Source organism: Bufo bufo, chromosome 6 (genome assembly GCF_905171765.1).
Source record: "Bufo bufo chromosome 6, aBufBuf1.1, whole genome shotgun sequence".
Lineage (NCBI taxonomy): Eukaryota > Metazoa > Chordata > Amphibia > Anura > Bufonidae > Bufo > Bufo bufo.
Genome location: NC_053394.1, coordinates 370,505,458 through 370,577,546, shown reverse-complemented (window position 1 = coordinate 370,577,546; position 72,089 = coordinate 370,505,458). Strand labels below are relative to the sequence as shown.

Sequence of the window (72,089 nt, the reverse complement as noted above, 5' to 3'; positions counted from 1 at the left end):
GCAAACCTGCGGTTCACAAACATTTGATCGCGTTCGCGAACCGTCCCAGCAGATGTTCGTCCATCACTAGACACGTGGTCTAGCAAACACGGGCAGGGAAGGAACATAACTATTACTGCCCACTGGGTGTACCTTCTGATGGCCGTCAAGCATGCATCCCATGGCACCCGTGTAGATTTGGTGTTACCGCCACGGATTGCATGCAGGCCTGCCTCTTCTTCTCATCCTCCATCTCCTCCTCGGCTGACTCCTCCTTTTCCACTGCTACGCCTCTTCCGCTGTGCGCCCCAAGCTCCCCAGAACCTATTCAACGTACCAGGTGAGACGTTGCCATGCTGTGCTGAGGCTGTTGTGCCTGGAAGCTAAGAGCCACACCAGTCCTGCACTCCTTTCAGCTTTGCGCTCACAGGCTGTTCAGTGGCCAACCGCAGTCAATTTGACAGTTGGTAAAGTGGTATGTGACAACGGTGCTAATCTGCTGAGCGCGCTTAAACAGGGCAAAATTACACACGTGCTGTGCATGGCACACATCCTGAACTTCATTGCCAAATACCCCGGGGTCCAGGACGTCTTGCGGCAGGCCAGGAAAATCTCTGCACATTTTAGAAGATCTTACACGGCCATGGCTTGCCTTGTTGACGTTCAGCGGCGACACCACCTGCCCGTCAGATGTCTGATTTGTGACTGCGCAACACGCTGGAACTCCACCTTGTATATGCTTGATAGGCTGCTCCAGCAGAAACATGTAGTTAACGACTACATGTACGAACTCTGCGGCAGGACAGGTTCGGGGATTTAGGGTTTTTTTTCACCGCGTCAGTGGCTGCTCATGCACGACGCATGCAGACTTCTGCGGCCATTTGATGAGATCGCCAAACTGGTCAGTCACAGCCCGGCCGCCATCAGTGACATCGTACCTTACGCCTTCTTTCTGGAGCGTGCATTGCATCGTGTCATTGATCAAACCATCAAGGAGCAGGAAGATGAGAAAGTCGCAATGCTGGATGAATTCCCAGGGGGGCTACTACATCAAGTCAACAGGAGTCTGAAGAGGAATCAGAGGAGGATTGTGCTGGGGCGGAGGAGGAGCAAGAAGAGCATGCTTTAAACTTATCTGGGATCCCTGGTGTTGTCCGTGGCTGGAGGGAGGAGACTGCGGACGGCATTATCCTGGACGATGAGCAGGAGCCGGGCCACTACACCGCTTCCAGTTTAGTGCAAATGGGGGCCTTCATGCTCCAGTGTTTGAAGAGGGAACCCCGTATAAAAAGCATAAAGGACAAGGACCAGTACTGGGTGGCACTGTACTTAGACCCCCGGTACAAGCACAAAATGGCTGACATGTTACCAGCATCACAGAGGGCTGTCAGAATGCAGCACTTCTAGGCCTTGCTTCGAGAAATGCTGCATTCTGCTTTTGCGGGCGCTGGCAGAGGAATTTCCACTCACAGAGAAACAGTTACGGGTACCAATCCAACAGCGCATTCAAGAAGAGGGCGGTTTGAAGATGTGTTGGTCACTTCAGATATGAGATCATTCTTGCAGCCAACGCATCGAGAGCCAGCCTCCGGACCCAGCCTTAGGGAATGCCTAGACCAACAGATGTTCCACTACATCGGGTTAACGGCCGATGTGGACGCTCTGAGAAGCGACGAACCCCTGGATTACTGGGTGTGCAAACTTGACCTGTGGCCAGAGCTGGCACAATTTGCAATGGAACTCTTGGCTTGCCCCTCGTCCAGTGTCCATCCGAAAGGATGTTCAGCGCAGCAGGGGGGGTCATGACCGATAAGCGCACTCGCCTAGCTTACGATGAATGAGGCATGGATCTTGGAGGAATTCAACACATGTGACTTGTCGACCACGTTTAATTGAATTTACTCATGACAGCCCACAAATATCCGCCACCACCCAGAACAAGTAATGGTCCCTGTCTTGGGTAAATACAGCGGCATAAAAGACATTTTCTGTCCGTTGAATGACTAATGTTTTGGGCCTTGGAGGAATTCAACACCTGTGAAAACCAAGTGATTCAACTATTATCATTAGGGGTGTCACGTACGGGATCCGCCCTGTCATGTGACCCAGGTGCGACTGTTCGCGCACTCAATCTCTCGCGCCCCTACACACAGGACTCAAATTAAGCCTCAATTACACCCTGCCACAGCCTCTTATGCACCCCAGCACGCTGCCACCATCTATGACATTTAAATCAATATACCGATTAATTATGGGCTAATAGAAAAACCCACAGCGCCCCACTCGCAAGCAGGCTCACAGTAGCACAGGCCACACTTATAGCAAATACACAGTAACGCAAACCGCACTCATACAATAAAAAAATGGAGGTTACTGGTGGAGCCTAGCCGCTGAAGAAGATGGCTGCTGATTCCTAGCTCTCCCATCCTAAGATGCTCTAAAGCACATCACAGCACATTACACCCGAATAAAATCATGAGAGGTGGTCTCCTGAAGTGTGGATCCACAGCCCTTTTACCTGGAGTGGAAATCGCTGCGTTCTGAGCAGGGATCCGGCAGTTCTGGTGACGTCTCACTCCCCCGCATGCCGTTCCTCCTGTGCTGATCTCCTGCATGCCGCCTGCCAGTCTTCGGCTCTCTGAGGCAACCCCGCTACGTCAGGACGACAGGACAGCACAGTAAGCCTGCAGAAGGGTCGGGGCAGTGGGTGGACAAAAAAAACATCTCATTAGGCTGGCCCCCTAATATGATATACCCGCTCGCCTCCCTTGCTGACTAATCAAGTAGCGTCGGCCCGCGCAGACCAGTGAGAAGGAGCAGGGCCCTCACTGTTAATGGCAGCCATCTTAGGCACATGTGCAGCTAGGGACACAGCTCCACAGGCATAAATCGCTCAAATAGCGCTGTGTGACATACAGCAAAACAGGGGGGGCACACTATACCATTACCCTGTAGTCCTAAGAAGATAACAACACCCCATACAGGGGCCTTATGATATATATCTGGACAGATATCCACCTCACTGGTTTCATATTACAAACAGTGGTGGCTACGTCACTCAGCAGCTTTATCATGACCAAAAAGAGAAGCAAATCGGCTGCCCCAAGGAAACTGACAGACTTTTTTGAAGCAGCAGCCTAACCTGGGCCTACCAGGTCTGAATCCGCTCCTCCATCCCCGCGCCCTTTAAGCCCCTCAGCACAATCCAGGAGCTCAGTGGATGAGATAGAACAACCTCTATCCACACATATTGCCACTGATAGCACTTTTGAACATGCTGATTCAGGCAAGAGACGGGCAAATAACTCAACGTCTGCATCACCGAATAGCAAAGGTCCAGAACAAAAAAAAGAGTAATGCACTAGATGAAAATGGCGAAAATACTGAAGCTACACTTGAGAGTGATATCTCTCAGCTTCCAACTTCATCAGAACCTGTTACAGTATATACTCTAAAGGACATGCTTATCATCCAACAAAATGGGATTAATAAGAATGCATCATCCCTAATCCACAAGCTCCAGTCTAACATAACAGCTATGGAAGAAAGAACAGACCATCTGGAACGCAAAATGTCAGAGTTCTCAAGTTCACACAATGAGCTGGTGGATGCACACAATACGATGTCCAGTGGCTTAAAGCAAAAGCCACAGACACTGAGGATAGATCCCGCAGAAATAATATCAAAGTACGCGGCATTCCGGAAGAGGTGACTGCTTCTGAACTTATGGACTATCTAAAAAAAACTCTTTCACACGCTAGCGCCTTCCTTAACAGCAATGGATCTCACTTTAAACCAAGCACACAGAATCCCTAAGCCTAAAACGGCGCCAAGTAAAGCTCCCAGAGACACATTAGTGAGGGTACATTTTTATCATGCTAAGGATCTAATAATGTATGAGGCCCGCAAATATGGCTCATTCCCACAACCTTTCGCAGCTATTTTTCTATTCCCGGACCTATCTGTAGCTACACTTCAAGCTAGAAGGGACTTCCTACCAATAACCAAGACGCTGAGAGAGAAAGACATCAAATATCGTTGAGGATTCCCCGTCAAGCTTCTAATTTCCAGGAATGGATCAACTATATCCATCTCATCAGTAAAGGGGGGCATGGCCATGCTGAAGAAGTGGAACATCACAGCCCCCGGATCTCCCTTTCCTCATACTTCACGTAGATCTCCTCCGGCGGTTTCCACCGACTGGACAACAGTCAACACTTGAGTATAATAACAGTTACCATCATTGATTTAACCTTCCATTATTTCCACAGGTGTGAATATTGCAATATAGGTTTACATTTTCTGAGCATCTGAAATGTTCTTCTAATGTCTTCCCCCTTTGTACTACAGTACACTACAATTCCATGTCAAAGGAATACTAGTTTTGTACATTAAGTACGTTAAGTGCAGTTCATGTTGTTTGTTTTACTTGGGCATTGTATACCTCACCAGTTTCTTGATCTTGAAGCATGTGGTCAACTCCCTGTGGAACGAGGGAACAACAAATAATGTAAAAATACCATGGTAATATCTATAGCATCCCTTAATGTTAAGGGCCTCAACAGCCCTTACAAGCGCAGCATGGTCTGGAGAGAAGCCAAATCTCTCGGCTGTGATATTCTTTTTTTTACAAGAGACTCACTTTCACAAAAATAAGTCTCCTAAATTTACTAACAAATCATTCCCACGTATCTTTTTATCATCATGCCCTGCGAAACACAGGGGAGTGGCCATAGCAATTAAGAACTCAGTTGCTTTCACTTTGCGTAATACTATCATAGATCCTCATGGACGCTACTTAGGACTAGTATGTGATGTTAACAATGTAACTTATACATTCATTATAGATAAGGTCGTGAGCGAGGGGAATATGATACTGGGAGGAGACTTTAACACGATCCTAGGTGCCTATTTAGACACCACTGTCAAGTAATATTAGCAGCTAGAGCTATGATTGCAAAAACTTGGAAATCCAGTGCACCTCTGACATTATAGGAATTAATGTCTACAATCAGAGCAGCTTATGACCTAGAGAAACTATACGCTATTAGAAAACACTCATGGAATAAAGTGGCCCCAAAATGGGAACTATTGATTCTGTTTTCAAGTTCTCAACCATCTTTAGATAGAAGATTATAATTACCCACTTGGATTGTGCAAACATGCGGTGCTACACTACTAAGTTTTTGGAAATAACGCATGTCATTATGCCTATGTCTGCCATGTTTTTTCTTAATGCTCTAAATATTATTCTCATTTAGTTACAGTATTTACTTCATGTATTCATTGTCGATTTACTTAAGTCTACTATGGCATATATCCCTGCGTGGATTATACTAAGTCAGTGGTGCCCAACCATTTTTCGTCTGAGGGCCGCACTAGACTTGGTATAAATTTTGCGGGCCGGAACCAGGTAGCTTTGCCAGAAAGAAATGCAAACGCTGTGAGGGGGCACGTGTGAGCATTACTACTGTGAAGAGGGCACATATCTGGCATAACTACTGTGAGGGGGCACATATCAGGGTATAACTACTGTGAGGAGGGCACATATCAGGGTATAACTACTGTGAGGAGGGCACATATCAGGGTATAACTACTGTGAGCTGTGAGGAGGGCACATATCCGGGCATAACTACTGTGAGGGGGCACGAATGAGCATAAATACTGTGAAGAGGGCACATATCTGGCATAACTACTGTGAGGGGGCACATATCTGGGCATAACTACTGTGAGGGGGCACATATCTGGGCATAACTACTGTGAGGGGGCACATATTAGGGAATAACTACTGTGAGGAGGGCACATATCAGGGCATAACTACTGTGAAGAGGGCACATATATGGGCATAACTACAGTGAGGGGGCACATATCTGGGCATAACTACTGTGAGGGGGCACATATCTGGGCATAACTACTGTGAGGGGGCATGTGTGAGCATTACGTCTGTGAAGAGGGCACATATCTTGGCATTATTACTGTGAGGGGGCATGTGATGTATACATGTGTGTAATGTATGTAGTGCAGTATGTGATGATCACACACTGCACTACATACATTACACACATGTATACATCACATACTGCGCTGTCACCTTCTTCTGCAGGTCTACCTTGATGTCTGGTCTTTAGGCTTCAGTCAGATCCTCCACCGCCATGCTTGCGCCGTGTGCCCGACACCACCAGGAGCTGGCCCCTCCTCCTTTCATCTCCCGCCGGCTTCTCCTACAGCAGGGCGCTCTATCGCTCCAGTGCCCGCCCAATCTTAACAATCAGGGGCGTAGCTAGAAATGACTGGGCCCCATAGCAAAAAAATGTATGGGCCTCCCTCCCGGATCTCCCACCCCCATATACCTATCGGACCTCCCACCCCTTCCAGAGCTCCCACCCAAACACCCCTCCAGGACCTCACACCCCAACAGCCTTCAGTGTCGTCCACAGATATCCCCCCTTCAGTGTCATCCACAGATATCTCTGTCACGGGGTTCCGAAGGTGCACTCGGTCCCCCATCGCCCGCAGACCTGTTGCTTAGCTTTGGGAATGAGGATCTGTGTTTGACCTCATTCCCAGGATGGCTTTACTAGCTGGGTGGCTCCCTGCTCCTAAGTCTGCCTTGAGCGCCGAGCTGATCACTCGGTGCTCGACTGGTTGGTCTGTCGGTCATGTGACGCTGGCCACGTCACATGACCCTCACTCCCCACTATAAATACAGGCAGCCTGCTGGCTACAGGTTGCCTGTTAATTTCTAGGTTCCTGGCTATTTGTTGGACTGCTGAATACTTACCTGATCCTGTTCCTTGACCATCCTTTTGCCTGCTCCTCTTGTACTGCGTGTCCGTCCTGGTATTGTGACCTCGGCTCCCACCTGACTACTCTCTTAGGACTCCTCTTGTACTTCTCTGCTCTCCTGGTATTTATGACCCCGGCTTCTCCTGACCATTCTTTGCTTAATCCTTTGTACTTTGAAGCTTTCCTGGTATTGACTCGGTCCGTTCACGTCCTGTTGTTTGTCTGTCTGTCATCCCTGCACTTATTCCAAGTTAGGGATTGCCGTCCAGTTGTCCCCTGTCATTAGGACTCGCGAGGCAAGTAGGCAGGGCCAGGGGTAGGGTGGAGCGCAGTGGTCACTTCCCTCTCCCCCTGTGTGTGTGTGTACGCGACCGTTACAATCTCCCCCTTCAGTGTCGTCCACAGATATCCCCCCCTTCAGTGTCTTCCACAGATATCCCCCCCTTCAGTCTCGTCCACAGATATCCCCCCTTCAGTGTCGTCCACAGATATCCCCCCTTCAGTGTCGTCCACAGATATCCCCCCTTCAGTGTCGTCCACAGATATCCCCCCCTTCAGTGTCGTCCACAGATATCCCCCCCTTCAGTGTCGTCCACAGATATCCCCCCCTTCAGTGTCGTCCACAGATATCCCCCCCTTCAGTGTCGTCTACAGATATCCCCCCCTTCAGTGTCGTCCACAGATATCCCCCCTTCAGTGTCGTCCACAGATATCCCCCCCTTCAGTGTCGTCCACAGATATCCCCCCCTTCAGTGTCGTCCACAGATATCCCCCCCTTCAGTGTCGTCCACAGATATCCCCCCCTTCAGTGCCGTCCACAGATATCCCCCCTTCAGTGCCGTCCACAGATATCCCCCCTTCAGTGCCGTCCACAGATATCCCCCCTTCAGTGCCATCCACAGATATCCCCTTCACCCAGAGCCGCTTCCTAGCTAATTTATTCACTGCACTTGCCTCTGTGAAATTGAAGAGAAGCACCGTAATCTCGCACAGGCTCACTGGTAGAGGCTAGGAAGACGGTGCATGCGCACCTCGATGCCTCTGCCAGTGCGCCTGTGTGAGATTACGGCGCTTCTCTTCAATTTCACAGAGGCAAGTGCAGTGAATAAATTAGCTAGGAGGCGGAGCTGGGCGGGGAGATTGCAGGCACAGGCAGCTTCGCTTTGCTGCCTGTGCCGTTCGCAGCGCGTCCTGCGCTAGTGCGCTGATAAAGTCTGGTTACTGCGCGGGCCGCATGACACGGCTTTGCGGGCCGCATTTGGCCCGCGGGCCGTAGGTTGGGCATCACTGTACTAAGTCATTAATTTTTATATGTATCTCGTCTGTAATGTTGTACATTGACAATTATTAATAAAACTTAAGTGATAAAAACAAAAACAAAAAATGGAGGTTACTGGGCTTATTCAGGGCACAAGGCAAAACCATTAACCACTTAAGGACCACAGGTTTATACCCCCGTAGTGACCAGGCCCTTTTTTACAAATCGGCACTTCACAACTTTATTGCTCGGTCATGCAACTTGGCACCCAAATGAATTTTACCTCCTTTTCTTCTCACAAATACAGCTTTCTTTTGGTGGTATTTGATTGCTGCTGAGATTTTTAGTTTTTCTGATATTAATCAAAAAAGTGTATTTTTAACTTTTTCTGGTAAAATTGTTCAAATATAATTACATTTCTATACATGTTTGTGTCAGAATTTATTGTGCTACATGTCTTTGATAAAAAAAATCCAATAAGTGTATATTTATTGGTTTGCGCAAAAGTTATAGTGTTTACAAACTATGGTACAAAAATGTGAATTTCCGCATTTTGAAGCAGCTCTGACTTTCTGAGCACCTGTCATGTTTCTTGAGGTGCTAGAATGCCAGGATAGTATAAATACCCCCCAAATGACCCCATTTTAGAAAGAAGACACCCTAAAGTATTCACGGAGGGGCATGGTGAGTTCATGTATGATTAAGAAAAATGTCACAAGTTAGCGGAAAATGACACTTTCTGAGGAAAAAAAATAATAATAAAGTTTCCATTTCTGCTAACTTCTGGCAAAAAAATAAAAAATCTCCCACGGACTCACTATGCCCCTCAGTGAATACGTTGGGGTGTCTACTTTCCGAAATGGGGTCATTTGTGGGGTGTGTTTACTGTTCTGGCATTTTGGGCGGGGCTAAATTGTGAGCAACCCTGTAAAGCCTAAAGGTACTCGTTGGACTTTCGGCCCCTTTACGCACGTAGGCTGCAAAAAAGTGTCACACATGTGGTATCGCCGTACTCAGAAGAAGTAGGGAAATGTGTTTTGTGGTGTATTTTTACATTTGTGGTCAGGACCTAACGAGTGGAAGATGCCCAACCACCACCCCCTACCTAATTGGCCTGAGGTGTGCCTTGGCCTCACTAGGTCAGTATGCCTGAAAAAGGGGGCAAAACCCACCAGTGAGGGAAGGATTGGCCTGAGGTGCTACTCTGCCAATGTACTGAATGCTTGGACCAGCTCCGCTTGTGGCTCCGGGATATACCGTACAAAGCACCCCGAGCGCCAGCGCCCCAAGTGTTTAATGATATGCACAGGGACTCCATGCTTGGACGCTGCGGATGCCGCACCGATGCGGAAAGAATGCCCCGAGAATTGAGCCGGATTCAATCCTACACTGGTCAACAGGATGCGAATATGTTTGATGAACTGGCTGGACGTCAGTGGACCAACAGGGAATGGAAGTAATGGGTCGGTGGGGCTGTGAAGACTAAGGGCCAGCAAGAGGTTGTCCAAGACTGTCACTGGACACCATGCGTTTGTGGTCTGGAAGAACTTAACTACATGGCCGGGACCTACCTGCCTTGTTTTGTTGTGAGGCAACTGCAAATGAGTTACTGCCCATCCTGACTAAATCTCCCTTGCGGAGAGCCACCGCCCCTTGTCTGGCCTGTGTCACTTCACCTGGTCTTAAAAACCCGTAAAACGCCAAGTACATTGCCGCCTTGATCACCAGGCTGGGAAGGACTCCGAATGGTGACAATGTGAGAACTTCCGACAAGCTACGAAACGTGTCCCCCTTAATAGGTCGACGGACCGACTTGACCGTGACCTGGCTTTTTTGAATGCCTCTGAGGATGGCCTTGATCGGGTGAGCTGAAAATATAGAGGGTCTGTCTGGCTCTTGAAGTGCCAAAAAATGCTGCACCACAGCCAAATATAGCCTAATGGTGTTGTAGGATAAAGCCAATACCGAATGACAATAAGACACGAAAGCCACCATATACTTGACCTGACCTGTGTCACCTCTAGGATATGCCAACTTAAAGTTCGAAAAAACCACCCACGCTCGGCGGTACGACCGCAACGTACTGGCCGACAAAGACTTGGTAATGAGTAAACTGGCGACCACCATCAGAGAGTCTAATCCAAGACCAGCAGCCGCCAGTCCGGTACCGGGGTGCCCACTGAGTCTGCTTCTGGGTTCTGTAAGAAAAAGCGAGAAAAATCAAAACGAGATAAAGCATCAGCTGCAACGTTGCTGACCCCGTCCAAAAACAGGGCATGAAAATGAAACCCCTGTTCCAGAGCTATCCAGGTCAATCTACGCATGAAAGACATGATGAGTAACGATTTAGATCTGCCCTTGTTAATGATCTCTGCGGTCGCCATGTTGTCAGTGTGGAAAACCACCGTGTGACCCGACCACCTATGCCCCCAGACTATAGCAGCTGCTACGATAGGATAGATCTCGAACAATGCCGACATCTGAGAAAACCCCGGCAACTGTAGCACGTGTGTGGGCCATGAGCCGGCGAACCAATGTGAGCCAAATATGGCAGCGAAACCTACCGAGGCAGCCGCGTCTGAAAATACGTGTGGAGAATCAGAAGTGGCCCTCGGAATAAACATGGAAATGCCGTTCCACCCACTGAGAAATCTGTCCCACATGAACAGATCTGCTCGGGCGTTCGCATTAAGATGCACTGATGCGTCCAAATCACTGGTCTGTTGTAATAAGACTAGCAATCTTGAAATGAATGATCTACCCTGAGGAATGATCCTCATGGCAAAGTATAACATGCCCAACAGAGACTGCAATTCTCTCTTGGTGCAAACCTGAGACATGAGCAAGGAACGGACACCTGATTTGATTCTGTCGAGTTTGTCTTGTGGCAGACTGGCTGACATGGCACGTGAATCCAGAGAGATCCCCAAGAACGTGACAACCTGCGCAGGACCTTCTGTTTTGTGTTCGGCCACTGGAATGTTTAACTCCTTGAAGACCTGCAAGAGAACCTGCAAGTCAACAGGTGCCTGTGAGGGTTCTTCGATCAACAGAAAATCATCCAGGTAGTGAATGACATTCTGGCAACCCTGTTCCAACAAAATCCATTCCAGTGCCTGCGCTAACCTGTCAAACAGACTGGGGCTGCTCTAGGAACCAAACGTCAACTTGGTGGCAAAATAGTACACATCTCTCCATTTGATGCCATGCCACTGCCAGAGAGATGGGCTAATGGGCAGCATTTTGAACGCATCAGAGACATCTGCTTTGGACAGCCAAGCCCCCATGCCTGTCTGAAGAATGACCTGGATAGCCTGGTCTACGGAAGTATACTTCAAGGAAAATTCCTCGGACGGAATCAACGAGTTGAGACTAGGAACGTGGGAAGAATGTGGAGCAGACAAATCATAAATCAAACGAAATTTATTGGAATATTTTCCCTGCACCACCCCCACCGGGCTCACCCTCCAAGTGCAGAAAGGAGAGGACTGGAAAGGACCAATGATGAAACCCTTGTCCAGCTCAACTGCCAAGAGTGAATCCACCAGACCAGCATGTTTAGAAGCCGACTGCAAGTTGGGGCATTCATGAGTCTGCTGGGGCAAGGTGATGAGCCCAGTGTGAAACCCCCGTGAAAACCCTTCCACCAGGAATGTACGGAACGGCTGAACCGGATGAAGCCGCAGCAGCTGGTCTAGTGCCTCCACATTCACCCGGCTCAGTCACGACGGCTTCAATGTGCAGACCGTGACCGGATGTGCCCTAAAACATGTGGCACAGACATGCAGGAGCCTGCACTGGCTGAAGTTGCAGATGGCGTAGACCACTGCAAACAACACAACAAACACCACAAAACAACAACAACAAAATAAAAAAACGAAGAAAGAAAAAGAGAAGAGAAAAAAAAAAAAACAACCAGTTAACCCTACGACCTGCTGCCCGTAAGCTGACAAACAAGATGACGGAATCTAAGCCCCTCCCCTTCCCCCCCCCAGCAGCGTGAAACGATTGAACGAAAAGCCTTCGAGGCTGACAGGGAGTATGATAGTCGTTTCCACTGACGTATGAAGCGAGCCCGAGTTTGTGTGAATCTGTGACGTGGCAGATTAATTAAAAACGAATACTGCGGGCTACAGAACCTACAGACGTGGTAGGTGATGTATGTAAGTATAGGATTTGTGGAAAACAGACCGTATGACGTATGACACTAGTCTACGACATGAAACGGGGTGTGTATGTCGTGCGAGCGTGTAGCTGTATTGGCGGATGTACCTATGCTAGAGGTGTATGGATGAAGCTTGGTGGATAAAGTTTTTTGTTTTTTTATGTTTTTTTTAATCCCCAAAAATTCTCTTTTTTTTTTTTTCTTTATTTGAACAACCCACACTTTTTTTTTTTTTTTTACTTTATTTAACAATCCACTTGTACCCTTTTTTTATTTTTTTATTTATTTGAACAACCCACTCTTCTTTTTTTTTTTTTTTACTTTATTTAACAATCCACTTGTACCCTTTTTTTTTTTTTTTTCTTTATTTGAACAACCCCCTCTTTTTTTTTTTTTTTTTTTACTTTATTTAACAATCCACTTGTACCCTTTTTTCTTTTTTTTTTTTTCGTCAAACTGCCTGATGTGCGAACTATGTGTCTAAGGTATGTATGTAGTGTATGTGATGAGTGTCAAACATGTGCACAAGCAGCAACCTTGTAAGTAATCAACTCAGTAATGGCACCAGGACCCAGCTGCCAGAGTTTAACCTGCTGAGCCCAGATGACTCGCAGCCCCTGTATGAACTTAGATACAGGTTATGCTGAGACAGGCAATGAGCTCCAACTATGTGACAATGCTGCCCATTGGTGCCAAAACTTGAATTGCATGTGCCTGAACGCAGTGAGGAGAAGCGATCCTCCGGCACACTTCCCCCTCTCTACACACCCTCCTACCCTCCTCCACGTTGCCACGCTCCCCAAACAAACCAGTTATCTTGGAAAACGACCTGAACAGCTTGCAGACTGAAGTGAAATGTACACCCGGCTTCTCTGAGATCCGACTCGTGCAGGACGCTTGCTGATGACGTCACACCCGGAAGTAGCAGACGTCCGAATGCCGACGTGCTGCCTGGGAGAGCCAGACTGCTTAAGACAGGTACCGGCCCCTCCCACAAATCCAGGCTAGCCTGCGGCCAGCATTAACAGATACACATGCTGGGTGAGAGAAATATCTCTGTAAATTGACAACTTTGTATAAAAAAAATAAAAAAGTTGTAATTTACAGAGATATTTCTCACACACAGTATGGGTATATGAAAAATACACCCCAAAACACATTGCCCTACTTCTTCTGAGTACGGCGATACCACATGTGTGACACTTTTTTGCAGCCTAGGTGCACAAAGGGGCCCAAATTCCAATGAGTACCTTTAGGATTTCACAGGGCATTTTTACGCATTAGGATTCCAAACTACTTCTCACGCTTTAGGGCCCCTAAAATGCTAGGGCAGTATAAATACCCCATAAGTGACCCCCTTTTGGAAAGAAGACACCCCAAGGTATTCCGTGAGGGGTATGGTGAGTTCATGTAAGATTTTATTTTTTGTCACAAGTTAGTGGAATATGAGACTTTGTAAGAAAAAAACAAAAACAAAAAAAATAATCAATTTCCGCTAACTTGTGCCAAAAAAATAAATCTTCTATGAACTCGCTAATACCTTGGGGTGTCTTCTTTCCAAAATGGGGTCACTTGTGGGGTACTTATACTGCCCTGGCATTTTAGGGGCCCTAAAGCGTGAGAAGTAGTTTGGATCCATCAGGGCCAGAATCCTGTAGGCCTCTTCAGCGGAATACCCCTTTTTTGACATTTTGGGCTAACTAAATTTAGGGGGTATTCCTCTGAGACTACCCAGGAAAAAGAGCACACCTGCCTAGTAAAAAGGAGTGCTTGCGAAGTAAAGCTGCGATCGCTAAGAAAGATCCAAAAAGCTCAAAAGTGATCTTTATAGCGCCGCAGCGATTTTACGGTGTTTTTGCAGTGATCAGAAAAAAATATTCTGTCACTGCGGTGGGGCGGACTGAACGCAAGTGTGGGCACAAGATCAGGCCTGATCAGGCGAACACTGCGTTTTTTGTAGAGCCTAAGGTGACCCTAATGTACTGATATAGATCTGATTGCGATCAGTCTTGATCGCTTACGGATACTATATAGTACTAGGGCTGATTAGCGACAGCGATGACGCTAATCAGCGACTAATCAGTGACTGCGGTGCGGTGGGCTGGGCGCTAACTAACTGGCGGTGATAAGGGACCCTTAGAGGGGGGTGATCAATGACAGGGGGGTAACAGGGGGGTGATCAGGGAGTCTATATGGGATGATCAGGGGTTAATAAGTGACAGGCGGGGGGTGTAATGTGTGTGTGGTGCTTGGTGCTACTTACAGAGCTGCCTGTGTCCTCTGGTGGTCAATCCAAGCAAAAGGGACCACAGAGGAGCAGGTAGCAGGTATATCAGACGCTATTTACAAAATAGTGTCTGATATACCTATTTGATTGGTTCTTTTAAAAAACTACAGCCTGCCAGCCAATGATCAGCGCTGGCAGGCTGTAGTTAAACTTGAATACTGCGCAATCCTGTGAGCGCGCGTTCACAGGAAATCTCAGGTCTCACGAGATGACGCCAATAGGCATCACTGAGACCTGAGAGTGCTGCCGTCCGGACGCCTATCGGCGTTACCGTGACGACAAGTGGTTAAAGATGTGCTTTAATGTACTAAAAAGGTACAGTACTGAGTTAACAAAAAAGTTACAAGAAATAAGACATACATAAACGTGCACAAAACTGTATAAAAATAAATGGATAAAAAGCAGAAAGGTTCTTACTCACCGATTTGTGTGGTCAGAGTTCCTTCTGTTTTCCGGGGACAGGAGGAAAATGGAGCACAATCCAATGCTGATCAGATCCCCAAATTGTGTCAAAGAAATGTTCCCAACAGTTCATTTTTATCCCCATTCGGCAGAGGGTGGAGCTGAGAGGAGTCTCCCTCCTATTCTGTCCCAGCGTTCTGGGATGGCCCTCATGACTTGTGCATGCTCCACCTCTCTTACTCCACTAGCAGATATGAAATATTATTAAAACATGGCTTCCCGTCCACACTAATAGATATTCGGGACCCAACATGTTTTAATAATGTATATTATATCCGGCTGGTCATTTTTATACCACCCCCCTGTTACCTCTACGATGCCCACATCACGCGGAATACAATGATCACAACTATTAATACATGAATTGTATCAGAGATGAGTTATTGCTTATGAAATATTTTTCATAAAGAACAGAACAGCATGAACAATCACAGAATGGAAAATACCGTTGCAAGAAAAAGTATGTGAACCCTTTGGAATGTTATGGATTTATGCAAATTGGTCATAAAATGTGATCTGATCTTCATCTAAGTCACAACAATAGACAATCACAGTCTGCTTAAACTAATAACACACAAAGAATTAAATGTTACCATGTATTTACTGAACACACCAGACGAATGACATCTCCAAGAACTAATTGGAGTGAGGTGTCAGCCAACTGGAGTCCAATCAATGAGATGAGATAGGAGGTGTTGGTTACAGCTGTCCTGCCCTATAAAAAACACACACCAGTTCTGGGTTTGCTTTTCACAAGAACCATTGCCTGATGTGAATGCTCTCAGAAGAGCTCTCTTTTGCATAAAGCTGGAAAGGGTTATAAAAGTATCTCCAAAAGCCTTGCTGTTCATCAATCCACGGTAAGACAAATTGTCTATAAATGGAAAAAGTGCAGCAATGCTGCTACTCTCCCTAGGAATGGCCGTCCTGTAAAGATGACTGCAAGAGCACAGCGCAGACTGCTCAATGAGGTGAAGAAGAATCCTAGAGTGTCAGCTAAAGACTTACAAAAGTCTCTGGCATATGCTAACATCCCTGTTAGCGAATCTACGATATGTAAAACACTAAGCAAGAATGGATTTCATGGGAGGATACCACAGAGGAAGCCACTGCTGTCCAAATAAAACATTGCTGCACGTTTACAGTTTGCACAAGAGCACCTGGATGTTCCACAGCAGTACTGGCAACATATTCTGTGGACAGATGAAACCAAAGTTGAGTTGTTTGGAAGAAACACACAACACTATGTGTGGAGAAAAAAGAGGCACAGCACACCAACATTAAAACCTCATCCCAACTGTGAAGTATGGTGGTGGGGGCATCATGGTTTGGGGCTGCTTTGCTGCGTCAGGACCTGGACGGATTGCTATCATCAAAGGAAAAATGAATTCCTAAGTTTATCAAGACATTTTGCAGGAGAACTTAAGGCCATCTGTCCACCAGCCGAAGCTCAACAGAAGATGGGTGTTGCAACAGGACAACGACCCAAAGCATAGAAGTAAATCAACAACAGAATGGCTTAAACAGAAGAAAATACTTTTTCCACCTGCACTGTGAATGTTTACATGGTGTGTTCAATAAAAACATGGTAACATTTAATTCTTTGTGTGTTATTAGTTTAGGCAGACTGTGATTGTCTATTGTTGTGACTTAGATGAAGATCAAATCACATTCTATGACCAATTTGTGCAGAAATCAATATCATTCCAAAGGGTTCACATACTTTTTTTTGCAACTGTATGTATTTGACCTGTATTTGTACTGGCCTTCAGTAAAATTGATATCCATTGACCGTCTAATAAACCTCCAGCCACATAATCACTTGATCTTTTCTGTACGCTGAATGCATAATTTTTGGGGCCTGTAATACATTGGCCTGCAGAAAAATATACATCCAATGACTGTGTAATCTACCTCCAGCCACATACTTACTTGTTCTTTTCTGTACGCTGAATGCATAATTTTTGGGGCCTGTAGTCCACTGGCCTGCTGTAAAATTCATATCCAATGCCCGTGTAATCTACCTCCAGCCATATACTTACTTGTTCTTTTCTGTACGCTGAATGCATCATTTTTGGGGCCTGTAGTACACTGGCCTGCTGTAAAATTGATATTCAATGGCCGTGTAATCTACCTCCAGCCACATACCTACTTGTTCTTTTCTGTATGCTGAATGCATAATTTTTTGGGGCTTGTAGTACACTGGCCTGCTGTAAAATTTATATTCAATGACCGTGTAATCTACCTCCAGCCACATACTTACTTGTTCTTTTCTGTACGCTGATGCATAATTTTTGGGGCCTGTTGTCCACTGGCCTGCTGTAAAATTGATATCCGATGACTGTGTGATCTACCTCCAGCCACATACTTACTTGTTCTTTTCTGTACGCTGAATGCATAATTTTTGGGGCCTGTAGTCCAATGGCCTGCTGTAAAATTTATATCCAATGACCGTGTAATCTACCTCCAGCCACATACTTACTTCTTCTTTTCTGTACGCTGAATGAATAATTGTTGGGGCCTCGAAGGAATTCAACACCAGTGACGACCACGTGTTATCGAATTTCAACTATTATCATTAGGGTTTTCTTCAAGAGCGGGGATTTCGTTTAATCGTTTAATCCAATTGTATATTTTTAGTTATTTTAAACAAATGTTTTTGACCTGTATTTGTACTGGCCTGCAGTAAAATTGATATCCAGTGACTGTGTAATATACCTCCGGCCACAAAATCACTTGATCTTTTTTGTCCGGTGAATGCCTAATGTTTGGGGCCTGTAGTTCAGTGGCCTACAGTAACATTTTTATCCATTGACCGCATAATGTACCTCGAGCCACATAATCAGAATTTCTTTTATGTCAGGTGAATGCCTAATTTTTAAGGCCGCATTCCCGTGGACTAAAATATAATTTTTCTAGGCTCCAACAGGGCAAATTTCAGAGAATTTCCCTTTAAGACGCATAAAAATGTCCCCTGATTAAGATACATATTTTTTGTTGGAATTCTTGTCATTGATCCCCCTCTAGTATCTCACTGTCCATGTTGTGGGACTATCTGTGCACTTCTACTAATTATTTGGTGACTGCAAATATGAGCTGAAGTTTTTTCAGGTTCGCCTGCCATTAAAGTGAATGGGGCCCGCCAAGAAATTGTGGTTTGCGAACATTTGATCGTAAAAGATAATCGTTTTTTGCACCAAGGCCTCGCCTGGTATTAATACTCCTTGCATCCTAAGCTTGAATCATACCCCTTGACGAACTAGTGTGTTCTTTAAAAACAACAACGTTGAGCTTGCTCGGATTCCCACTTCTAAAGGCATCAAAGTTAAATTATGCTACCCTTAGTAGAATGCTTCCGGAGAAACACCTTTGACCGTGACATGAAGCACGCTGCTCTGGTAAAGGTCAGGTGAAACGCTCTTGTGCAGATAATGATGGCAAGGGAATTTGAAAGTTCAGCTGTAAGGGATCACGTGGGATTTGAAGACAGAACCTCCCACACCTAAAGAAAGAACCACACCACTACACCAACAAAACTACTCTCAGTTACCGTCTTGAAGAGGATACAATTTTTATGGCTTTTGTAAAGTAGCAAATGCCACAAGAGGCAGGCTTAAAACTATAAAATGGGTAATAGGTGAGTAAAGGAAGAAAGCTAGGCTTCCGGACAGAAAAATTAAGGGCTTGTCTGGGATTTGAACCCAGGACCTCTTGCACCCAAAGCAAGAATCATACCCCTAGACCTACAAGCCAATGACATGGGCTGGTGCTTTCTTTATCGCTCTGAGTTTCGCCACTCGAACTTCACTGAGGTGGAGAGCTTGCCTGGTACATACAACGGCAAGAGAAGCGATACAGGATTAACTCTAAGGGGAGTTTTTAAAAGAGCAGCTTTGTACAGCACTTCAGGTCCAGACCGCTTGCACCCTAAGCCAGCATCATACCCCCAAGACCAATGAGCTAAACTGTGGAAACCGGAAGAATAAAACTGTTTTTGTCTTCAGGGTTGGTCGGGGAGTTGAATTAAGGTACCGCGCCACAGGGGTATTTCTCGAGAAACACCTCTGTCAGTAATGTGAAGGAAGCTTCTCTGGTAAAGACAATTACCAATGCTTTTCTACAGATAATGATTGCAAGGGAACACAAAAGTGCACTTTTTAGTGCTCGTACAGGATATGAATCTGGGACCGCTCACACCAAAAGTAAAAAATCGCACCTCTAGAGCAACGACCCTACTTTCCCTCACTTTCTCCAGGCGGGTAAGATTTTCTCTCTTTTGTAAACCTCCAAATTCCACAGAGTGTCGGCTTATTATGGAAAAAAGTGGCCTGATAAAACTGTGGTTCTAATGTAGTGGTACAGCCTGAGGCAGCAACCAGTGGCCCGGATCCTCTTTTAAGCAAGTCAAGGCTCCACCACCCCAGCAGAAGGGAGCTGTGTTTCCTTCCCATTCTCTACTGGTCCTGATGCTCCTGCTCCTCCTCCTACTCCCCATCAGTCATTTCATCAGCAATCAATCTCAGAGGCGATTGCAAATAGACAACAGTATGCGTGCACTCATCCAATGGCGCATAAGCTGAACGTGCTCCTCGCCAACAGTACATCCCTTTCCATGTGGTGCACTCTGCACCTTTAAGAGAACTGATGGCTTGTGCCGAGCCAAGGTGAAGAGTCCCAAGCCATCATTACTTCTCAAAAAAAAGCAGTACCAGCCCTGCACACGCATGTTGAACAGAAGGTGGGCCAGTCCTTGAGCCTGTCTGCTAAAGTTCATGGCAGTGCCAACGTGTGGAGCTGTAAGAGCAACTTAAGATCAGAACCATGGTCACCGACAACGGGAAGAACATTGTGTCGGTGCTGCATCAAGGAGGGCTGAGCCATGCGCCCTGCATGGCACACGTGTTTAATATGGTTGTAAAGTGGTTCCTAAAGTCTTCCACCCATCTGAAAAACATCCTGAAAATGGCCAAGAAACTGTGCATGCACTTCAGGCACTCTTACACTGCGAGGCACACCCTTCTTGAGCTGCAAAGGCAGAATGGCATTCCCCAACAACGCCTCATATGCAACATTTCCACCCATTGAAACTCCACCCTTCACATGTTGGACAGACTATATGAGCATAGGAAGGCCATAAACTATTTCTTAATGATGCAGGCGGACAGGAGTACTCCCCTGTGTAACTTTGACTCCTTGTGCTGTTGCCACCTCACCACGCTGTCACTGGGCCACTGTGTTGACTCCTCATGCTGTTGCCACCTTACCACTCTGTCACTGGTCTGCTATTGTCCCTGTTTGGCCTTCTTGACATCACCATTTATTTTACCCTTCTTCTGATCTGTCATCTCTGTTTTGGATCCAATCCTGTTTTTTTTGGCCTTAGCAATACTGATGGATTTCTGAGCAAATGCTGACCGTGTGAGGGGGCATGCCCAAAAGGCAGGATTCATTTTTTTGGGGTTGTTCTTATGACAGATGAGAAGAAGGGCAAAATAAACAGTGACGTCAACATAAACTTACTCCTGACAACCTCTCTACTCTGTCAGGGGGACACTACTTGTCTCAGCATGTAACAGAACAGGTTCTGTAGAAATCTATGTGGAATCAGCTGAAGATGGTGTAAAAGGAGTGCACTCTTTCACTCTATAGTAGAATCTTGGGCCACTGCACGGTTCTTTATACCTGACGCTAACACTGACCTATAAGGCTCAGTTTACACTTCAGTTTAGGCCGTGTAACTGACCAAATAAGTGAAGTGTGAAGTGATTCTAAGAGTGATGTCTGTCATCTGCATGTCATACTGACTCCCAGTACTGTTTCACTAGCACAGCGGACTCCCTAGGCTTGTTTCTGCAATGCACAGTGTTCTACACCACTATACAGGCTCTCAGCAGCCAGGAAATAGCTGTTTTTTAACACAATTCATCACAAATAAATTCGGATCAAATCAAATCTTTTTGGGAAATTAGGCGAACGCTTCTAATCAAATTCTTGAGAAATTCGCTCATCTCTACTGGACACCCATTAATGTCAAATCGAATATCAACATAACCATTTTATAGATACTTTAGCATTTTTACTTTTCTTCTCAGAGAAAATATATTTATAATGTACATTCTGTATATTTCTAGCTAAGTGCTCTCCATCCACTCATACAGCTTTACCCTTCTCATTCTCCATATTCCTTCCATTAATACACTTGTATCATAAGATGCAATATACTTCTGAGCATAAGAGTGCTCTAATTGTCATATCACAACTTTTATATAAAACCCTGATTCCATCTTATCGTATATGATATACTGATATGATAATGAAAAAACATTGAAAACAAACTCCCTTGTCTCATGGTGAAAGTGTTTTGCAAGTTTATTTAGAAGTGAGGTTACAAAAACGAGTTTAAGAAAATATTAAGGAAAAATTTAAAAAGAATTTAAAAGAACATGGCCCCATGAGATCCCTGTAGGATGGGAGTGAGCAGATGTCTGATTACAGAAGTACAATCATTGATGTATAATAAGAATTTCTGGCCAATTGCTACCAGAATAAATTATAGGCCATTATTTTGCTTGCTGGTCCTAGCTCAACTCCCCGGAAATGCCATGAGATGTGCAATGCAAATGTGCAATGCAGCCAGCATTGGAATTGAAGCAGTATTGGCAGATTGGTGACAGTAAGTATGGCTTCTCTTGTATTTTGAGGGCTTTGCAAGCCATATCTACGGAATTAAGACCACTTGTCATCCCTTTTTACAGTGAACAAATCCAAATGATCATCTCTAATGGTTTAAATCAAGTGCCTATGGGAGCGTGTCGATGTTTATGTACATTCACATTTGAAAAAGGTTTAAATAATTTTTTCTATAGGTCCTTGTGTCCTCTTTCCAGCCTTCTAATGATATTTTCCACCCATATTTTAATTAGGCCTTAATATGATTGAAAGAAATAAAGATAATTGTGGCTTAAATGTTGCTTCATTCTTTGCCTGGAGCTCAAAAGCTGAAAAGCTAAGGAATCAAAAACAAGCGAGATGTACAATCGCTAGAACTGACTCTGTACTGGAACTGAGCTAACTGTAAAGAGCAAAAAAGCAGCTTAATAGCAGCTAGGCCATGTTATTTTTCCATCTAAGGGCTGTATTATTAATCAGATTTTTGGCTTTTAGGTGGAAACCTCACTAAATACACGACTTACTAATTTCTTTCTTTAAGAGCAAGAGTAATATAAAAAGATGTTAAATCTACTTTGTATATGTGCCCTCTAACCAATGCAATCTATTTTTCCCCAGAACTTTTATCATCAGAGGAACAGTAATTTGAAAGAAGTAGGATACAAGAGATATACTATTGCTATCAATTACTCAGGCCATGCATTTTCCCATCTCAATCTGCCATATTAATCAGATTTTTTATACATTTTTTAAAGGAAACCTATCACCATGAAAATGCTATGTAGTCTGCATGAAAAAGTCATAGAGCAGGAGGAGCTGAGCAATCTTTTGTGGCAAAAGATTCAGTATACAGTACAGACCAAAAGTTTGGACACACCTTCTCATTCAAAGCGTTTTCTTTATTTTCATGACTATGAAGGCATCAATACTATAAATTAACACATGTGGAATTATATACATAACAAACAAGTGTGAAACAACAGAAAATATGTCATATTCTAGGTTCTTCAAAGTAGCCACCTTTTGCTTTGATTACTGCTTTGCACACTCTTGGCATTCTCTTGATGAGCTTTAAGAGGTAGTCCCCTGAAATGGTCTTCCAACAGTCTTGAAGGAGTTCCCAGAGATGCTTAGCACTTGTTGGCCCTTTTGCCTTCACTCTGCGGTCCAGCTCACCCCAAACCATCTCGATTGGGTTCAGGTCCAGTGACTGTGGAGTCCAGGTCATCTGGCGCAGCACCCCATCAATCTCCTTCATGGTCAAATAGCCCTTACTTTCAAAGTTTTCCCAATTTTTCGGCTGACTGACTGACCTTCATTTCTTAAAGTAATGATGGCCACTTGTTTTTCTTTACTTAGCTGCTTTTTTCTTGCCATAATACAAATTCTAACAGTCTATTCAGTAGGACTATCAGCTGTGTATCCACCTGACTTCTCCTCAACGCCACTGATGGTCCCAACCCCATTTATAAGGCAAGAAATCCCACTTATTAAACCTGACAGGGCACACCTGTGAAGTGAAAACCATTTCAGGGGACTACCTCTTGAAGCTCATCAAGAGAATGCCAAGAGTGTGCAAAGCAGTAATCAAAGCAAAAGGTGGCTACTTTGAAGAACCTAGAATATGACATATTTTCAGTTGTTTCACACTTGTTTGTTATGTATATAATTCCACATGTGTTAATTCATAGTTTTGATGCCTTCAGTGTGAATCTACAATTTTCAAAGTCATGAAAATAAAGAAAACTCTTTGAATGAGAAGGTGTGTCCAAACTTTTGGTCTGTACTGTATGTCGGATTTCATTGAATTAAATTCCTGCTCATTCTGGGCTTTGAAGTCAAGAAGTCCTATTAGTGATTGAAAGCCTTCCCTCTATGACTGTGTATGCACAGATAGCTGTCAATCACTGATAGGACCGTCTCCTTGACATCAAAGCCCAGAATGAGCAGGGATTTAAATGTATAAATTACAAGTTTTGCTGAATTTTTTCCCACAAAACTATACATCAATCTGTTCAGCTCCACCTGCCCTATAACATGCTGCCTGCAGATGATGCACCATGTTAAACAAGACAGGTTCCCTTTAAGCTTAACGGTGCTTACATATTTCTTTCTTTCTGTGCAACAATAACATAATAAGCTGTGAAATCCGCTTTGTCTTCTACAGAATCTTCTGTCTTCTTAGATTGCTTAAAGCTTTTGATGACATATCCAGCTCCAGTTATAGCTTCCCTAAGAAAGGTTTCATTAAGGTTTAGGCCAGAGAACTTCACATCGCCTACCATGTAGTAATTGTTTCCGAGAACACCCGTGAGCACTAAGTAACCGCCCAGTTTTAATAATGTAGTAATATTTTTTAAAGCAGTGATATACGATTCAAAATCTTTACACGCTCCCTCCAGACACAGGCAACTCAGGAGACAATCAACTTGGGGAATAGTAACCGGATCTATGGGATTTATATTCAAAACATCACACTTGAGGACTTGTTTTATCGTTTTTCTTAGTCGTTCTTCCTTTTGTTCCCAAGGAATCCTTTAACAAAAGAAGGATCATATGTTATCAATGGGTATTTCTAGAATTTTTAACAGAGTAGGACAATGGTTTGCAGCTGCCCTGGTCGTGGTGTCAGAATTTGGACAAATAACTAAATTAGATGACAACAGTACTATTAATGACATATGATGGTTGATTTTGCATTGTTGGCCAAGGAACTTCAAGTTATAAATTTTAGAAGCATTTGAGAATTCCTATATTATTGTAATTATTCCTGATAAAGTCTGATCTTCTTTAGCTAATGTCACTTTTAAAAGATACAGTATTTGTTGCACAGTACCTGTCGCCTTCTAGCCGGCACACATGTTTCACCACAGGGCTCCAGTCAAATGCTCCAGGCTGATTTTTAAGCCACACATTAAATTCCTCCCTGTTTTTGTCAGTAAAATCAGAGACAATGATGTTCTTAAAGCCTTCACAAGCTGATAGAATCTGGTATATGGTGGGTCCCGTTCCAATGTCAATCAGTGTATCACCTTTCAATTTACCTTTTAGAAAAACATTACAACATTACAACATTTGCTGAGCTTTAAATAATGTACAATTATGATCGCAGCCATTATTTTATTTTCTCTCATTATATGCTCGAGATTCATATTAGTTAAGTACCAAGAAATTAAATGAAGCATTCTTTGTTTCGAGTGGCATACACAGATGGGAACCCATGGTGAATATCAACTTTGTCACCATTAGCAGTTGCATGGGCTTCCTTTATGATATAAAAACACTCCAGTTCCTTGGTTTTTATTTCTGTGGTGCGGCAAAATTCACCTCTTGGAATCTAGAGTAAAAAAACTATCTATGTTGCAGCTGTGTCACAAACCAGCGGGTGTGAACCCACTGTGCCACATGTACTACCTCCTTTAAGGGCGTTGTCTAAGTGAACCCCTCGTTCTTTACAGTACCCTGAAGGTGGGGATAGACTTTCCCGAGGGGAACACCAGGTTGCTACCTCTTGAGGAGGATAGGCACACAAGGGAGCTGGTCCAGATGGACCAGGGGGTACCAGAGGTACAGACGTATTCAGCAGGCCGAGTCGTAACCAGGAGCAACAGTGCAAGACTGAAAGATGAGGCAGAGGCAAAGTCAAAAAAGCAATAGGTCAGGGCAAGCATCACGGTACAGGTCATGCAATCTGGGTCGGCAACAGGAGAATCAAGGCAAGCAGGCAGGGATCAAGCAGTTAGCGGAGTCCAGGAACACAAGCACGGGTCAGGTACACAGGAACACAAGCAGAGATATCAGCAACCCCTGCAGCACACTAGGACTCTGATGCTTAGGCATCCAGGAAGGGGGCTGAGCCACTTATATATGCACAGGAGGGCCAGGATTGGTCAGTGAGGTCACATGATCTAACCCATAAAGCATAGGAAGTTATGCGTGCTGGGCCTTAATTAAGTCATGCAGGGAACAAGCAGCAAGCATGCCAGGGCCAGGGCCAGGGCCAAATGGAAACTATGGAGTGGATCCCAGAACAAACAGTATCTACAAGGACAGAGCCCAGGACTGCAGCAGTAAATGGGGAAGAACTGGTAGCAGATCACCGCTGAAGACAGCGCCCGTGGCCGTGGCGGTAAGCAGGGGAACAGCGGCGTACAGCAGCCGCTGTTACAAGCTGATTGGGAGAAGCAGCTTTATAAGGAGTAGTGTTGAGTACGAATATTTGAAAAGCTAATTTTTATCTTGAATATCGCCATTTCTAGAATTTGCGATTATTTCGAATATAGTGCTATAAATTCGTTATATCGATGATTCGTAATTTTTTCGATCTGAACACATGATTCCTCCCTGTTTCTTGCTTGTGGGCCAATGAGTATTTGGCCCACAAGCAACTTAAGCAGGGAGGAATCATGACTTCAGATAGAAAAAAATGATGATTATTCTAAAACAGTGCTCAGTGTTCACTTCAGATGGAAAAAAATTATGAATATTCTAAAATATGAATATATAACACTATATTAAATATAGTGCTATATATTCGTTTTTTAGAATATTCGTCATTTTTTTTCTATCTAAAGTCACGATTTCTTCCTGCTTAAGTTGCTTGTGGGCCAATGACTCATTGGCCCACAAGCAAGAAGCAGGGAGGAATCATGTATTCAGAGGGAAGAAATGACGAGTATTCTAAAAACAAATATATAGCACTATATTCTATAGTGCTATATATTCGTTTTTGACCCATGCCTGTAATGATTGTGTAATATTAGCATATTACACGATCATTACCTTGCCCATTTTCGAGTAAAAATAAAAGAATGTAGAATATAACGAATATTCGAATGCGCGAATATTCGACGAATATTCTACAAAATATTCGCGAAATATCACGAGTTCGAATATGACCCCTGCCGCTCATCACTAATAAGGAGACTAAAAAAACAAGTATGGGAGCTTGCAAGTGTGTTTTCATCTAAATTGCGTTATGTCCTAAAAAGGGTTTTCCTGTTATAATGATTTTTAAACCTGCCTGAAATAGAAGATTCATACTTATCTGCTCCATGCCGCTCCCATCCTTCCCACTGCCTCAGTTTTCTCTATCTTCAAGTGCCTGTGTTGCTTCCATCTAATTATGCATGGGCATGGCCACATGCACTATTGCAGTCAATGAATGGCTTCAGCTGAGATTTGGCCACAAGCAGCATGTCAGCACTGAAGCCAGTCATTGGCTGGAGTAGTACCTATAACCATGCCCATGCACCACTGGATGTGGTGGGCACCGGAAGATGGAGACAGTGGAGGCAGTGTGGAGGTTTAGGGCAGAGTGGAGCAGGTAAGTATGAATCTTCTGTTTCAGCAGGCATACTACTAATACTTGCTTAAAAATCATCATGGAAAATCTCTGTGTGACTTAAAGCAGCCCTTTGAGGGTGCATATTGCTGGAAGCCCATATTCTGGATCTAGATAAGCAAATTGAAACACTAAGATACCTAATCAATATGGAAAGGAGCAGATACTCGCTGTGGTAGATGTGGGGGAAGATGATAGTATGGAGGTTCAGGAAAATGAAGTAGCTAGCTGGGTACCAGTTAGAAGGAGGGGAAAGGGAAAAGTACCAAGGAGGCTAGCCCTAATCTGCACACCCCAGCAAGTTTTCCAAGTTGAAAGATGAAGGGAGCGTCAGTTCAGGGAGGGCACTACTGCAGCAAAGCACTTCCTCTGACAGTCAGGGGAATGTCAGCTCCAGCAAAGATGGGACAAAGAATACAGGGCAGGCCAGACAGATGCTGGTAGTGGGAAACATGATCATTAGGGGTAAGGATAGGGCAATCTGTCACAGAGATAGGGGTCGTTAAAAAGTGTGCTGTCTTATTGGTGCTTGAATTCAACATATCGTGGATCGGAAGGCAATGACAAACTTAAAGGTAGGTGGAGGGTCCTTAAAAATGATTTCAAGGACTTACGCTAGGCCATATTTAGAGATGAGTGAATCTCATCTCACGAAGTGGAATTCAATCCGAATTTCAGGATAAATTTGATTCACCTCAAAGCCGAATTTCCTTGTGCTTCGTGTTAGCGAATCGATTTAGCCTGAAATAGTGTAAAAAAACAAAAAATCCCGTGCGTGGTGACGTATGACGTCACCACGCTAGCCGGCCTGATGACGTAATCTCGCACCACGCAAGATTTTGCTCCAGATCTTCAAGCAAGATGGCGGCGGCCGGCCCGTCACGAGCAAATGGAGGCAGTAAGTTTGATTTTATTTTATTTTTATGTTAATTTCACATTGTTTGTACACTCAGATGCCACGATCATGTACAGAGTATTAATGCGGCATCTGAGGGGTACAATGACGGGGGGTGGCGCTATCGCAGCTCCCTGTTATAGCACCCGCTACGTACAAAAAAAATTGTCACAAAGCAAATTTTTGGGTAAAATTTGGCGAATCAGCCGAATCTAACGTTTCAGAAATTTGCTCATCTCTAGTCATAATCTCAGAGCAAGGATCTTAAACGTAGTATTCTCTGAAATATTACCTGTACCATGAGCAGGGCTGGACTAGGACCAAAATTCAGTTCTAGCATTTTAAAACAGACAGACCCACTTGTTGTGTTGCGAATGTCAAATATGTGTCCCAAGCTATCGCTGACCCTGTTGTGCCTTGGGTCAGAAGGTCGCAGCGGGTGGCTACTCGCTTGGTTTCTCAAGAGATTGCTCCATGACCTAGTGGTGAGAATGGATTCCAGGTTTTCCTGCTTAGGTTTGCGATCCTTTTTGTCCCATTTAGGAATCTGTAGCTTTTTCTTTCAGCTGTTCTCTGTCAGCCACTCCCAGCTACTATATATTTTCCCTTTCTGCTTCCCTTGTTGCCAAATATAGACCTTCTTTCCAGATCTTCTATTCTGACTTCTGGTGGAGTTGGAGTTGCTTTTGGAACTGGAGCTGTTGGATCTCCAGTTCACTCCTGTTGTTGTTGTCTCCCTTCGGGGATTGTTTGTCCTTTCCCTGTTGTTACCCAAGGTGTCAGTGGTGAAGACTAGTGGCTCCCACCGCCCTACTCACTACCTAGGGCTTATTTCAGGGTAAGCCAGGGACGAGGCACGAGATCGGCATACAGGTTAGCAGCCCGTCTAGGGACGTCAGGGCAGCCAGGTGCCAGTGCTAGGTGAGTTAAGGGTCACCACTCCTCCCTCTCCCTAGTGGAGGAGTACTCCCCTCCCCTCTGCGCCGCACGTCTGTTACCTGCCAAATTAGACATGATAATATGTTTGCGCATGCCTTCCGCCCAGCCCCAGAACTAATAGCATATTTGGATAGATATCAAATTCACCACCACCAAACATACCGGAGACAGCACCACATACCTGTTACATCCTAGTGATATGCCACCAATATGTGAGATGGGCCAACTTATTTTAAGTTCAAATGGTACCAGTACCCAGTAAGTACTAGACTCATTTTCATTTTTGCTTTTTTTTATTCCTCCCCACATTCCAATAGCCATAACTTTTTTATTTTTCTGTTCACATAACCATATAAAGGCTTATTGTTTGCATTTTATAATGGCACCATTTAATTTACCATGTCTTGTATTGGAAACAGGTGAACAATGGTGAATCGCATGTTTTTATAGTTTTTTCTGTAACGGCCTTCAGCACGCAGGAACATTTTTAAAATATTTGTTACGACCAGTGGGTGGGACCCGCTGGTCAAACCAGGGATAGGGTGGATTCTCTGTGTCAACCAAAAGTCATCAGCTACTAACCCTTAGGGTGTTATTCAGAACTCTCACAAGAGACAGGACAGAATGCAGCAAGCAAGAAACAGAACCACTACCTACAGGATTAGCTAATGTGGTTGACAGCTGGCTAATTGAGTCAGACAACAGATAAAGCTCCAATAGCTCAAGTTGCGGTTAGAACACAGCTAGTGTGAACTAAGTCTAATAGCAGACACGGTGGTGAGAAGTGGTATTACACGGAAGACTGGAGTAAAGGCAGCAGCTGATGATGATTGTCAGAAGCAGACGCTGAAGCATGGTCAGAGACAAGCCAGAGGTGAGAAACCGATATCAGATAGTAGCGTGGTACAGTGAATCAGACAGTCAATGCAGGCAGCAGGCAAACAGACTGATCAAACAGGCTGGGTCAAACTCAGGAGATCAGAACAAAACACCTTCGCTATTACTGTTAGTAACTCAACGATCAGTGGGCGCGCTCCCCTATGGGATGCCAGCATGGAATGGAGCACGGAGGCAGTGTGGCCAGAGGCATGATACAGTGGGAGGTATGACAGAATGATGTTTATGTGCAGTGAAAGACTCACAAGCACTGTAGCTAAGGAGCCCAGATTGCTATTTTTTACTTTCTAGCTGCCTCCCATTTCGCGACTGCTGTGCCCATACACAGGAGTTTCCTCCATTGTGTTAGTGCGGCACAGTAGTTTGGGCTGTGTATTTCAGGTCACATAGCAATGCATAAAAATGTAGGAGATGACGTCAATATTTTATCAGCTGGAGTACAACTCCTATGATCAACACAATGATGGGAGCCTGCTCTTTAGTGAGTATTGCACAGAATACATTGTTTTTATATGCACAGTGGCTGTCCTATTATTTTCACTTTAACCCTTTCAGGACCCTACCATATTTCACCTTAAGGACCAGGCCATGTCACTTTATGTGGTAATATCTTTGGAACGCTTTTACTTATCCAAGCCATTGTGAGACTGTTTTTTCGTGACACATTGTACTTCATGATAGTGGAAAATTTCAGTCAAAATATTTTATTTTTATTAATAAAAAAAATCCCAAATTTACCAAAATATTTAAAAAATTTGCAACTTTCAACATTTCAATTTCTCTATTTTTAAAACAGATAGTGATACCTCACAAAATAGTTATTACTTTACATTTAATGTAATTTTATTTTTTTGGGGACATTAGAAGGCTTAGAATTTTAGAAGCAAATCTTAAAATTTGTAAGAAAATTTCCAAAACCCACTTTTTTAAGGACCAGTTCAGTTCTGAAGTCACTTTGTGGGGCTGACCTAATAGAAACCACCGATAAATGACCCCATTTTAGAGACTACACCCCTAAACCAAAACCGATTTTACAAACTGTGTTAACACTTTAGATGTTCCACAAGAATTGAAAGAAAATGTAGATGAAATTTCAGAATTTCACTTTTTGAGCAGATTTTCCATTTTAATCCAATTTTTCCAGTAAAAAGGCAAGGGTTAACAGCCAAACAAAACTCCATACTTATTACCCTGATTCTGCAGTTTACAGAAACACCCCATATGTGGTGGTATACCGCTGTATGGGTACTCGGCAGGGCACAGAAGAAAAGGAGCAATATATGGTTTATGGAGGGCAGATTTCACTGGGATAATTTTAAGTTGCCATGTCACATTTGAAGACCCCCTGATGCACCCCTAGAGTAGAAACTCCAAAAAAGTTACCCCATTTTGGAAACTATGGGATAAGGTGACAGTTTTATTGATACTATTTTAGGGTACATATGATTTTTGTTGCCCTATATTAAGCTTTTTTTGAGGTAAGGTAACAAACAATTGACTGTTCTGGCACATTATTTTTATTTTTTTACAATGTTCATCGTTCATTGTGTGCTATTTTTATAGAACAGATTGTTACAGACACGATGATATCAAATATATCTATGTTTTATTGTTTGTTTGTTTCAGTTTTACATAAAGCATTTAAAAAATATATATTTTTTATGTCTCCATATCCTGAGAGTCACAATTTATTTTAATTTTTTGGGCAATTGTCTTAAGTAGGGGCTAATTTTTTGCAGAATGAGATGACTGTTGATTGGTACTATTTTGGGGTGCATGTGACTTTTTTATAGCTTGATATTACACTTTTGTTATATAAGGTGACAAAAACACCAGTTGTTTTTTTTTTTTACGGTGTTTACCTGAGGGGTTAGGTCATGTGATATTTTTATAGAGCAGGTCATTATGGACGTGACAATTACTGTTGATTGAGCAACAAAGTGCTTGGGTGCTCTGGTGCTCTGGCCAAACACATCGGGATGCTTGGGTGTTCTTCCGAGCACCCGAGTATAATTGAAGTCAATTTGAGAACCCGAGCATTAAACCAGTCACCCCCTGTTCTGAATAGGGGAGGGTGCCTGGTTCAAAGGAAAAGGTCAGAAATTGATGGAAACACCACAGAAATGGTTCTGGAACAGCATGGGGAGGATGTCTGGATGCATCTTGGACTCCCAGGTCGCTGCTGGGAACGATGTTGTCCAAGTATTACGCCACTTTTATAGACTGACAATAATATGCACAAAACCAAAGATAAAATTGATTTTAGAGGGAAAATTGTTAGGAAACATTCTTTCAGGTATATTTACTTGTATATAAAGTGCAAGTGCTGCCAAAAATTACAAGGAAGAGGCACTCCAATACAACCTGTATATCACATAAAGGAGGGCCTAATTCACATTGTGGTACAATTGTTCAGGTAGTGGGACTCCTACACTCATAAAGCCTATGCACTAAGTGAAATGGCTGCCAAAAATTACAATGAATCGGCACTCCTATAGACTTTTTGTTACACATAAAGGAGGGCATCATACACGCTCTTGAAAAATGATGATTGATGGCCTGCTGGAGACAATCTAAAATATTTGGCTCAAGGGCCTGCTGATCTGACCATCTAAAACATTAGGGGCGAGGGCCTGCTGCTGAGCTGACCCTCTAAAACATTATGGGTGAGGGTCTGCTGCTGATCTGACCATCGAAAAAATTATGGTTGAGGGCCTTCTGCTGAGCTGACCCTCTAAAACATTATGGTTGAGGGCCTGCTGCTGAGCTGACCATTTAAAAAATAATGGGAGAGTGCCTGCTGCTTATCTGACCATTGAAAGAATTTACAGTGTTAATAGCAGGCCGGGTCGCATGAATAATTCAGCTAGGAATAATGGAATAGGACTCCGGTTCTATTTTGTTGGTTTTGGGAACTGGGGCCATGATTAAGAGGGACGGCGGGGGCATCCATATTGTGCTGCTAGAGGTGAAATTATTGGACAGGCGCAAGACCAACCAAAGCGAAAGCATTTGCAAAGAATGTTTTCATTAATTAAAAATGAAAGTCGGAGGTTCGAAGAAGTTCGACTATAAACTATGCCGACCGGCAATCCGGCTGCGTTATTCCCATGACCCGCCGAGCATCTTCCAGGAAACTGGAGTATAGTTGCAAAGCTGAAACTTAAAGGAATTGATGGAAGGGCACCACCAGGAGTGGAACCTGCGGCTTAATTTGACTCAACACGGGAAACCTCACCCGGCCCGGACACGGAAATGATTGACAGATTGATAGCTCTTTCTTGAAACTGTAGGTGGTGGCGCATGGACGTTCTTAGTTGATGGAGCGATTTGTCTGGTTAATTCCATAACGAACAAGACTCCTTCGTGATAACTAGTTACGCGATCCCCAGCAGTGAGGTTTGTGTTGACCAGACTCTTGGATAGTGAGACTGTGCTTGTAGATGAGGGCCTGCTGGTAAGCTGACACTTAAAAAAATTATATGCGAGGGCCTGCAGATGAGCTGAACCTGTAAAACATTATATGCGTGGGCCTGCAGGTGAGCTGACCCTGCAAAAGATTGTAGGTGAGGGCCTGCTGGTGAGCTGACCCTTTAAAAAATTAAATGCGAGGGCCTGCTGGTGAGCTGACCCTGTATAACATTGTAGGTGAGGGCCTACTGGTGAGCTGACCCTCTAAAAAATGATATGCGAGGGCCTGCAGCTGAGTTGACCCTGTAAAACATTGTAGGTGAGGGCCTGCTGGTGAGATGACCCTCTAAAAAATTATATGCGAGGGTCTGCTGGTGAGCTGACCCTGTAAAATATTGCAGGTGAGGGCCTGCTGGTGAGCTGACCCTCTAAAAAATGATATGCGAGGGCCTGCAGCTGAGTTGACCCTGTAAAACATTGTAGGTGAGGGCCTGCTGGTGAGATGACCCTCTAAAAAAATTATATGAGAGGGCCTGCAGCTGAGCTGACCCTGTAAAACATTGAAAGTGAGGGCCTGCTGGTGATCTTACCCTCTAAAAAATTATATGCGAGGGCCTGCAGCTGAGCTGACCCTGTAAAACATTGAAGGTGAGGGCCTGCTGGTGATCTTACCCTCTAAAAAATTATATGAGAGGGCCTGCAGCTGAGCTGACCCTGTAAAACATTGAAGGTGAGGGCCTGCTGGTGATCTTACCCTCTAAAAAATTATATGCGAGGGCCTGCAGCTGAGCTGACCCTGTAATACATTATATGCGTAGGGCATATATGCGAGGGCATTATATGCGACAAATATAAGCATGTTGATATGATGAAAGAGGAGGAGGAGGAGGAGGATGAGAAAACTAAGATCCAACCATATACCCTTGTTTGTGGTGGAAGGGGTGCATGGGAATACAGTGTATTCAGTACATTATAAACAACACATTTAAAGTGCCTTTATGTTCATTTCATGGTCAATCCAGGCCTTGTTCATTTTTATAAGAGTCAACCTGTCAGCATTTTCAGTTGACAGGCGGATACGCTTATCTGTTATAATGCAACCAGCAGCACTAAATACCAGCTCAGACAAAACGCTGGCGGCAGGGCAGGCCAACACCTCCAAGGCGTAGAGCGCCAGTTCGTGCCATGTGTCCAGCTTGGACACCCAGTAGTTGTAAAGCACTAAGGGATCATTGAGGACGCTGACACGGTCTGCTATGTACTCCTTCACCATCTTCCAAAATTTTTCCCTCCTTGTGACACTAGGCCATGCATCAGGGTGAGGGTGCTGGCGGGGTGTCATGAAACTGTCCCAGGACTTGGAGAGTGTTGTCCTGCCTCTGTTGGAACTGCTGTGTGTTCCCCTTGTCTCCCTTCCTCGGTTGGCCAAGGAACTACGGACTCTGCCGCCAGCGTTGCCAGATGGAAATTTCTGGAGCAATTTTTCAACAAGGATCTTTTGGTATTGTACTGTTTTGCTCGTCCTCTCCACCAGAGGAATGAGAGATGAGAGGTTTTCTTTGTAGCAGGGGTCGAGAAGGGTGAACAGCCAGTAATCCGGGTTGTCTAAAATGCGTATAACGCAGCCTAACATGAAGTCAGCCATGTGTGCCAGAGTACCAACAGACAAGACTTCGCTGTCGTCATCAGGATCACTCTCAATCTCCTCATCCTCTTCCTCCTCTTCTGCCCACCCACGCTGAACAGATGGAATTAAACTTCCATGGGTACTACCCTCTGTAGCGGAGGCAACCGTCTCCTGCTCCACCTCCTCCTCCTCTTCATCGTCCAATTCGCGCTGTGAAGACGAACTGAGGTTGGTCTGGCTATCACCCTGTGTAATGTATTTCCCCATTTCCACCTCTTCCAAATGCAAAGCGGCGTCCTTAATTGTGAGCAGCGAACGTTTGAGTAGACACAGAAGTGGGATGGTTACGCTGATAATAGCGTCATCGTCCCTCACCATCTGTGTTGATTCCACAAAGTTTCTTAAAACCTCACAGAGGTCAGACATCCATGCCCACTCCTCGCTTGTCAATAGCGGAAGCTGATTGGAAAGGCGACATCCATGTTGCAGCTGGTATTCCACTACTGCCCTCTGCTGCTCACAAAGCCTGGCCAACATGTGGAACGTCGAGTTCCAGCATGTGCTCACGTCACACAACAGCCGGTGAGCTGGCAATTTCAAGTGCTGCTGCAGCGTTGACAGACCGGCTGAAGCTGTCGATGACTTGCGAAAATGTGCACACACGCGGCGCACCTTCACCAGTAGCTCAGGAAAATTGGGGTAGGTTTTGAGAAACCGCTGAACCACTAAGTTTAAGATGTGGTCAAGCATGTGATGTGTCTGAGCTTGCTGAGCTCCAAAGCCGCCACCAAATTACGGCCATTATCAGACACAACCATGCCTGGTTCTAGGTTGAGTGGCGAGAGCCACAGCTCAGTCTGGTCTCTTATCCCCTGCCACAGCATTGCGGCAGTGTGCTGTTTGTCCCCTAAGCATATGAGCTTCAGCACGGCCTGTTGCCGCTTCCCCACTGCAGTGCTACACTGCTTCAAGCTACCGACTGATGACTGACTGGTGCTGCATGCGAATAATTCGGAGGTGGAAGTGGAGGAGCAGGCAGAGGAGGAGAAGTGGGGGTTGGAGCCACTAACATAGGTGCTGGTGGAAACCCTGATCGACGTAGGGTCCGCAATCCTTGGCGTCGGTAGCACCTGTGCCATCCCAGGGTACGACTTTCTCCCAGCCTCCACAACATTAACCCAGTGTGCTGTCAGGGAAATGTAGCGTCCCTGGCTGAATGCACTTGTCCATGTGTCCATGGTTAAGTGGACCTTCCAAGGAACTGCGTTGGTCAGGGCACGTGTGATGTTACGGGACACATGTTGGTGTAAGGCGGGCACGGCACACCTTGAAAAATAGTGACGTCTGGGGACTGCGTAACTCGGGAAGGCCACCGACATCAGGCTGTGGAAGGCCACAGTGTCCACAAGCCTAAATGGCAACATTTCCAGGGCCAGTAATTTGGAAAGCTGCGCATTTAGTTCTATGGCCTGTGGGTGGGTGGCTGGGTATTTGCGCTTGCGTTCAAATGCCTGTGGTAAGGACATTTGTACGCTGCGCTGGGACACAGAAGTGGATGTGGTCGCTGATGGTGGACAGGGGATTGGCCAGCACGTAACACAGGGGAAGAGGAGGCAGTGGTGTGACCCGCAGACACAGATTGTGGACCTATTACGGTGCTTTGATGCCATGTGGCGGATCATGCTGGTGGTGGTGAGGTTGCTAGTGTTAACGCCCCTACTCTTTTTTGTATGGCATAGGTTGCAAATCAAAATTCTTTTGTCGTCCACACTTTCCTCAAAAAAATGTCAGACTGCGGAGCACCTACACCTTGGCAAGGGAGATTTCCGCAAGGGGGTGCTCCGTGGAACAGTTGCGGACCTGTTTGGTGTGGCCCGCCTTGTCCCTTTTGCGACCCCACTGCCTCTTTCAGCCTGTTGCAGTGCAGTAGAGCCCTCCCCCTCTCTTCTGCTGTCCTCGCTCGGCTTTCCACCTTCCCAGGTTGGGTCAGTGACTTTATCATCCACCACCTCCTCTTCCATTTCCTCACGCTGCTCATCCTCCTGACCTAACCACTACCTCAGTGATTGACAACTGTGTCTCATCTTCTTCATCAACCTCTTGAGACAGTAATTGCCGTTGAGTTATTGGCAACTGTGTCTCATCATCATCCACCTCATTAAACAGTAATTGCAATTCCCCACCGTCATCTTCTTGTGATTGTGGATGCTCAAGAGTTTAGGAATCAGAGCACAAGATCTGTCCCTCTTCAAGTGTGCTTGGCGAGAGGGCCAAATCAAGGAATGGCGCTGAAAAGAGCTCCTCAGAATATCCGAGTGTGGGATCACTTGTTTGCCCAGACTCTCCATGGTGGGAGGAAGAAGGATTAGGGTGAGGATTGGGTTGAGCAGATTGTTGGCTACTGAGACTGAACTTGGTGGAAGACAGGGTGGTGCTTAACCGACTGGAAGCATTATCTGCTGCAATGCAACTGACCACCTGGTCGCACTGGTCTGACTTCAAGAGTGGTGCCCTGCGCTGCCCTGCAAACTGGGACATGAAGCTAGGTATCGTGAATGATTGTTTTTCATGTGCTCTGGCAGCAGGCACAGTTTCACCACACCCAGGGCCACGGCCTCTGCGTGCACCATCAGCATCAGCATCACGGCCACTTCCCCATCCCTTACTGCTTGCCTTCTTCATATTAAATGTTATTACATGATTGAAAGTCTGTCACACGTACAGGTAGCGTAGGATTTGGAAGTGTATGCGCAAACAAATTTAAAAAGGTATTTGGGATGTGGAAACATCACACAGGAAATATCCCGCAGATAATATCAATGTTGTCACCAGCGGCTAATGAAAAATTACAGGGAATGTCACAGGTATTTGGGATGAGGAAACGTTATACAGGAGAGGTACCACCGGTAAAGTCACTGTAAGCAGCGTCTACGCGAAAAAGTACACTGTATGTCACAGATACATTTTTGAAGGGCACACGTTACACTGCAGATGTGGGCCTGGTAATGTCACTGTCTGCAGCAGACATCCTCTACGGAAAAAGTACACTGTATGTCACAAATACATTTTTTTTACCACACACGTTACACTGCAGATGTGGCACTGGTTATGTCACTGTCAGAAGCGGACACCATCTATTGAAAAAGTACACTATATGTCACAGATATTTTTGGGATGCGCACACTTTACACAGGAGATGTGGCGCAGCTAATATCACTGTCTGCAGCGGCCTAACTATTGTACGCTATTTAGCGCAGGATGCGCTAACAAGAGATATTGCTGCCACACACAATAGTCCTTAGAAGAACTTTTGGGTCTGTAAATTTTTAGCTATTCAACGCAGGTTGCGCTAAAAATATAGATTGCTGCTGCCACACACAATAGTCCTTAAAAGGACTTGGATCTCTGAATAGTTTTGCTGGTAAAAATATTCTTAAATCACTCCCTACACTGTCTGTCCCTTCCTTAGCACAGCTCTCACTGACTAAGAATGAGCCGAACATGCATCATCGGGTGCTATATAGCTATATATATTTTTGGGTGCATACACCTTTTTGATCAGTTAGTATAAGGCTACGTCTACACGACGACATTTGTCGCGTGTAAATAAGTCGCACGACAGATAGGGCACAACTACACTGCAACATTTGTAGCGCAACATTTTGTTGCACTAATGTCGCGCAACAATTTTTATAATGACAGTCTATGGTGTCGCACTGCAACATGCAACATGCTGCGACTGCAACGCAACAGTCGCAGAAAAATCCATCTCGAATGGATTTTCTGCGACTGTTGCGTCGCAGTCACAGCATGTTGCATGTTGCAGTGCGACACCATAGACTGCCATTATAGACGCGACATTAGTGCAACAAAATGTCGCGCGACAAATGTCGTCGTGTAGACGTAGCCTTACACTTTTTGTGATGTAAGGTGACAAAAAATTGATTTTTGGACACTTTTAATTTTATTTTTTACGGTGTTCACCTGAGGGGTTACGTCATGTGATATTTTAATAGTGCTGGTTGTTACGGACACAGTGATACCTAATAGGTCTACTTTTTGTATTTTTCTCACATTAACACAATAAAAGCATTTTTCTGGGGGCCATAGTTTTTATTTTTTGGGCGATTATCTTAGGTAGAGTATCATTTTTTGCATGATGAGATGACGATTTGATTGGTACTATTTTGGGGTACATATGACTATTTGATCACTTGGTATTACATTTTTTGTGATGTAAGGTGACAAAAAAATGGTGGTTTTAGCAGAGTTTTTTTTTTTTTTTTTTTTTACAGCATTCAGGAAGGCATTGGGCTGCCTTCTCTTCTGCCATCGGGTCCCCATCATTGCAGCGCGGCACAGTCACCCTCCGCAAACCCCCAGCAAAGCTTTGACTGCGGTATACAAAGAGGTTAATACATCGGCATTGGTGTTTTCATTCATGCCGGCATATGCAGCAGGGGTCGGCTGTCAGTGACTCCTGGGTCCGTGCCGTTGATCGGGTGGGCGCAACTCCTGCACCTGCCCGATCAGCCCGCAGTACATGTACGGCGCTGGTCTTTAAGTCATTAGCGCCGTACACATACCCATAGCCCGTTTCATTCGTATCGGTCAAATAAAAATTTTTACAAAAGAATTCTGACTTACCTGGATGAAATATCTCCACTAGTTCTTTGAGTACAAATTGTAAATATTCATCTCCCATAGACCCTGAACCCAGCTGATGATAGGACTCCAGATACGCCTTCGGATTGAATAATGCCTGGTATTCATTCTTCCCCGTGAAGTCCGACATAGTTTCTTCTCTGTAGATACTTGCAGAAGTGGCTGTACCGTCTCCGTGCTGGAAATGTCCTCAGTGGACCTCTGGTCTTAATAACTCAAAAACAACTTGTTCTGCCAATTTACTGTTAGTGGTGAGCGAAGTCCTTGTTCACATGATCTCGATGGTATGCAGTTATCTTTTCTGACCTCCCATAGTGCACTGTGAGGACATCAATCATTCTGGGTTGTATACAAAGCATATTACTTACTGGGCAGGACTGGATACTTTATAGATAATGTGGCACTGGTCAAAAAGCAAAATAGGGGCACCCATTATTCCTGCATACCATAAAGAATAATGCCCACCCAATGCAACAAGTCAGTGCCCAGATAATACCACCAAACATAACAGTGCCGTTTAGGGCCATGTCGTATGTACTGTATATAGTCCACATTAAAACACAATACACTAGAAAAATAATATGGAGCATCTCAATATCACAATACTGTCATATAGTTCTCACATGCTGTCATTCAATTTGAAAGGAATACCAGCATACACTAATCTATACTACAAAAATGAATGTCCGTTTGTCTGTTCTCTATAGACATCCAAATGTCTGACCCGCTTGACCCCAAATTTTGCACATACAGTGCATTCGGAAAGTCTTCATACCATTTAACTTTTTTTACTTTTTTGTTATGTTATTGCCTTGTGCTAAAATGTGATTTAAAAAATCCAGTTTTCCCCCATCATTCGGCACTCAACCACCCTAAATGCAAAAGTGAAAACAAAATATTAGAAAAGTTTGCATATTAAAAAGCAAAAATGAAAATTTCAGACCCTTTGCTATGACACTTGAAATTTAGCTGTGGGGAGCCCCCCATTTCTCTTGATCACCTTTCAGATGTTTCTATACCTTGAACCCTATGGTCACCCTGGCTGGGCTCCAAAGATCATGTGTGAAGATGGGAGAAACGTCCAGAAGATCAACCATCAATGCAGCACTCCTCTAATCCAGGCCAGAAAGAAGCCTCTCTTCAGTAAAAAAAATAAAAAATAAAAATTAGCAATAAAGCACCTAAATGACTCTCAGCTAGAAACACGATTCTGATGAAACCAAGATTGAACTTTTTGGCCTCAATTCTAAGTGTCATGCTTGGAGGAAAACAGGAACTGCCCAATACCTTCCTTACAGTGAAGCATGGTGGTGGCACCATCATGCTGTGGGGGTGTTTTCAGCTGCTAGGACAGGAAAACTGGTCAAGGTTGAGGGAAAAGCTGAATGGAGCTGAAGTACAGAAATAATCTAATTAAAACTTGGTTCAGAGTGCTCTTGACCTCAGACTGGGCTGAAGGTTCACCTTCCAACAAGACAATGACCCTAAGCACACAGCCAAGAGAACACAGGAGTAGCTTAGGGACAACTCTGTGAATGTTCTCGAATGGTCCAGCCAGAGCCCTGACTTGAACCGAATCGAACATCTCTAGAGAAACCTAAAAATGGCTGCCCTTCGATTTTCCCCATCTAACCTAACTTATGTTAATGCAAGATTTTACTTTTTCCTTTTCAATAAATTAGGAAATAATTTTGAAAATTCTGTCTTCACTTTGTCATTATGGGGGATGGAGTGCAGATTGATAGGGAAAAACTTGAAATTTATTTTTTACTTTAGCACAAGGCCGCAACAATAACAAAATATGAAAAAGTGAAAGGATCTGAAGACTTTCTGAATGCATTGTACATACATAAACAGCACTATAGCACAGATATACAGCTAGTTCAGCTTATCAGGATGTGTGGTAATAACAAGGCACAAGTGTAAAATCTGCCTTTTTCTGGCGCAGTCTCCAGGATCCAAAGCTCCTCATTTGACGTTTTTTTATTTTTCACATTCTTATTTGCCAGTAGCAGGTCGTGCACCTTACTAGATAATCCTGAATACAGGGAAGGTACAGGGGAGTGGTCGCCCATAGCAACCAATCAGATTACTGCTTTCATCTTCAAAGGGGCCTTGATGAGAGCTGAAATCTGATTGTTTGCTACGGGCAACCTCTCCTTTTTCTTCTCCACCAGTTCAGATCAATTTTCCCTCATTGTATCTTCTGCTTTTTGGACACATATTAAAATGTACACCATTGGAGGCAATAACCGCGCAACAATGATTTTGCTACTGAGAGAAAAACGTGATTTATACTAAAATGAGCGCTCTGATTCCAAATATGAACTCAGAATTTGCCTGACACGTCTAGATTTTAAGTTATACATGCAAAGCCTATTCAGTTATAATATTAATGCATTATATTGGAGATATTCCAATGGACATGTCCAGACCTGTTCGGACGCACTCAGGCTGATGTCAGCAGTAAGTATATAAGGCAGGCTGGACAGATTTTGATAAAGTGATCTGTTATAGTGCTATCAGTTTTGAAATTTAAGATGGATAATTGCAAATGTGTTAACGATACAGACAATTTCTGCTACATATGTGGCAAATACACTACTTATGATCAGCGCAAGAATCTGACAAAGCGAGTGCGTCTTGTAGATTGGGATGCATTTGTGCTAGTAGTGCAAAACTTCCTTGGGAACAAACGAGCTGGAAACTACATATGCTGAATTAGTAGACAACATGCTTACAGCATATGAAGAACTTGGCTGCCGAATGTCATTGAAAGTGCATTTCTTACGTTCCCATCTTGTCACGAAGGGTTAACTGTTTATCTAACTGTGTGACTGAAACTTTCAATTTCACTTTGTGCCTGTCATCTAATAACTCTTATCTCTAAACTACTGAAATGTCATAAGCACTTTTTTAAGCCACATCAGTAAGATAAGAACTGAGCTATAATGAGTGTTTCTGTGTCTATCCATTGCCCAGTCGGAGCACACAACCCACAGCAACACAATAACACCTGTTGACGACAAACTGGTAATTCATCTGACTACTCATCCACTCACCTCAGCATAAGAGAAGATACTTATACAAGGTTTGTCATTTGTCCCTACGTCCATATTTAACTTGTTTCAGTGGGTTAAGGATCTCCACCTATTTTCTCGTAAACTAAGGTGGCACAAGCATTTTAAACTCGTGCAAAAAAGAGAGATCCAGGACTTAGGCATACCGGTGGAGATTCTTTAAGACGTACAATTGTTATATAGTCTAGATAAGACACCTGTAAACATAGAAGGGGAAAGACCATTTACTGAATTGAAAAATAGGAGTCATAAAATGCCCCCTCAAGGCGATATATGTCACAGTGAACCACACTGAGACCGTGACACCTATACAGTAATAGCTATATGACAATTCAGTGCTGCCACATGCTGACCTGAATTGTAATATACAAGTTATGAGCCTGGAAGCCTAGTACAGGCTCAGGCTTACTACTTTCAAGGAACACCTTCTCCGATCTCCTCCAGGGGGAGGCGTTCCTACCCGTGAAGCAGGCGCTTCTGGGTTTCCGGCTTCTCAGATGCCATGGTCACATGTGACCACAGCATCTGAGGGGTTAAATGTCTGTTATCTGCATTACCAGTGATCATGGGCATGAAACACCAGGCACCCGCTAGCTATCGTTCTCGCTCCTCTCCGGAGCAAGAGCCATCTTTAAAGACCTGACATCTAATTTAAATGTACGGTGGATGTTGTAAAAGGGTTAAAGATGTTGCCCGCTCCAGAGCGGAGCAAGCGCCATAGCCACTGGGTGCCTGCTATTTCACACAGCAGACACAGAAGGCTAATGTCTGCATCAGCAATAATGACAATCGCAGACATTTGACTCCTCAGATGCCGTGGTCAAATGTGACCCCTGCATCTGAGAGGTAAAAATCAAAGGGAAGCACACACTTCCTGGGCAGGAATGCCTTCCCCTGTCCTTAGTAGTAATAGGCCAGAGCCTGTAAAAGGCTTTTAGGCCTATTACTAGTATCCAAATATACTGATTTTTGTATTCCGCAATGGATACAATTCCATTACTTAATACAAATAACAATCCAATGATTGCATGTTTTGGTTCCTTTGGAGGCCTAAAAAAAGTTTTTTTTAAATGTAAAAAAAAGTTTTTAAAAATATAAAAAATATGAAAATACAAATCACCCCCCTTTCCCCAAAATTAACATGCAATAGTCCTTAAAAGGACTTTTGGGTCTGTAAAGTTTTAGCAATTTAGCGCAGGTTGCGCTTAAAAATATATATTGCTGCTGCCACACACAACAATAATCCTTAAAAGGACTTTTGGGTCTCTGACAAGTTTTTCTACTTAAAAAAAAATAATTTCACTTCCTACACTATCTTTCCGTTCTTCAGCACAGCTCTCTCTGACTAACACTGAGCTAAACACGTGTCATCAGGTGCTATATAGCACCCGGTGATGCGTTCTGGCCAGCCAATCACTGTAATGGCAGTAACCAACATGGCTACGGCATTACAGTGAAAGGCAGTACTTATCTGCACGTTTATTGGCTGTGTAGCAGCCAACAAACATGCGGGGAGGAGACTCGATCATTGCGCTCGAGCACATGCGGTATTCAGCCGAATACCGCCAGGTGCCGAGCATCGAGACGAACTTGTGTGCGGCCGAGCATGCTCGATCACCACTAATTAAGGGGCATTGTAGGCCACCCTATACCACTCGGCCATTCCTACACCTGGGTACCAACCATATTATAGGGCCCTAGGGGGCGGCCCTTTGCACATGCATTGTTTTAGATTACTCTAGAGCCTTTCTCTAATGCGTTTCCCATCATAACAGCATGTTATTACACTGCAACAGGCTGACCCAGTTCCTAGGTAGATTGCAATTAGCACGTATGTTCTGGCTATATCCCACAAATGTCCCATATGATGGGTCAAAACAACCATGAACACTAGTAGTTTTTTCTTAGAGAAAATGGGAACGAAGCCCAAAGATAATACTATTGCAGATTGCTGCATCTGATCTGCAATGTCAACTACAGGGAGTGCAGAATTATTAGGCAAGTTGTATTTTTGAGGATTAATTTTATTATTGAACAAGAACCATGCTCTAAATGAACCCAAAAAACTCATTAATATCAAAGCTGAATATTTTTGGAAGTAGTTTTAGTTTGTTTTTAGTTTTAGCTATTTTAGGGGGATATCTGTGTGTGCAGGTGACTATTACTGTGCATAATTATTACGCAACTTAACAAAAAACAAATATATACCCATTTCAATTATTTATTTTTTACCAGTGAAACCAATATAACATCTCAACATTCACAAATATACATTTCTGACATTCAAAAACAAAACAAAAACAAATCAGTGACCAATATAGCCACCTTTCTTTGCAAGGACACTCAAAAGCCTGCCATCCATGGATTCTGTCAGTGTTTTGATCTGTTCACCATCAACATTGCGTGCAGCAGCAACCACAGCCTCCCAGACACTGTTCAGAGAGGTGTACTGTTTTCCCTCCTTGTAAATCTCACATTTGATGATGGACCACAGGTTCTCAATGGGGTTCAGATCAGGTGAACAAGGAGGCCATGTCATTAGATTTTCTTCTTTTATACCCTTTCTTGCCAGCCACGCTGTGGAGTACTTGGACGCGTGTGATGGAGCATTGTCCTGCATGAAAATCATGTTTTTCTTGAAGGATGCAGACTTCTTCCTGTACCACTGCTTGAAGAAGGTGTCTTACAGAAACTGGCAGTAGGACTGGGTGTTGAGCTTGACTCCATCCTCAACCCGAAAAGGCCCCACAAGCTCATCTTTGATGATACCAGCCCAAACCAGTACTCCACCTCCACCTTGCTGGCGTCTGAGTCGGACTGGAGCTCTCTGCCCTTTACCAATCCAGCCATGGGCCCATCAAGACTCACTCTCATTTCATGAGTCCATAAAACCTTAGAAAAATCAGTCTTGAGATATTTCTTGGCCCAGTCTTGACGTTTCAGCTTGTGTGTCTTGTTCAGTGGTGGTCATCTTTCAGCCTTTCTTACCTTGGCCATGTCTCTGAGTATTGCACACCTTGTGCTTTTGGGCACTCCAGTGATGTTGCAGCTCTGAAATATGGCCAAACTGGTGGCAAGTGGCATCTTGGCAGCTGCACGCTTGACTTTTCTCAGTTCATGGGCAGTTATTTTGCGCCTTGGTTTTTCCACATGCTTCTTGCGACCCTGTTGACTATTTTGAATGAAACGCTTGATTGTTCGATGATCACGCTTCAGAAGCTTTGCAATTTTAAGAGTGTTGCATCCCTCTGCAAGATATCTCACTATTTTTGACTTTTCTGAGCCTGTCAAGTCCTTCTTTTGACCCATTTTGCCAAAGGAAAGGAAGTTGCCTAATAATTATGTACACCTGATATAGGGTGTTGATGTCATTAGACCACACCCCTTCTCATTACAGAGATGCACATCACCTAATATGCTTAATTGGTAGGAGGCTTTCGAGCCTATACAGCTTGGAGTAAGACAACATGCATAAAGAGGATGATGTGGTCAAAATACTCATTTGCCTAATAATTCTGTACAGGGTGTAGTGTTGAGTGAATCGAAGCATCCAAAGTAGAATTCGATATAAAGTTAAAATTAGATTCGCCACTAATCCAAATTTTCTCACACTTCATGGTAACTAATCACATATTACACAGTTAAAGTAAGAAGCCCGGGAATACGAAAGCACCCATAATGCCATTCAGACAACCAATCCGCTGTTAGCCACTCCCCTGTGATGTCAGAGCAGGGCCGTCTTTAACAAGGGGCAAAAGGGGCAGCTGCCCCGGGGCCAGTTGCTCCTGGGGGGCCCAAGGCAGCTGCCTCTTGAGCCCTGCTGGGCACTGCCCCGGGTGTCAGGCTGTCAGCTACACACGGGGGTGCTGCCATGCCTGCCGGAACTCCAGGCAGCGAACTGTGAGAGCTGTGATTCTCTTAGGAGAAAGGACCTTAGATGACATTATCACCATGTGACCAGTGACCTAGCAATATTACTGGTCACATGGCTATGAGGTAATCAAAGGTCCTTTCTCTCTACCAGCAGTGTTGCTGCAGGAGAAGTTTGCCTTAACTGTGGAGCTTTTTTTGTGAAGATTACATCAGGAAAAGGTGACAGGGGCTGTTATGCTAATATACTGTGGGGTGCTGTATACTGTGGGGGGCTGTATACTGTGGGATGCTGTATACTGTGGTGTGCTATACTGCTCTACTGTATACTGTGGGGTGCTGTATACTGTGGTGTGCTATACTGCGGTGTGCTATACTGCTCTACTGTATACTGTGGGGGGCTGTATACTGTGGGGGCTGTATACCATGGGGGGCTGTATAATGTGGGGTGCTGTATACTGTGGGCTGCTATATATATTGTGGTGTGCTATACTGCTCTACTGTATACTATGAGGTGCTGTATACTGTGGGGTGCTATACTGCTCTACTGTATACTGTGGGGTGCTATACTGCTCTACTGTATACTGTGGGGTGCTATACTGCTCTACTGTATACTGTGGGGTGCTGTATACTGTGGTGTGCTATACTGCTCTACTGTATACTGTGGGGAGCTGTATACTGTGGGGGCTGTATACTGTGGGGTGCTGTATACGGTGGGCTGCTATATATTGTGGTGTGCTATACTGCTCTACTGTATACTATGGGGTGCTGTATACTGTGGGTGCTGTATACTGTGGGGTGCTATACTGCTCTACTGTATACTGTGAGGTGCTGTATACTGTGGGGGGCTGTATACTGTGGGGTGCTGTATACTGTAGGGTGCTATACTGCTCTACTGTATACTGTGGGGTGCTGTATACTGTGGGGTGCTATACTGCTCTACTGTATACTGTGGGGTGCTGTATATTGTGGGGTGCTGTACACTATATGGTGCTGTACTGCATACTGTGGGTTGCTGTATACTATAGGGTGCTTTATTGCATACTGTGGGTTGTTGTATACTATGGGGTGCTATACTGCATACTGTGGGGTGCTGTGTACTATAGGGTGCTATACTGCATACTGTGGGGTGCTGTGTACTATAGGGTGCTATACTGCATACTGTGGGGTGCTGTATACTATAGGGTGCTATACTGCATACTGTGGGGTGCTGTATACTATAGGGTGCTATACTGCATACTGTGGGGTACTGTTTACTATAGGGTGCTATACTGCATACTGTGGGGTGCTGGGGTGCACTGTAACGCTAGGGTGAGCCGAGCTCCGGTCTCCTTCCTGCATAGCGGTGCCCACTTCCAGCCTAAGCCCAGCTCCCCAGAGCACTGATCCTGAGCCGCTGGAGTCTTCAGAACTGGAAGTATTTATCGTCATTCACTGTACTCTACCAGGTGTGTGGATTATTATTTTTTTGTGTTTTGTGGTGGAGGGGGCGTGATTGCATGCTAGGGTGTAGGAAGGCGGGATACAGGGGGCCCAAGTAAATTTTTGCCCAGGGTCCAATCAATATTAAAGACGGCCCTGTGTCAGAGCCCTAAAAACGTCTGTAAAAGGATCACTCACATTCACGCCTCTTTGGCACAACACTCACCTACAGGTATTAGATGGTATAGCAAAGGATCAATTCTGGCAAAAGAATGGGATTCTTTCCCTGGCACAGGTTGTTAAAAATGGAGAAATTAAGTCGTTTGTGGAACTATCACATAGTGCAGAGAATTTGTCATGGTTTAGGTATTTCCAGCTTCGTTCAGCACTTTTTAGTTTGGATGATAAATCACTGTTAGAAATAGATAATTCCTCCCTGGTAAATGAGAGGTTTGGGAAGGCACCAGTAAGAATGAAGATTTCAAATATATATAAATTATTAATTAACTCACGGTTTCTTGAGACACAATCACCAGGGCAAAAGGCCTGGGAGAGGGATTGCCCAAATATACAAAGTGTAGGGTGGGGGAGTATTTTTACTAACCCAGATGTACTTTCCCACAACTTCAACCATGTCCTAATACAGTTCAATATTTATCATAGATTATATGTTACCCCTACTTGGCTTAACAGGTGTGGAATAAGAGATTCCTCCAACTGTCCTCGATGTGATACTGCCGGTGCGGACTACATACATATGATCTGGGCATGCCCAGAACTCGGGACATATTGGAGTGGTATCAATAGGTTCCTTATTTATAAATTAAAAAAACTGATTCCTCTTGAGCCACAATTGTTTTTACTGAATTTTCTCTCGTTACTAACTAGTCATAAACCCCAAAAGATTCTACTAGGGAGAATATTACTATTGGCCAGGGGACTGATTAGTCGGAGCTGGTTTGCACGGCAGGCCCCAGAAGTAAATAAATTGATAAATCTGGTTAATAAGGTGAAAAACTACGAACGGATTCTCTATAAGCAGAGGGGTGGAATTGAGAAATGGGCTAAGATCTGGGACGGCTGGTAATTCTGATAATTATTATATATTTATTTTTTTCTCTTTTTGCCTCCTCTTCTCTCCTCCCTTTTCCTTATCTTTTTCAAGGGGGGTTGGGGGGGCGGGGGTGCACGCATCATATGCTGGGGGGGTAAGGGGGTTAAGGGGGGGGGGAGAAAAAAAGAAAAGGGGTTGAAAAATGTATACTAATTTCTAATTGCATTTTGTGTACTGTTTTGTATAAGCAATAAAGATGTTAAATAAAAAAAAATTAAAAAACGTCATCCAGCGCGGTCTCCACCATTTCACTGTGAGCTAAGCATAGGGAGAGACATGGCAAGCAGTTATGCACTAAGCACAGTGTTGCAGAAAACATGAGATGGAGACTGCAGGGACAGTGCAGGGAGATCATAGGTAGAGTTTAAGGAGACAGCAGGGAGACTGCAGGTTAAGTGTAATTGCCACGTGCATCTTGTTCAATGCTGCGACATAGTTAATCCATTACTTTACAGACAGACTTACTGTGCCTCAGTATTAAAAGGCAGTCTAATATATCGTCTCTTGCATCTTTTTCAAATTGCTGCCACATTTATAGTTAATCCGTTACTTTACTGATACAGTTGCTGTACACTATGGCCAACAAACAGTTGCCTGGGCCCTCCAAAGGAACAGACAGTGGCAAAAATGTTGCTGCAGCCGGCACAAGAAGCAGCTGAAGAAGGGGTGGTAGTAGCAGCCACAGCAACAGGCCAGAGCTGCCACTGTCATCCAGCGGTTATGTTTTGAACAACAATACAGCTGTACTGGAATGGTTGACTCACTCCTCAACATCATCTCAAGTGACACACAGCCAGGAATAGCTGGGTTCCTCTGAAAACTGCCTCTGTGCCCTCACCTGTCCTAAACCTGCCTCTTGCTTTTGCTGCTCCTTTGGCTATCCAAGTAACGCATGCCACCAGCTCTGCTTTGCTTTTCAACGAGGATGTGCTTTGTGAGGAAAGTCAGCAGTTACAGGCCAGCACAAACTTGGAGGAGAGGTCCGCTGTGGACTCCTCTAGGGGTGCAACTATTGATAATGTTAAAGATATGTGAATTTTACTGTTAAAGATGTATGAATTTTATTCTATATATTTTGTATATCTAGGACTGTAATGAGTTAAACTTTTTCTCTTCCAAGTGCCTCCCTCCCACCCCTCTCTTTGTCTCAAGCCGGAGAAGAGAGGAAGGGGGGAAAAGTGCTGTGCTGTGGGCAGTGTCTGATTTCTCACCTTTCTGCAGGTGTCCCATGGAGTGTGGTGGAATGTGTAAACCAATCATATGGCTTGATGATATATGTTGTTCACTGCCTATAGAGAAGCACCTCTTTGAAGTGTCACATATGATGTATGCAGTAGTAATGTTAGACTGTCCACCATTATAAAATGGCGACACTTAGATGTTTACATTAGCTTAACATTCCAAAGTGGTACCCACTGCGCAGATGTTAAGAGTGTTATCTCTGTTTCTCTTATCTCTTTTTCTCTTTGACCAATGAAACAATGGTTTGTGTCTCAGTGAGGACTGCCCTCTTCTGAAGATATATATATGCTTACCTCATGTAATAAAGTATGAGATTGCTTTGACCAACTTCTGTGTCAGTGTTCAGTCTCTCTACCACGCGTGGATATTAACCCCCTGAGGGTACATTGATTCGGAACACCAGAGTGTATCTTAAATGCCCTAATTTAGGTGTGACTTAGATAATGACAGTCAGATGGGAGCACATATTGTGAGAGGTCAGGGATATGCGCAAGAGACAGGTGAGGGTGACATAAGTGACGACCAAATAGATGTAGATGATGATGTAGCTGATAGCACGCGGGAGCTGGGTGAAGAGGGGGCACCGTCATCATCAGGGGGCAAGGGTGGCAGCGTGCACATGAGACAGCAAGGTGGAAGCTTGCCAGAGAAACAGCAGGACAGAAGCAGTGGGGGATCTGCATGCGGGAGGGGTACACTGTCTGCTATTTGGGAGACTACCGGTGAGGAACACCCTAGCAGTACACGGGTCCATACAGGACCTGTTTTAGACAAATTGTGGCCCTGGGAAAAATTTTAAGTGGGGCCTCAAAAAAAATATTGCACAAACAACACATTCACACAAAGCCTTCCTGCACTGATTACGGATTACACATGGTTTTTCCACGCATATTCTCGTGCAGAGAAACTGCAGTGTAATATAGTACCAGCAAGGTGTATAAGATTATCTTTAGGATAGGTCATCAATATCAGATCGGCTGGCGTCCTTCCCCCGGGACACCTGCCGATCAACTGTTGGGAGGCCAGTGATGTCACTGTGCATCAGTCACATAGCCTAGTTGCAGTTCAATCCTATTCAAGTGAAAGGAGATGAACTGCATTATTAAGCATCGCTGCTGTCTAATGTACGGCGCTGTGCTTGGTGAACTATAAAGAAACCGCAGTGCTCACCAGAGCTCTGGTGAGCGCAGTGGCCTCTTCAAAGAGCTGATCAGCAGTGGTGTCAGGAGTCGGATCCCCGCTGATCTGATACTGATGACCTATCCTGAGGATAGACCATCCATATCAAATTCCCAGGTAAACCTTTTAACTGAAAAAAAAAACAGAAGCAGGTTGGAAAGACAACAAATATAGCCTTTAAAGTGTAACTCTCCTTTAAAAACACTTTCTACATGTCAAAGTGTCCTGCCAATTTTGATTGGTGGGAATCAGGCTATTGAGACCTTGCGAGGAGGCAGAAGTACTCAGCCTTGTACTGTGCCTCCTCACTAACCAAAGAGTGGACCACAGACTTTCTATAAGTTTTTTGCGGCTCCGATGCGGACACATTCATTTCAATGGGGCCGCAAAAATTCAGACAACACACCATGAGCTGTCCACATCCATACTTCTGTTCCATGTTCCTCCATAAAAACAGAACATGTTCTTTTCTCTAGACTGGAAAAAACAGGTGGCATGCTCATGGCCAGGAACTGTGTTTTGTGGACCGCAAACAGATACGGTCATGTGCATGAGGCCTTACCGAGTCTTCAGCTAGTGAGGAGGGACAAGACTCGACTGAGCACTTCTGCCTTTTGTTGAATTCTATGAGAATATATATTTATCCTGTACTGTATATACAGTATATAGATATATATACAGTGTTCATACATATATAAGAACACACACAGGCTTGAGAAAGGCTCTATTGCTGAGCCAAAACGTTGCTGTACCACATGGGTGAATAAATCATTTTTTCACTTTTTGATCCTGGGAATGCTGTCTGTTTTTCTCTTTTTTATATAGTGGGTAAGTACCTATTCCCATTGGATGCTGCACCCGTTTCGTGTTTTTAGTATGTGCTGCCATTTTTCCATTTTAGATATATATATATATATATATATATATATATATATACAGTACAGACCAAAAGTTTGGACACACCTTCTCATTCAAAGAGTTTTCTTTATTTTCATGACTATGAAGGCATCAAAACTATGAATTAACACATGTGGAATTATATACATAACAAACAAGTGTGAAACAACTGAAAATATGTCATATTCTAGGTTCTTCAAAGTAGCCACCTTTTGCTTTGATTACTGCTTTGCACACTCTTGGCATTCTCTTGATGAGATTCAAGAGGTAGTCACCTGAAATGGTCTTCCAACAGTCTTGAAGGAGTTCCCAGAGATGCTTAGCACTTGTTGGCCCTTTTGCCTTCACTCTGCGGTCCAGCTCACCCCAAACCATCTCGATTGGGTTCAGGTCCGGTGACTGTGGAGGCCAGGTCATCTGGCGCAGCACCCCATCACTCTCCTTCATGGTCAAATAGCCCTTACTTTCAAAGTTTTCCCAATTTTTCGGCTGACTGACTGACTGACCTTCATTTCTTAAAGTAATGATGGCCACTCGTTTTTCTTTACTTAGCTGCTTTTTTCTTGCCATAATACAAATTCTAACAGTCTATTCAGTAGGACTATCAGCTGTGTATCCTCAACGCAACTGATGGTCCCAACCCCATTTATAAGGCAAGAAATCCCACTTATTAAACCTGACAGGGCACACCTGTGAAGTGAAAATCATTTCAGGGGACTACCTCTTGAAGCTCATCAAGAGAATGCCAAGAATGTGCAAAGCAGTAATCAAAGCAAAAGGTGGCTACTTTGAAGAACCTAGAATATGACATATTTTCAGTTGTTTCACACTTGTTTGTTATGAATATAATTCCACATGTGTTAATTCATAGTTTTGATGCCTTCAGTGTGAATCTACAATTTTCATAGTCATGAAAATAAAGAAAACTCTTTGAATGAGAAGGTGTGTCCAAACTTTTGGTCTGTACTGTATATATATATATATATATATATATATATATACAGTATATATACAGTGAGGAGCAGAAGTTCAGAATTTTGCAAGTTCTCCCACTTAGAATTCATGGAGGGGTCTGAAATTCCCATTGTAGGTGCATTCCCACTCTGAGAGACAGAATAAAAAAAAAATATAATTCAGGAAATCACATTGTATGATTTTTAAAGAATTTATTTGTCTTGCACTGCTGAACATATGTATTTGAACACCTGAGAAACAGCAAGAATTCTGGCTCTCAAAGACCTGTTACTGTGCCTTTAAAAAGTCCACCTCTACTCCACTCATTAATCTAACTTAGGGCTCTTTCACACTTGCATTCTTTTCTTCCGGCATAGAATTCCGTCGTCGGGGCTCTATGCCGGAAGAATCCTGATCAGTTTTATCCTAATGCATTCTGAATGGAGAGAAATCCATTCAGGATGCATCAGGATGTCTTCAGTTCCGGACCGGAACGTTTTTTGGCCGGAGAAAATACCGCAGCATGCTGCGCTTTTTGCTCCGGCCAAAAATCCTGAACACTTGCCGCAAGGCCGGATCCGGAATTAATGCCCATTGAAAGGCATTAATCCGGATCCGGCCTTAAGCTAAACGTCGTTTCGGCGCATTGCCGGATCCGACGTTTAGCTTTTTCTGAATGGTTACCATGGCTGCAAGGACGCTAAAGTCCTGGCAGCCATGGTAAAGTGTAGTAGGGAGCGGGGGAGCAGTATACTTACCGTCCGTGCGGCTCCCCGGGCGCTCCAGAGTGACGTCAGGGCGCCCCACGCGCATTGGTGACGTGATTGCATGGATCACGTCATCCATGCGCATGGGGCGCTCTGACGTCATTCTGGAGCGCCCCGGGAGCCGCACAGACTGTAAGTATACTGCTCCCCCGCTCCCCACTACTACTATGGCAACCAGGACTTTAATAGGGTCCTGGGTGCCATAGTAACACTGAACACATTTTGAAGACGGATCCGTCTTCAAATGCTTTCAGTTCACTTGCGTTTTTCCGGATCCAGCGGGCACCTCCGGAAAATGGAGTGCACGACGGATCCGGACAACGCAAGTGTGAAAGAGCCCTAAGTAGCACCTGTCTGATCTCTTTAAAGACACCTGTTCACCCCACAGTCAGTCAGACGCAAACTACTACCATGGGCAAGACCAAAGAGCTGTCAAAAGACACCAGAGACAAAATTTTGGACCTCCACAAGGCTGGAAAGGGCTACGGGGCAATTGCCAAGCAGCTTGGTGAAAATAGATCAACTGTTGGAGCAATTGTTAGAAAATGGAAGAGGCTAAAGACGACTGTCAGTCTCCCTCGGACTGGTGCTCCATGCAAGTTCTTACCTCGTGGGGTATCACCGATCATAAGAAAGGTGAGGAATCAGCCCAGAACTACAAGGGAGAAGCTGGTCAATGACATGAAGAGAGCTGAGACCACAGTTTCAAAGGTCACTGTCGGTAGAACACTACACCGTCATGGTTTCAAATCATGAATTGCACGGAAGGTTCCCCTGCTCAAGTCATCACATGTCCAGGCCTGTCTGAAGTTTGCCAATGACCATCTGGATGATCCAGAAGAGCCATGGGAGAAAGTCATGTGGTCAGATGAGACCAAGGTAGAACTTTTTGGTCTAAACTTCACTCGTCGTGTTTGGAGGAAAAAGAAGGATGAGTTGCATCCCAAGAACACCATCCCTACTGTGAAGCATGGGGGTGGTAACATCATGCTTTGGGGGTGCTTTTCTGCGAAGGGAACAGGACGACTGCACTGTATTAAGGAGAGGATGAATGGGGCCATTTATTGTGAGATTTTGAGCAACAACCTCCTTCCCTCATTCAGAGCATTGAAGATGGGTCGTGGCTGGGTCTTCCAACATGACAATGACCCGAAGCACACAGCCAGGATAACCAAGGAGTGGCTCTGTAAGAAGCATATCAAGGTCCTGGAGTGGCCTAGCCAGTCTCCAGACCTAAATCCAATAGAATATCTTTGGAGGGAGCTGAAACTCTATGTTGCTCAGCGACAGCCCCGAAACCTGACAGATCTAGAGGAGATCTGTGTGGAGGAGGGAGCCAAAATCCCTGTTGCAGTGTGTGCAAACCTGGTCAAGAACCACAGGAAACGTTTGACCTCTGTAATTGCAAACAAAGGCTTCTGTACCAAATATTAACACTGATTTTCTCAGGTGTTCAAATACTTATGTTCAGCAGTGCAAGACAAATAAATTCCTTAAAAATCATACAATGTGATTTCCAGAATTTTTATTTTTTTAGTTCTGTGTCTCAGAGTGGGAATGCACCTACAATGTGAATTTCAGACCCCTCCATGATTTCTAAGTGGGAGAACTTGCAAAATCGCAGGGTGTTCAAATACTTCTGTTCCTCACTGTATATATATACACACACACATACATATTAACATACAGACATACAGTATATTTGTTTACACATATATACTCACACAACATACATATGAACATACATTTTACAGTATATACTCATACATACACATTACTAGTATAAGGACCCAGCTTCGCACGGGTATATTTCATCTATTTAATTTAATGTTTCTGTGTGTCGTTAAAAGATATCGACAGTATCCCCCATAACAGTGACTTCTACGGCACCCCGTCCCACTGTCTGCTGAGCTGTGTATCTAATCCTATCCTGTGTCATACTGTCTGCTGAGCTGTGTATCTAATCTTATGTTGTGTGATACTGTCTGCTGAGCTGTGTATCTAATCCTATCGTGTGTGATACTGTCTGCTGAGCTGTGTATCTAATCCTATCCTTTGTGATACTATCTGCTGAGCTGGGTATCTAATCATATCCTGTGTCATACTGTTTGCTGAGCTGTGTATCTAATCTTATGTTGTGTGACACTGTCTGCTGAGGTGTGTATCTAATCCTATCCTATGTGATACTCTCTGCTGAGCTGTGTATCTAATCCTATCCTGTGTCATAGTGTCTGCTGAGCTGTGTATCTAATCTTATGTTGTATGACACTGTCTGCTGAGCTGTGTATCTAATATCCTATCCTGTGTAATACTGCCCGCTGAGCTGTGTATCTAATCCTATCGTGTGTGATACTGTCTGCTGAGCTGTGTATCTAATCCTATCCTTTGTGATACTATCTGCTGAGCTGGGTATCTAATCATATCCTGTGTCATACTGTTTGCTGAGCTGTGTATCTAATCTTATGTTGTGTGACACTGTCTGCTGAGGTGTGTATCTAATCCTATCCTGTGTGATACTGGCTGCTGAGCTGTGTATCTAATCCTATCCTGTGTGATACTGTCTACTGAGCTATGTATGTAATCCTATCATGTGTCATACTGTCTACTGAGCTGTGTATCTAATCCTATCCTGTGTAATATTGTCTGCTGAACTGTGTATCTAATCCTATCCTGTGTGATACTGGCTCCTGAGATGTGTATCTAATCCTATCATGTGTCATACAGTCTACTGAGCTGTGTATCTAATCCTATCCTGTGTGATACTGGCTGCTGAGCTGTGTATCTAATCCTATCCTGTGTGATACTGGCTGCTGAGCTGTGTATCTATTCCTATCCTTATTGATACTGTCTGCTGAGTTGTGTATCTAATCCTTATAAGAATGCTGATATCCAGTATGGCAGTCCAGTATAAGTCTATTTATGGCTGTGTTGTTATGAAAACCTGATAAATTAAATATAAACTTATATTGGCTGATATACGTCATAAGACTGAATATTTAAGCACCTGCGAACTGCTAAAACCTGTGATCAGTTGTTATGGAAACCTGGAGTAGGACCTGAGAGCTTCTATTGGCTGATAAGGGACATGTGAACGTGTGTGTGGCAGATGGGATATGAAGAGAACCACTTGTAGGCTTGCATTGGCTAATGCAGGTTACTTTTTTGCAATATCTCACCTGATGTACCTGTGTGCCAAATTTGGTCCAGTCGTTTGGTCGCGCATAAAGAACAGACAGACGTCCAGACAGACAGAGATAAACAGTCATAAGAATGTACATACAGTGTGTGTATATATAAATATATATACAGTACAGACCAAAAGTTTGGACACACCTTTTCATTCAAAGAGTTTTCTTTATTTTCATGACTATGAAAATTGTAGATTCACATTGAAGGCATCAAAACTATGAATTAACACATGTGGAATTATATACATAACAAACAAGTGTGAAACAACTGAAAATATGTCATATTCTAGGTTCTTCAAAGTAGCCACCTTTTGCTTTGATTACTGCTTTGCACACTCTTGGCATTCTCTTGATGAGCTTCAAGAGGTAGTCCCCTGAAATGGTTTTCACTTCACAGGTGTGCCCTGTCAGGTTTAATAAGTGGGATTTCTTGCCTTATAAATGGGGTTAGGACCATCAGTTGCGTTGAGGAGAAGTCAGGTGGATACACAGCTGATAGTCCTACTGAATAGACTGTTAGAATTGGTATTATGGCAAGAAAAAAGCAGCTAAGTAAAGAAAAACGAGTGGCCATCATTACTTTAAGAAATTAAGGTCAGTCAGTCAGCCGAAAAATTGGGAAAACTTTGAAAGTAAGGGCTATTTGACCATGAAGGAGAGTGATGGGGTGCTGCGCCAGATGACCTGGCCTCCACAGTCACCGGACCTGAACCCAATCGAGATGATTTGGGGTGAGCTGGACTGCAGAGTGAAGGCAAAAGGGCCAACAAGTGCTATGCATCTCTGGGAACTCCTTCAAGACTGTTGGAAGACCATTTCAGGGGACTACCTCTTGAAGCTCATCAAGAGAATGCCAAGAGTGTGCAAAGCAGTAATCAAAGCAAAAGGTGGCTACTTTGAAGAACCTAGAATATGACATATTTTCAGTTGTTTCACACTTGTTTGTTATGTATATAATTCCACATGTGTTAATTCATAGTTTTGATGCCTTCATAGTCATGAAAATAAAGAAAACTCTTTGAATGAGAAGGTGTGTCCAAACTTTTGGTCTGTACTGTATATATATATATATATATATATATATATATATATGCACACACATTTTTATATATATATACCTACACACCTACATATACCTACATAAAAACTCACAATATACACATAACACACATTTGCAAATTTACACTCATATATGCACATTACATTCACTTTACACACACATACACTTACTTTTTATGCAGCATAGCTGGGAGAGCTGGAGGGAGAGTTAGCTGGCAGGATCCATCCTCCCCTACCCTCTCTGTCTCTGGGCTGAGGTATCTGTGTGTGTGCCGGGGGCAGGGCCGCTGATAGAAATCATGGGGCCCCGTACAGCATACATGACGGGGCCCCCTTCAGCTCCACCCCCTGATCCCTCCTTCAGCCACACCCCTGGCCCCGCCCTTGGCCCCTCCCCAGACGCCGCCTTGAAACAACATGCAGATTTGTCTACAAGTGATATTTATGGCGCTGGGGGGTCGTCTGTGAATGGCGCTGTTATGGAGGGGATCTGTGAATGGCACTGTTATGGAGGGGATCTGTGAATGGCACTTTTATGGAGGGGATCTGTGGATGGCACTGTTATGGAGGGGATCTGTGGATGGCACTGTTATGGAGGGGATCTGTGGATGGCACTGTTATGGAGGGGATCTGTGGATGGCACTGTTATGGAGGGGATCTGTGAATGGCACTTTTATGGAGGGGATCTGTGGATGGCACTGTTATGGAGGGGATCTGTGAATGGCACTTTTATGGAGGGGATCTGTGAATGGCACTTTTATGGAGGGGATCTGTGGATGGCACTGTTATGGAGGGGATCTGTGGATGGCACTGTTATGGAGGGGATCTGTGGATGGCACTGTTATGGAGGGGATCTGTGGATGGCACTGTTATGGAGAGGATCTGTGGATGGCACTGTTATGGAGGGGATCTGTGGATGGCACTGTTATGGGGGGATCTGTGGATGGCACTGTTATAGAGGGGGATCTGTGGATGACACATACCGTATATAGCATCTTATGCTATGTGTCATCCACAGATACCCCTCCATAACAGTGCCATTCACAGATACCCTCCATAACAGTGCCATCCACAGATCCCCCCCATAACAGTCATCCACAGATCCCCCCATAACAGTGTCATCCACAGATCCCCCCCATAACAGTGTCATCCACAGATCCCCCTCCATAATGGTGCCATCCACAGATCCCCCCCATAAGTGTCATCCACAGACCCCCCGGCCCCCCCCCATAAGTGATATCCACATGACAGACCCCCCCCCCCATAACAGTGCCATCCACGGATCCCCCGCCCTCCCTATAACAGTGCCGTCATGACGTCATCCATATAGATCCCCCCCCGCCACTCACAGTAGTATACATTAATAAATCGGTGCAGCCGTGCAGGCTGCAGACAGTAACTTTAATTTTAGCACAGGCACAGCGCTCATCTCTTTACTAAAATACTACCTTACATTCAGCTCCTGCCTCCTCCCTCCACCCTCCAGCCTCCAGTAACAAGTGCGGGCGGCAGCGCTCACTCACTGACGTCACGCGCCTGCGCCGCCTAGTGGGAGGAGCAGGCGTGTGACGTCAGTGAGTGAGCGCCGCCCCCACACTGCCTGCTGTTACTGGAGCCAGCCCACTGACAGCAAAAAAATTAAAATGGCTCGGGAGTCGGCAGCCCGGGCCCCCCTGCCAGCCGGGCCCGGTACAACTGGGCCAGCTGTACTGGCCTATCAGCGGCCCTGGCCGGGGGAGGGGGGAGTGTATGATCGAAGCACAAGCAGTAAATCAGCTGCTCTCAGAGGAACCTCTCCTAGAGGCAGTTAGCTGCTAATTGAAGGGGCAGACTGATTCTGGTTCACCTCTGCTCCTGGGTCCAGCCTCCAGAGCTCCATAACATTGTATTTTGTAAAGATTGGAGGAAGACCACTGGAAGGGGGCCCCTTTGGTAACGGGGACCCAGGACAATTGCCCAGTTTGCCCCCCTAACGCCGGCCCTGGGTCCATAAAAGCAGTTGCAGGCAGGCATCACGCAGTGGTGGAGGGAAAATGTCACTAAACTTCTGTCTCCCTGCTGCATCATGTCAGGTGTGCATGCGTATTATCATCTTGTGTAATCTATCAATGCATTCATTATTATATGTATTTTCCAGGCCTGTATAATGTATCAGCTGTAATTTCCATGTTCACCAGCAGGTGGCAGCAATATGTTTAGCAGTCCATGGCCAGTTAGTATCTCTAGCCTGGAATAGTCCATTCCAGGTTAGTCTCCTCCTGTGTGAGCAGAAGTGGGCTGTTCCCATGTCCTGTCTCATGAGGAGGAGAAGAAAGTTAGTTAGTGTGTTCCAGCCCCCTGCTTGGGGAAGGCTGTGTTAGTAGGAGCTCCCAGAAACAGGGATCCCAACCTAGGATCCAGCCTCGGCTGAGGCCAAGGATCACTTTTCCCAGCCTGAGTCATCTACCTCAGCTGGTTGACAAGCAAGCAGCACCTCCAGAACTACAGATCTCCAGGAAAACAACCATCCCCTGCGAGCAGTCCTGAGAGTACAGATCCAGAGACCAGGAGAAGCCAAATACCTCCTTAGATAGTCAGGCCCATATCAAGCCGACTACAGACAGAGCAGAAGATAGATACCTGCCAGATTCACTAGGCATATGAAAAGAAGCAGAATATATATTGATTCCTGCCACATATTGCCAATACCTGCTGGGACCCAAGACTATTGCTGTATTTTGTATGGATTCAAGCTGCATTAAGTAAAGACAAGTTGGATTATATTTCCTGTCTGGATTGCATTCATTCCTCAATTACTCCTACTGACCACACTCAATTTTATTGCAAGTGAGACAGGATCCAGGAGTCCAGCTGTACCAAGGTAGGAGACACCGTTGACACAATACCTACTACACAGAGACATTATCCCCCTCTGGCATTCCTCACCTGGTACGTGAGTTATTACATCTTAAAGGGCCCTGCTACAGTCCCTGCGCAAGCTGCAATTGGCGTCATGAACTACTACACATATATCCTGACCCACTGCATAGCTGACCCACTGTACCAGTGTCCTGCTCATTGCAAATGCCATACTCACTAGTGTGGGAATTTTTCACCAAGTCGCTGAGGAAAGTTAGCGTGGTGGTATGCAGGATGTGTGGGCAGAAGGTGAGGGGTGGCCAGGGTGCTAATATTGGCACAACAACCCTTCGTCAACACATAGAGCGTCTCCATAAAGTGATGTGGGAAAACCGTGCCACTCATTTAGTGTTACAGCCTGATACAGAAACTGCTGCATCTCCCACTGACCCGCACCCCCTCTCCAGCAGTCAGAGCTCGACAAAGTCAGCAGAAGAAAGCTGTTGTTTCTTCCCATCGACTTCAAAGTCGTCTATTGCTCCTGATGCTCCTCCTACTCCTCATCACTTGTTTAGACAGCAATCAATCACCAAGGCAATTGCAAAAAGACAAACAGCATACATGCACTCATCCAACGGCGGAAAAGCTGAACATGCACCTGGCCAAGTTGCTGGTACTATGGTCCCTCCCTTCCATGTAGTTGACTCTGCACATTGCAGAGAACCGATGGCTTGTGCCCACCCAAGGTGAAGAGTACCAAGCTGATCTTACTTTTCCAAAAAAGCTATACCAGCCCTGCAAACTTATGTTAAGCAGCAGGTGGGCCTGTCCTTGGGCCTCTCGGTGTCTGATAGAGTTCACACCAGCGCTGATGTGTGAAGATATAACTATGGTCAAGGAAAATATATGTTGTTCACAGCCCACTGGATAAATATTGTTCTGGGCCAGGTACACCAGCAACTTGGCCAGGTGATGGCAATGCTACCTCTGTTATTTTTTCCAATTGACTTCAATGTCATCTATTGCTCCTGATGCTCCTCCTTTTCCTACTACTCTTCACTTGTTTTGGCTAATTTCACACTAGCATTTTTGCTGGATACAGAATCAATAAAGAAATTAAACACTTGCCAACTGGAGATAGGAACCATGGTTATTGATAACGGGAAGAACATTTTTTTCTGCACCCTGCATGGCGTACATCTTCAATCTCGCTGTCACCCGTTTCCTCAAGTCTTCCACTGAACTGCAAGAGCTGTTAAAAAAGTCCAGGAAACTGTGCATGCATTTCAGCCACTCTTACTGTGAAAAACATGCCCTCCTTGAGCTGAAAAGGCAAAATGCTCTTCCCCAACATCGCCTGATATGCAATGTTTCCACCAGTTGGAACTCCACGCTCCGTATGTTAGACCTCCTGTGCGAACAGAGGAAAGTGTTCAGCAATTTCTTCCCTGTCCTGGAGCCACTATTGTCCCTGTTACTGCCACTGCTGTTGACCCCAATCTTCTCTCTATTATGGTGCCACTATTCTCCCTGTTTGTCCAGGAAAGATATTTTTTATCCTTGCTAAAAAAAAAACTGATTTCAGATGTAAATGGGCAAAACGGATGCAAATTGAGCATAAGGCCTCTTTCTCGCAGTCAGTATTTGGTTAGTATTTTGCATCAGTATTTGTAATCCAAAAGCAGGAGAGGGTCCAAAACACTGAACAGATGCAAATATTTCTATTACATTTTATTTCTGTTTTGGCTCTGTTTTGCAAAATACTGACCAAATACTGATCATCTGAAAGAGACTTTTTGGATGCTCAAAATACAGGATTCGTTTTGTTGACGGATCAGAAGAACGGAAAAACAAACAGTTATGTGAACACAGTCTTACTGCCACTGCTGCTGGCTCCCTTGCCCACTCTGTCATGGAGGCACTACTGTTACTGGTACTGCCACTACTGCTGCCCCCTTCCTCCCCACTCTGTCATGGGGACACCACTGTCACTGCTACTGACACTGCTACCACCCTCCCCACCAGTGGCGTACCACCAATATAGGCAGACCACGCCGTTGCTATGGGGCCCGCAGCACAGGGGGACCCAGAGCGCACAGAAGGCCCCACCCCCTCCGTTTATTTTAGCCAGTACTGTACACACACTGTGGCACAGGCCTTTGATCGGCGGCACACCCCCCCTTCCTTGTATTAACCTGCCTGCCGGCCGGGCTGCGGGTGTGTAGTAGTTTTCACACTAGCCAATCAGCGCAAGTCAGCAGCACAAAGAGGCAGCTGCTGATTGGCCAGTGTATTGCAGGCAGCAGGAGCGGGCGCCCTCGAACACACAGTAAGCGTGAGCGAGGCAAGTAGCAGAAGTAGGCGACGCTGCGCACCCTACACTCAGCCCAGACTGAAGGACCACCCGCTCCTGACCGGACATGGAGTCCCGGACGGTGGTCTATTGATTGGTTGGTGCCGCACCGTGCCGGTGGTTGTGCTGTGTATGGGAAGGGAATGGGATAAATTAATGCAGCATTGCCAGGCAGCAAGAAAACTCATAGGGAGGAGGGGCTCATAGAGGACAGTCTGCTTTCCTCCTACTCTGTCCTGTATGAGCCTCCCCCCTGAATCTTCTATGAGCCCCCCTAATGCCCCCATTACCCCAAAAATGCCCGGGGGGAGGAGTAGGAGACAAGCACACTGTTCTCTCTGAGTCCCCCCGAGCCTCTATGAGCCTCCCAACTCCTAATGCCCCCATTACTCCAAAATGTACAGGGGGGGAGGAGTAGGAGGAAAGCACACAGTCCTCTATGAGCCTCCCCCCCCCCCCCCGAGTCCTCTATGAGCCCCCCAACCCTTAATGCCCCCCCCCCAAATGCCCAGGGGGTGGAGTAGTAGTAGAAAAGCACACTGTCCTGGGCATTTTGGGGGCATTAGGGGTTAGAGAGACTCATAGAGGATAGTGTGCTATCCTCCTACTCCCCCCCCCCCCCCCCCGGGCATTTGGGGGGCATTAATGGTTGGAGGGGCTCATAGAGGCTCATAGAGGACTCAGGGGAGGGGGAGGCTCATAGAGGACAGTGTGCTTTCCTCCTACTCCTCCTCCCCCCCCCCCCCCCCCCCCGGGCATTTGGGGGCATTAGGGGTTGGATAACCCCTCTAACTCCTTGCTGCTGATGCTGAGTGTACACATAGCCAGCCACCAATCATATTCCCCCAACCCACCTGTCACATTTAGGGGGGGGGGGATATGATTGGTGGCTATGTGCACACTCAGCATCAGCAGCAAGGAGTTAAAGGGGTTTGGGGTAAGAGAAGTGATGACAAAATGGCGCTGGTAGCAAAGGGGTTATCTGTTGAGAGAGCTATCACTGTGTTATTTGTGGTGTTACATAAGACTACAGTGACATCTACTACATTATCTGTACTCAGAGAGTTATCACTGTGTTATTTGCAATGTTACATAGGACTGCAGATAAAACTTTTATGGAATATCCACAGGAGTCCCATAGATTCAGATACCACAGGGTTTTGTTCCTATGGCATTACCTTTGCCACAAAACTGACCTGTGCCCTTCATTTTCTGGGTCAGTACGAATACGTACGAACGTATGTATACATTTCTTTATTGGAAAATAGGGGTGGAGCCAGGACAGGAGGTGGGATGGGCCAGGGGTGTGTAGTGGGCGGGGTTAGGAGGCCCAATTCAGATTCTTGCAATGGGGCACAGTGATTTCTATGTACGCCCCTGCTCCCCACTCTGTCATGTGGATCCTATTGCTACTGTTACTGCCACTACTTGAATCTTGGAGCACTGCACTGTTAAGTCCACAGCGATAAATTAGACCGGACGCTAACATTGACCTATAATACTGACAGCTAATCTACAGCTAACAGAAGGGATTTAAAAGCATACATTTAGAGTACCACAACATGCATTAAAAGAACATTTTTTTCCTCCACTTCTTTATTGAGGCTGTCTCCATTTCTTTATTTTGTTCCTCTAAGGAGCCATTTGGACACAGCTCCTGCACGGGTACGCACAGGTTTTTTGCTTTACTGAAGGATGCTGTATGCTTTTCTCTTTGATTAACATAAGGGATTAGATATGAATCTTGGTGCCCTGCAAAGTGATTTAGATGGCAATAAATTACACCTGTAATACTGATGACACATTACCTATAGAATGAATTAACTATAAATGTGGTTTCACTAGAATCTAATGTACATGGCTATACACTTTCCCTGAAATCTCCCTGCAGTTTAAAGGGGTTCTCCAGGAATTAAGAAAATGAAAATACAAAAATATTACTTTATTATATATTTCCAAATACCTTTTATTAGTTATAATAGCTCGTTTTCTCTGGGGAGCAATCATTAGGAGAAATATAATGACCGCCATCCTATTAGTGCACACAAAACTTGTTCTAATGACACAGCAAGACAAGTTACTTTACAACACTGAGGTAAAGAGCTGTCCCATCCTCCTCTCTGCTCTACTTGTCAGGGATTATGGTACTGAATAGTAGTGAATACCGTTTAATATGATCTTCAGCTGAATCTCTGTAGGAATGGAGTTCATGAGGAGGCATGAAGTACAGACTGGAGGTGGGGATGTGGGTGTGTGCTGCTATGTGATTAGGACAGGTTTTGTGTATACTAATAGGACAGCGGCCATTTTATTTCTCCTCATGATTGCTCCCCAGACAAAACAAGCCATTATAACTAATGAAAGATATTTGGGAATATATTTATAATAAAGTAATATTTAGGTATTTTCTTTTTTTTAATTCCCAGAGAACCCGGAGAACCCCTTTGACTTCCAAGCCTTCACAGCAAGTGGGATGAATATGATTAGGCAAAGTGGCCTGGTTATACCTGATTTTATTGCGATTCGTGATTAATTAATTCAGAACTAATCAAATTTCTTGTTGAAATTCAGTGATTCAGCCAAATTGAATTTTTCAAAACTTCGCTCATCTCTAATGTCAACCACAGAGAACAAGAGAGGTGCTGTTTTTTTGACACGGCACCTCTCTAAGCGTAATCTGATGCAAACCCTTTAGGGCAGCGATAGAGAGCATTTCATGTGGCCTCCGGCCCCCTGCCAAAACATATTGTGAAAATACTAATGAACGCTTCCATTATGGTCATTAACATGCGGGAGCCACAGGAAGATGAGAACAGCGCTGCACTGGCTGTACTGGCTTTCCCTGGTCTTCTTCCGGACCCACTCTGTGTATTGACACGTACAGCATCAGGATGTAGTGCACGTAGACGCGCACTATGATCTGAAGCTGTGCGCTGTCAGGTCACAGTACAGCTCAGCGGGAAGAAGACTAGGGAGGGTAAGTCAATCTACCAATTGGCCGCCGTCTGGAATGGGAGAGGTAAGTTTATTTCTTATTTATTATAAATGTCTGATCTGAGGTCTGATTGGGGCTGATCTGAGGCTCATGGAAAGTGGGGAGGGTCTGATGGGGTCTTTTCCAAGGCTGTGGGGTCTGATGGGGGTCTGTTCTGAGGCTAGTGGGTCTGATGGGGACTGATCTGAGGCTGAGGGGTCTGATGAGGGTAGATCTGAGGCTGGGGGGTCTGATCTGAGGCTGGGGGGCCTATTGGGGGTATGATCTGAGGCTGGGGGGTCTGATAAGGGTCTGCTGAGGCTGGGCGGTCTGATAAGGGTCTGATCTGAGGCTGGGGGGTCTGATAAAGGTCTGATCTTAGGCTGGGGGGCTGATGGGGACTGGTCTGAGGTTGGGGGGGCTGATCTGAAGCTGGGGGGGTCAGATGGGGGCTGATCTGAGGCCAGGGGGGTCTGATCTGAGGCTGGGGGTCTGATAGGGGTCTGATTTGAGGCTGGGGGTCCTATTGGGGGTCTGATCTGAGGCTGTGGGGGTCTGATGTGAGGATGGGGGGGTCTGATCTGAGGTTCGGAGATCTGATCTGAGGTTGGGAGGTCTGATGGTGTGATCTGAAGATGGGGGTCTGAGCTAAGGCTGGGGAGGGTCTGTTGAGGGTCTGATTTGAGGCTGATGTAGGCTGGGGGGCAGATCTGAGGCTGAGAAAGGGACAAAGGCAGGGACAGTTGCGAAGAATGAGGCAGGGACAGTGCCAGGGAGAGTGAAAGCTGGTTGAACCCCTCTCTGGACCCCTCCGGGTTTAGCTTTGCTGCCATTAATGCCACATAAAGAACTGAATATACAGTATAATGAATATATAACATTTTCAACTTAAAAATTAGACTGCTATATGCGGTGAAAATGGGGCCTGTACTATTTGTAATATATAGTGCAGGCGCCATTTTGTGCTGCACTCTAGATTTTTTTTAATTGACGCACAATTTCTGTAACTTATCCCTAAGTCACTTATATGTTTGACTAAATATAGCAGTCAAATTTTTAAGTTGAGAAATTTGTATGGCCCCCGAACAATGTTACAAAACCTAATGGCCCTTGGGAGCAAGAAAATTACCCACCCCTGCTTTAGGGTAACGCCACACATTCAGGTTTCTCGATGCAGTTTTAGAAGCCAAAAGCAGGAGTGAATTCTAAAAAGGAGAGAAGTTGGATCTGTCCTTAAAGAGTCACGGTACTTTCATGCAATTTGATTAGGCAGAGTAGCCTTTAATTTTATAGAGAATTTTGCAATTAGCAAACTTCTGAATCATTTTATTAAAAAAAAATCTGCCTGCATCCACCTGAAAAAAAAAGCTGTAAAGTCATAGACACTAGGGGTTTCACTTATACCCATTTTACACTCCACTGCCAGTTGTTAGGCAAGATCAGTCCCTAGAAACAAAGATGGTTCACAGGAAATGGGGGGTGTCAGAGCTAGACGAGCTCCTGAGCCTGATAGAGGCACTGCCTCTACACAGCTTTTTAAGAGCAAACAAGCTCCTGTGTGTCTGTAAGTTTTATCTCTCCCTCCTTATCAGCTTTCTAAGCTCCCTAGAAGAAGAAAAAACATAGTGGGAACTAAGGGTAAATAGGTCACAGTACAGTACAGTACTGGCAGATTCAATAGAAGGGAGACACCCACTGCTTGTGAAAGAACTGCATCTAGCTGTGCAGCTGAAACAGGCAATAATATGGCTGAGGAAGACATTAGAGAAGCTCAAAAAATACCTTTGGCACCTGAGGCACAACCATTATGTAAACTGTTTTTGATAATTCACGTAAGCTTGAACGCTTTCTCTCCTTGATCCAATCCTGATTTTGGCTTCCAAACCTAATTAAAGAAACCTGAACGTGTGCCCATACTTTTAGGGTTCTTTACTTTGAACAATCCCTACTTTTTAGAAGGATACTTGACAATAAACTAAGCAAAAAGTTTCCCTTTGCTTGGACCCCAGGCAATTAGCTATAGTATAATTTGTGGTTAAAACCATTAGTAAGTGTTCATTTTCCCTACAGCAACACCACAGGAGAAATTAAGCAATTCACAGTACCAATCAGGGCCGTAACTAGAGCCTTATGGGGCCCAGGGCAAATTTTGTACCTGCCCCATTGTAAAATAACGTGCTGACCAACTTTGGGACAGTTTTATCACCTCCCTTCACCAGCTTTCTGGCGGAAAAAAGTTTGTGACTTTTTAAAAGCCACTGCAACAAAATTGTTTTGCGAGAGGCATTTCTACACTGCCACTTTTCTAGAAGGGTACAAAGGGAGGGGCTAGGCCAGTGGGCAGGGCATATTTATCTTTATTTATGTCAGTTTTCTGATGTAAATGAAGACTGAAATCTACTGTAGCTCAGAGCTGCAGTACTTTTCAGTTCAGGCAAAAGGACAGTTAGAGGATGTGAATAATTCATGACGAGGCCTGTGCGTAAATAAAGCACTTCCTCCATCAGTGCAGGGGACATCAAAACCAGAATAGCACATGCCAGGCTTGATAAATCTCCCCCTTTGTCTTTTGTTTTTCAGTATACATTTGTAGGTGTAGCTGCCTCCATTTTGGTTGTGCACTTCTAATCACCCATCTTTTCCACGGTCTGTTTTTAATTAGCGCAGTATATAGTTGTAGCCTGCTCTCCCTGAAATCATTTGAGGCCAGTTGGCAGAAGGAGATGTATCTGTAGGGTAGGTTCCCATGCAAAAGAGGTCGCCAAATGATTTTGAATAAAATATATTTGCTGGGTACTTTATATAGTGAATATAACATTAGTTCATATTTTCTATGCTGGTAGAGTGCTGTTGCATTGTGTTTGATTTTTTACTTTTGTATTTTCAGCCAAGCTGACGCACACCTGCACCATCCTTTACAGCAGGGGTGCTGAGGGCCATTTGGATATTTGTAACATCATTTGCGGGCCATACAAAATTCTCACCTTAAAAATTTGACTGCTTTATTTGGTCAAACATATAATTGAGTTAGCCGTAAGTTACATAAATTGCACTTCAATTTAAAAAAATCCAGAGCGCTGTTTTTTCGCAGCACAAAATGTCGTCTGCATTATATAATATATAGTACAGGCGCCATTTGACCAAACATAGCTGTCTAATTTTTAAGTTCGGAATGTTATGTATTTAGTTCTTTGTTTGGCATTAGTGGCAGCCAAGCTCATCCCAGAGGGGTCCAGAGAGGGGTTCACCCAGCTTTCACTCTCCCTGCCTCATCCTTCAGAACTGTCCCTGCCTTTCTCAGCCTCAGATCTGCCGCCTCACTGCCATCCGCTTCAAATCAGACTCCCCAGCCTACATCAGTCTCAGATCAGACCTCCATCAGACACTCCCTAGCCTCAGATCAGCCCCCATCAGACCCACTGTAGCCTCACATAAGACCTGCCTCAGATCCTCCATAGCCTCAGATCAGCCCCTATCAGACCCCCCTCCAGCCTGCACTTCTTCAGATAGGACCCCCAATCAGACCTCAGATTAGACATTTAAAAAAAAAAACATAAATAAACCTACCTCTTCAGGTCCGGACAACGCTGCCACTTGGTAGATTCACTTACCTTTCCTGGTCTTCTTCCCGCGCACTGTACTGTGACGTGACAGCACACAACATCAGGTCATAGTCCGCGCCTACGTGCACTATGTCCTGGCGCTATACGTGTCAGGACACAGAGTAGGGCTGGAGGAAGACCAGGGAAGGTGAGTACAGACAGTACAGCGCTGTTCTCACCTTCCTTTACCTCCTGCATGCTAATGACAACTTCCATAATGGAAGCGCCCATTAGCATTTGCAGTATATGCTCTGGCAGGGAGCTGGTGGCCACATGAAATGATCGGCCGGAGGTTCCCTACCCCTGCTTTACAGGATGTTCTGACAAACTTTGTTTTTTCGGCACCTATTTTAGTCCCGCTGGCTCCTGATAGTTGGGGGTGCCTGGTATTGGACCTCTACTGATCTGATATTGATGACCTATCTTAAGGATAGGTCTTCAGTATTGAAGTAATGGAAAACCCCTTTAATTGGGGGGTTTAACACCACTGCTACAACCAGAGCCGTCTTTAATATTGATTGGACCATGGGCAAGAATTTACTTGGGCCCCCTGGATCACGCCCTCCACCACAGCACACACACACAAATAAAAAGACACCAGAACTACTATGTTTAGCTGTTGTGGTTCTAGTGACTATAGTGTCCCACAATATAGAGGGAAAAAATGAATCAGCACAAAAGTATCAAATAAAATGGCTGTATCATTATTCTAAAAATTAAAGAAGCACAACTTCTGACACAAATATATAGTATTTTGCAGATTACTTTTTTTTTTACAATGTGCAGATAGTACTGTACTACTAACCCCTCCATCCACCCCTCCCTCCCCATATATATATGTAAATACTTACAGTTCTGAAGACTCCAGCAGGCTCAGGATCAGTGCTCTGGGCAGCTGTGCTCAGGGCTGGAAGTGGGCAGTGCTTCTGCGTGACATCACGGCGCGCGGTGTACGCAAAGGGCAGGGGAGGCCGGGAGGAGGAGCAAGCAAGTAAGTCCTTCACTATGCGAGCCATGCCACTCGCATAGTGAAGGATAGGATTGGTACACGGAGCCAGCGGAGCGGAGACAAGATATTTTACGACGATGTCATTGAATTTGTGGGTAGTGGCCAGCGGGGCTCAAAAGGCAGCTGCCTTGGGCCCCCCAGGAGCAACTGGGCCCGGGGCAGCTGCCCCTTTTTGCCTGCATTAAAGACGGCCCTGGCTACAGCAACATTTATCTTTACTGCAAAACAGCAGATCAGCATTCAGGCAGACACTTAACCAGGTTAACAATTCATCTCACAAGACAGCCATAGTTCTTAAACAGTCCATCTCGCAAATGCAACAATGATGGTGCACATGTTGTACAGTGTTTGTCAGATCTCCCTAATCCAAGCTGCATGGTTGATATATTTTGCAAAGTATAGGACGTGTTTGTAGTCTGTGATGTAATCTTTCAGGCTTCAGCCTTTAGTGTAACCTGGCTCATCATACAGGAGTTAATTATATGGGCATAAGCCTAACAGATCCACCAAATTCTAAAATGACATCTCCTTTTATAATTTATCCACTGGCCTATGTGAGGTGTGTGGTGTCCCTATGTGTTCTTATACAGTAGAGCCACTGCCATGTACCTACCCACCAATTATGCAATTTAGCGTACACAAAATTTATTGTAGTCATTGGCCAAGATGAAGGGGATCTCCTAGTGGCTAAAGACTGTAGCACTGACATCACCAGTGCGCAATGCCATACCTCAACTATACTTACTGTATAGGGGGAAAACAAAAAATAAAACCACGCCCTACATTTTTGACGGTGAGGGAAGAACACGCCCCACAAACATCAAAGCATACATACTTTGGATCTTTTGGTTAAATGCTACAATCAGCTGCTTTTTATAGATTCTTTATTATTTTTACTTTTGTTAACATAGGACTACACTCATGTGCAGTAACATTTGTTAAAAAAATTTCGTTATAGGTCTATGTGCCCTCAAAAAACACAACTTTTTGGACAGGTTTTCCACCTAATCCTTTATAACATCTTAAAATGGCAACTTGAGTCATTTGAAAGAATTATGGTGCAAGAGATGTAGTTCCCCTAGTAATCAGTCAGGCCATGCAATTTCCCATCTCAATCTGCACTATTAATTAGATTTTTTATACACACTTTAAGCTAC

The 72,089-nt window shown here is 44.7% G+C and overlaps 2 protein-coding genes, 1 long non-coding RNA gene and 1 other non-coding gene across 4 annotated transcripts in view; 1 reads left to right on the top strand and 3 right to left on the bottom strand.

The window, feature by feature from the left end:
* Positions 1-18,617: 18,617 nt before the first annotated feature.
* On the bottom strand, positions 18,618-18,689 carry TRNAP-UGG. Its single transcript has one exon. It is a non-coding gene; the product is annotated as a tRNA-Pro (tRNA).
* A 2,452-nt stretch (positions 18,690-21,141) lies between these two features.
* LOC121003230 lies at positions 21,142-37,895 on the top strand. Its single transcript, XR_005779444.1, has 3 exons — positions 21,142-21,732; positions 25,096-25,106; positions 37,883-37,895. It is a non-coding gene; the product is annotated as an uncharacterized LOC121003230 (long non-coding RNA).
* Positions 23,599-39,599, bottom strand: LOC121003229 (nicotinamide N-methyltransferase-like). The gene is made up of 3 exons (XM_040434898.1): positions 39,367-39,599; positions 24,443-24,650; positions 23,599-24,141 (listed from the first exon to the last, which is right to left on the bottom strand). Exons 1-3 carry the CDS (start codon positions 39,512-39,514, stop codon positions 23,706-23,708), a joined length of 792 nt encoding a protein of 263 aa, XP_040290832.1. The 5' UTR covers positions 39,515-39,599; the 3' UTR covers positions 23,599-23,705.
* A 32,183-nt stretch (positions 39,600-71,782) lies between these two features.
* The window catches only part of LOC121003226 (nicotinamide N-methyltransferase-like), a 20,029-nt gene continuing 19,722 nt past the window's right edge, over positions 71,783-72,089 (bottom strand). The window contains exon 5 of the mRNA XM_040434897.1: positions 71,783-72,089. This exon is cut by the window's right edge and continues 443 nt beyond it. The gene's annotated coding sequence lies outside the window, so the exon portion shown is untranslated.

Coding starts and splice junctions, on each gene's coding strand:
- LOC121003229 (XM_040434898.1), bottom strand. CDS start 39,514: ATGTCGGACTTCACGGGGAAGAATGAATACCAGGCATTATTCAATCCG. Junction 24,651..39,366: donor AGTGGAGATATTTCATCCAG/GTAAGTCAGAAT, acceptor TTTTTCTAAAAG/GTAAATTGAAAGGTGATACA. Junction 24,142..24,442: donor TGCCGGCTAGAAGGCGACAG/GTACTGTGCAAC, acceptor CTTTTGTTAAAG/GATTCCTTGGGAACAAAAGG.